The 72,089-nt window shown below is 41.0% G+C and overlaps 5 protein-coding genes and 1 long non-coding RNA gene across 7 annotated transcripts in view; 5 read left to right on the forward strand and 1 right to left on the reverse strand.

The window, feature by feature from the left end:
• Positions 1 to 16,076: 16,076 nt before the first annotated feature.
• LOC4348327 (uncharacterized) lies at positions 16,077 to 22,480 on the forward strand. The gene is made up of 4 exons (XM_015757706.3): positions 16,077 to 16,387; positions 17,015 to 17,244; positions 18,530 to 18,765; positions 21,647 to 22,480. The coding sequence occupies exons 1-4, from the start codon at positions 16,149 to 16,151 to the stop codon at positions 22,208 to 22,210; spliced, it is 1,269 nt and encodes a 422-aa protein (XP_015613192.1). The 5' UTR covers positions 16,077 to 16,148; the 3' UTR covers positions 22,211 to 22,480.
• A 6,032-nt stretch (positions 22,481 to 28,512) lies between these two features.
• On the forward strand, positions 28,513 to 28,959 carry LOC136353521 (uncharacterized). The gene has a single exon (XM_066304524.1). It carries the CDS (start codon positions 28,513 to 28,515, stop codon positions 28,957 to 28,959), a length of 447 nt encoding a protein of 148 aa, XP_066160621.1.
• Positions 28,960 to 42,219: 13,260 nt separating this feature from the next.
• On the forward strand, positions 42,220 to 49,810 carry LOC107279019 (transcription factor WRKY45-2-like). Of its 2 annotated transcripts, none has more exons than XM_015757929.3 (3): positions 42,220 to 42,458; positions 48,335 to 48,445; positions 49,135 to 49,810. In XM_015757929.3, the coding sequence occupies exons 1-3, from the start codon at positions 42,322 to 42,324 to the stop codon at positions 49,715 to 49,717; spliced, it is 831 nt and encodes a 276-aa protein (XP_015613415.3). In that variant the 5' UTR covers positions 42,220 to 42,321; the 3' UTR covers positions 49,718 to 49,810. The 2 variants fall into 2 exon arrangements, with proteins under 2 accessions (XP_015613415.3, XP_066161018.1); XM_066304921.1 differs by having other exon boundaries at positions 42,221 to 42,458; positions 49,105 to 49,810.
• Positions 49,811 to 56,292: 6,482 nt separating this feature from the next.
• Positions 56,293 to 58,748, reverse strand: LOC136353588 (uncharacterized). The gene is made up of 3 exons (XR_010736899.1): positions 57,989 to 58,748; positions 57,768 to 57,839; positions 56,293 to 56,712 (listed from the first exon to the last, which is right to left on the reverse strand). It is a non-coding gene; the product is annotated as an uncharacterized lncRNA (long non-coding RNA).
• Positions 58,749 to 60,598: 1,850 nt separating this feature from the next.
• Positions 60,599 to 67,836, forward strand: LOC136353522 (serine/threonine-protein phosphatase 7 long form homolog). Its single transcript, XM_066304525.1, has 3 exons — positions 60,599 to 60,619; positions 66,577 to 66,990; positions 67,071 to 67,836. The coding sequence occupies exons 1-3, from the start codon at positions 60,599 to 60,601 to the stop codon at positions 67,371 to 67,373; spliced, it is 738 nt and encodes a 245-aa protein (XP_066160622.1). The 3' UTR covers positions 67,374 to 67,836.
• A 396-nt stretch (positions 67,837 to 68,232) lies between these two features.
• Positions 68,233 to 72,089, forward strand: part of LOC4348330 (uncharacterized) — a 5,940-nt gene continuing 2,083 nt past the window's right edge. Inside the window, exon 1 of the mRNA XM_015757892.3 lies at positions 68,233 to 72,089. This exon is cut by the window's right edge and continues 2,083 nt beyond it. Coding sequence (XP_015613378.1) covers positions 70,841 to 72,089 — 1,249 coding nt within the window. The 5' untranslated portion in view covers positions 68,233 to 70,840.

The raw sequence follows: 72,089 nt of genomic DNA on the forward strand, positions 1-72,089 counted from the left end.
AAGAATATATAGAAATTTTATTCTCATAGTTTAAAATATGATGAAAATTAATCTTAAAAAATAGAAAACAAACTAAATTGAAAATTAAGAGAAGTACAACATTAATATTAGTTTAGAACTTCAAAAATTGTTAATAAGAATTGCTTGTCGAAAGAGTTTTTAATTATTTTATCATTACTGTTTGACTGTCATTATTGTACGAAAATTTATTTATGTTCGATTTTTTTTCATTTCATGTAGATGGATCGGCAATGGATGTACGCTGACCGACGGTCCAAAGAGTTTATCGAGGGCGTGCATTATTTATTGAGAGTGGCCGAAGCTAACAAGCGTAACGGTTTTATTTGTTGTCCATGCAATAAGTGTAAGAACCAGAAGGAGTATTCTGCATCCAGGACTATTCATTTCCACTTGTTTGAGTCGGGGTTCATGCCAAGCTATAATTGTTGGACATCCCACGATGAGCAAGGGGTTGAAATGGAAGAAGATGAAGCGGAGGACGAGAACATTCCCGACTGGGCTCAGTACACTGGATTTGAAGGAAATCAAACGGGCGAGGTGGACTTAGATGCTGGCGATAACGACGCTGCGGATGATCTTCGTCAGATGTTGCAGGACGCAAAGGAGGACTGTGAAAGTGAAAAGGAGGCCCATAAATTGGAGCGGATGTTAGAGGACCACAGAACGTCGTTGTACCCAGGTTGCGAGCAGGGGCACAAGAAGTTGGATACCACTCTGGAGTTCTTGCAATGAAAGGCGAAAAATGGTGTTAGTGACAAGGCATTTGGTGATTTATTGAAACTCGCCAAGAACATTCTTCCGGAGGGAAATAAATTGCCCAAGACAACATACGAGGCTAAGAAGATAGTCTGCCCTCTAGGACTGGAAGTTCAGAAGATTCACGCATGTCCGAATGATTGTATCCTATATCGCGGTGAGGAGTACGAGAACCTAGAAGCATGCCCTGTTTGTAAAGCACTACGATACAAGATTAGACGAGAGGATCCAGGTGAAGTTGACGGGTAGCCAACAAAGAAGAAAAATCCTGCTAAGGTGATGTGGTATTTTCCTATAATATCACGGCTAAGGCGTTTGTTCAGGAACAAGGGGAATGCTAGAATGATGCGTTGGCACGCTGAAGAACGTCAACAGGACGGGATGCTGAGACACCCCGTCGATGGTTCGCAGTGGCGAAACATCGACATAAAATTTAAAGACTTTGGAAAGGACGCACGAAACATACGGTTTGGTTTAAGTATGGATGGCATGAATCCTTTTGGAGAGATGAGCAGCGGCCATAGCACTTGGCCCGTTACGATGTGTATCTACAACCTCCCCCTTGGCTATGCATGAAGAGGAAGTACATAATGATGCCGATTATTATTCAAGGCCCCAAGCAACCTGGTAATGACATCGATGTGTACCTAAGACCACTGGTCGAAGATCTTAAACTGTTGTGGAAAAAGGAAGGTGTCCCCGTGTGGGACGAGGACAAACAGGAGGAGTTTAATCTACGAGCGCTGCTGTTCGTAACCATCAACGATTGGCCTGCACTTAGCAACCTTTCCGGGCAGTCCAACAAGGGGTACAAGGCTTGCACTCACTGTATGGATGAAACAGAAAGTACGTATCTTAAGCACTATAGGAAGGTTGTGTACATGGGTCATCGTCGATTCCTTACTGCAAACCACCCGGTCCAGAAGAAAGGCAAGCACTTTGAACATAAGGCGGACCACCGTACGAAGCCTAAACATCGCAGCGGGAAAACAGTGTTTGCTATGGTTAAAGATCTTAAAGTAGTGTTTGGAAAGGGGCCTGGAAGCCAGCCTATAGAGAGCGAAGATGGTCACGCGACGATGTGGAAAAAGAACTCTATATTTTGGGAGTTACCCTATTAGGAATTTTTGGACGTCCGCCACGCAATCGACATGATGCACCTCACTAAGAACCTTTGCGTAAACCTTCTTGGCTTCCTAGATGTATATGGAAAGTCGAAAGATACACTGGAAGCACGTAATGATCTGAAGCATATGGAACAACGCGGCGACCTTCACCCGGAACCAAAGGAGAAAGGAAGCCATTACTTGAGTCCAGCCAGCTACACTCTTAGCAAGGCAGAAAAGGAAAGTATGTTTGAATGCTTTGAGAGCGTAAAGGTACCGTCTGGATACTCCAAGAATATAAAGCGAATAATAAGCACGAAGGAGAAGAAGTTCACAAACCTAAAGTCTCATGACTATCACGTGTTGATGACACAACTGCTACCAGTTATAATAAGGGGTATCCTTCCAGACAATATCCGGGCAACAATAACAAAGCTATGTGCTTTCATGAACGCAATTTCGCAGAAGGTCATCGATCCGGATAGATTAGAAGCCCTTCAGAATGATGTGGTGCAATGTCTTGTCAGTTTTGAATTGATATTTCCACCTTCATTTTTCAATATAATGATGCATCTGCTTTGTCACCTTGTCAAAGAGATCGGTATTCTCGGGCCTGTGTACCTACACAACATGTTTCCTTTCGAGAGGTACATGGGCGTTCTGAAGAAGTATGTTCGTAACCGTGCTCGTCCAGAGGCAAGCATCGCCAAGGGGTATAGAACAGAGCAGGTCATCGAATTCTGCGTAGAATTTATTGAAGACCTTCGCCCAATCGGGGTACCTGAGTCACGCCATGAAGGGAGACTATGGGGAAAGGGGACTCTCGGAAGGAAAGCAATAATGACAGTAGACAACAATTTATTCCGTAAAGCCCATTTCACGGTTCTGCAATAATCTTCATTAGTGGCTCCTTACATCGAGGAGCACTTGGCTCTACTTCGCGCCAGAAACATCGGTAAGTCTGATGCATGGATTACACGGCATCACATTGATACTTTCCCCGCGTGGCTACGACAACATCTCTTGGGTAACGAGACGATTAACCAACAACTGGCCTTCCTAGCGAGGGGACCATCTGGCTCGATCGTGACATTCCAGGGATATGAGATCAATGGGTACACATTCTACACGAGAGCCCAGGACATGAAGAGCACGAACCAAAACAGCGTTGTTCGTATCGATGCCATGGGACACGATGGAACAACTGGCACGTATTACGGTGCCATCAAGGACATATGGGAACTTGACTATGGTCCTCTCAAGGTCCCTCTGTTCCGGTGCCAATGGGTTAGGTTGACTGGTGGAGGCGTAACGATTGATGACAGTGGGATGACAACGGTTGACCTTAACAAGGTTGGATACTTGGACGAACCTTTTGTCCTTGCCAATGATATAACGCAAGTCTTTTACGTGAAGGACATGTCTAGCAAAGGAAAGAAGGGCAAAGGGTCTGAGGAGCCGAAGCGCCACGTGGTTCTCCCAGGCAAAAGAAAAATCGTCGGAGTAGAGGACAAGACTGACGAGGATTACGATCAGTTGGATGGGCAACCCCCTTTCACGGTGACGATTGACCCTAGCATCCTCCTATCAAATGAAGATACCCCTTACTCATGTAGCGATCGCAAGGAAGGAACAATAGTGAGGAGAAAGTACGTGCGGTCAACCGTCACCACCGATGTATTGCCGTAATTGTTGTGTACACGATGTAAACTATTTTGGATGTATTGAATATCCATATAAATCAATTGTTGTATGGCATATGTTAATTATGTATGATTATTAAAATTTTTAACAAGTTTAAATCATGCATATGCTAGTTATATGCTAGAATTTTTAACAATCATGCATATGCTAATTATATATGATTATTAGAATTTTTAACAAGTTTAAATCATTCATGTGGTATTTACATATGTTAATTAGAATTTTTAACAATTTTAAATCTGCATATGCTAACTATATATGATTATTAGAATTTTTATTAATTTTAAATCATGCATGTGGTATTTACATATGTTAATTAGAATTTTTAACAATTTAATATCATGCATATGCTAATTATATATGATTATTAGAATTTTTAACAAGTTTAAATCATTCATGTGCTTATTACGTATTATCCACTTAATTTACTACAGAGAACAATAATTTTTCGAAGTAATTGTCATTAATTTTTCGACTTTAAATAATTTTAATGTATTATTTACTATTTTAGAAACACATATGTAATGAAATTCAATATTCAGTGCTATTATCTGTAGTCCCGATTCTTAACCCTAACCGGGTTTAAAAAGAATTTGGAAATAGCAGGAAAATATCTTTAATCCCGGTTGGTGAGAACAACTGGGACTAAAGATATCTTTACTCCTGGTTCGTAAGAACAACCGGGACTAAAGATCTTATCTCTATTCCCGGTTGTTCTCACCAACCAGGAGTAAAGATATCTTTAGTCTTGGTTGTTCTCACCAACCGGGACTAAAGATTTAGGGGTATATATATTCCCGATGCGCGCCCTCATCTTCTCCACCAACATTTAGAAGTTTTTTTCCCCGATCTCGGCTTCTCCTTCGCCGCCACTGCCTAGGGCATCCCCGCGCCGACGCCGCCGTCGTATCTCGCCGTCGTCTCGCGGGCGTCGTCGTCACCACCTCCGCCGCCGCCGCATCCCTGGGGTGAGAGCCGCCGCCGCCTCCCTCTCTCTCTCGACCTCGATCTCTCTCTCTCTCCAAACCGTCGCCGCCTCGATCGTTGCCGACGCTGCCGCCGACGTCGACGCGGCCGGCCCCGACTCCGCCTCCCGCTGATGCCGACCCCGACCTCGATGCGGCCGCCACCGCCAACGACGTCGCGCTGGCACTGCCGACGACGCCGACGCCACTGCCACGCCGCCGCCCCCGCCTCGGCACGCCGCCGCGCCACGCCGCCGCGACGCAACGCCACCGCTGCGCCACACAGCCGCCGCACCACGCCGCAGCCACGCCGCCGCTCCGCTGCCGCCACTGCTGCCCCGTCAGTGAACGAAACACGAACTTAACGAGAACGCAAACATACGTACGTGAACGAAACGTGAACTTAACAAGAACGAACATACGTGAACAAACGTGAACGAAATGTGAACTTAACGTACGTTAACGTGAACGAACGTACGTGAACGAAATGTGAACTTAACGAGAACGCGAACGTGAACGAAACGCGAACGAACGTGAACGAAACGTGAATGAAACGTGAACGAACGTGAATGAAACGTGAACGAAACATTAACAAACGTGAACGAACATGAATGAACGTGAATGAAACGTTAACGAACATGAACGAAACGTGAACGAACATGAATGAAACGTGAACGATCGCCTTATACGACACTACGTGAAATACAATATATGGTACTTTGCGTTTAGACTAATACATTTTTTTGTATGTTGCAGAAAAGACGTCGTCGTCGTCGTCCCTCAAGCCGGAGTGGTAACTAGCCCTCGAAGGAATTCGCGCAGGCAAGTGATGTAAAGATATGATTGTTAGATTTTCAAATTGAATATATATATATATATATATATATATATATATATATATATATATATATATATATATATATATATATATATATATATATATATATATATATATATATATATATATATATATATATATATATATATATATATATATATATATATATATATATATATATATATATATATATATATATATATATATATATATATATATATATATATATATAGGGTAAGACTATTCTACACCCGGGGTATAGAATAACTATCCTACACCCCCTACCCTTCTCATCCCGTAACACTCCCTCCCTCCTCCCGCCCTCCCGATCCCCCCTCCTCTCGCTTCCCCTCCCCCTCCCCTCGATCTCTCGTGCTCCCCCTCCCACCCTACCGATCCCCCTCCCCCCTCTCTCTCTCTCCCCCTCCCCCTCCCCCTCCCTCCTCCTGATCTTTCTCTTTCTTTTTTTTTCTATTTTTTTTTCTTCCTGAAACATTTTTTATCTTTTCTAGAAAAATAAAAAATAAATTGTTAAATTCAAGACTTGAACCCATGACCTCATAGTTCAAAACACATTCTTCTAACTAATTCATCTAATGATGCTATTTGTTTCAAGAACTTTGTGAGAAAGTAATATGATTATCAATTCTAATATCTTTCACTACCGAAACTCATAACATGTTACTATGCTCTAGTAATAATATTGTTGTAAAAGTATAATAACACGTGACGTTACTGTAGAACACATAAGACATTACTGCACTTTTGGTAGTAACGTCGTAGTAAAATTGTAGTAGACCAGGAATCGAAACAAAAATATATGGGTTAAAGCCTCACATACTAACCATATACTTGTTACTGTACAAAAGTAGAAGTGTTACTACATAATAGGTGCATGTTACCACTCCCAAGTAGCTATGTTACTACATGATAATCGTAGTTTTACTATGTCAATTTTACGAGATGAAGATCGAATAGGTGGGCTATAGGTAAGTCTGTAGGTGGCTTTGAGTGAGGTCTGATTGATGTAGGAGTGTTTTGAACAATTTTATACATTTGGTAAAACTATGTTACAGCATGTATATACCCATGTTACTACAAATTACATATTCTGTTACTGCATATGAAGTGGTAAAGTTCAAAATGCCAATATTTGAAAAGCAATATCTCACAAGATATGTATTATTTTCTAAAATCGTTTTCACAATGATAGTATAGTGTTACTGCATGTGGAGGATAGAACTTCAAAATGCATCTACATACTCCCCTCCTCAAGAAACCGTTCTTCCTCCCTCTTCTTAAGAAAACCGGTCTTCTCCCTCTAATATAGTGTTACTGCATGCATGTATATAACGTTACTACACTTTTGACAGTAATATTGTGGTCAATTGCAGTAAATCAGGAATTGAAACAAAAATATATGGGTACAAAGTCTCAAATGCTAACCGTATACTTGTTACTGCACAAAAGTAAAAGTGTTACTGCACGGCAGATACACGTTACCACCTGACAGTTACACATTACCGCATATTTATGCAGTAACACTATTAAGAACTGCAGTAAAACACTTTGTTACTGTAAAATATATAGATCGTTACTGCACCATTGGTAGTAACATCGTGGTGGAATTGTAGTAAACCAGAAATCAAAAGAAAAATATGGGTTAAAAGTCTCACATGCTAAATATACTTGTTACCGCACAAAGTGGAAGTGTTACTACATGGCAGGTACACGTTACCACATGTTTATGCAGTAACACCATTCAAAAATTACAGTAAGACGCATTGTTACTACAAAACTTATGGTCTTTACTGCACACTTACAGTAACGTCGCGATGAGATTGTAGTAACGCATGACAGAGGGTAGTAACGAGTAGTAATGCTATCTAGTATTACTACTTGTGAAGAGTTAAGATCCAAAAAACCCAAGCTTCGAATAACAATATCTCTCATGTGATGTATGATTTTTTAAAACCGTTTGCACCATGATGTTAGAAAAAAAGTGCTTATCAAAAGTAGATCCGTCATGACTATATTTCAACTAAATTTGAATATTGTTACTGAACGTAAGACACAACGTTACTGCACGATGGCTGTCGCGTTACTGCACCGTTCCGCGAGATGAGAGCTGAGAAGAGGTGGGTGCTGAGGGGAGTTGGTAGGCGGTTTGACCAGGCTTTGACCGACGTGGGGGTGCTTTGACTGACCTTTGACTGAGGTGGGAGGTGGGTTTAACACTTGGGAGGGAGGGGTGGTATAGAATAGCTATTCTATACCCTGGGTGTAGAATAATTTTTCTATATATATATATAATGCATATATATATATGTATTGAAACATATATATGCATGGTTTATATATTTATATAAACCATGCAGCAACAGGGCCATGAAAATAAAAAAAAGGCAGCTCGATCTTTAATCCCGGTTGGTAACACCAACCGGAACTAAAGATTGATCTTTAGTCCCGGTTATTTCACCCGGGACTAAAGATAGCGATCTTTAGTCCCGGATTGGTAGTCCTGGTTTGAAAACCGGGACTACAGGGGGTTACCAACCAGGACTAATAAGGGTTTCTCCACTAGTGCTAGCACTATCCACTATGGATGTGTAGAGCGTTGTGTATCTTCACAAGCAGTAGTGTCCAGTAATTTTTGATGGTCTCGTCGTCTCCTCGGCACGAGGGATTAGCTATTGTTTTGTGGTGTAGAAACACGGGCTCGTAACAATCATGCATCGTGTATGTAACGCGGCCAATGACATAGGTTTTCAGATACTTCACAAAACACACATCAATAGAACGTATTAACGCCAATCTACTCTGCTCCCGTTCTTTTCTCCAACAAGAGTTGTATGAAAATTAAGATTTTTGTGGCACGCTTTTTAAACTACTAAACGATGTGTTTCGTGTGAAAACTTTCTATATGAAAGTTGCTATAAAATATCATATTAATCTATTTTTCAAGTTTGTAATGATTAAAACTCAATCAATCATATGTTAATACCACCTCGTTTTACGTAGAAAACTTAATCTTTATCTTCGGGAGAGAAGAACACCACCAGAGGTAAAAATTACTCTAGAGACATCAATCTTGTGCCACGCGTGCACACAACATTCTTTTTTCTTTGAGACTCGAAGGAGATGCATGTAAAAAGGAAATTTGAAGTCGATGCCAGCTTGAGCTGGTTTTGTAATAGTCAAATTTGGTACCATACTAAATTTACACCGTGTTTAGTTCTAAAGTTTTTCTTCAAACTTCCAACTTTTTCATCACATCAAAACTTTTCTACACACACAAATTTCCAACTTTTCCATCACTTTTTTTTTTGAAATCAAATCAACTTGCATTGACCCGGCTTTTTAAGAAAGCCGAAAGACATACAAAGTCTTGTACAGAAAAAGTAAAAAACAAACACATAGCAGGATAACCAGCAGCAAGGCTGGGGACAAGCTTCAGCACAGCTCACGAGCAAACCAACTAGACCCTAAGAGAAGCAATAAAAACCTAGACATCAGACCGGCCAAACAGCCCACAAAAGTTTAAATATCTATAGGAAGATTACAGGGCTTCAGCCGATTGAGTTTTTTCATCAGCAACTCGCACCACCTCTTCATAGTTACTTGATCATCTTCCTTTAGCAGAATGCACTAGCGTTGTACAAAAGATAAAGATTTGTAAGCAACCTGCAAAGGAGACTTCACCAGAATATTTGAAAAAACCCAATCATTCCTCGTTAACCAAATAGCCCAGCATATGCTTGCAATAAGCATAACCTAAACCTTCAGAACTTTATGCCCCTTCATCAAGCCCAAACAATTTCTAAAATTAATAGGAATCTGGGCTAATCCCAAGGCATCTCTCACCACACACCAAGTAAAGGCAGCTAAAGGACAAAGAACAGGACATGGTTAGTGGTTTCAGTCTTGCCACAAAGTTTACAAAATTCATTCCCTCCCTTCCACTGTCTTTTAATCAATTGGGAAGCACAAGGTAACCTTCCTCGATCTGTCATATAGATGAAATGTTTAATTTTCAGTGGAATTTTACTCTTCCAGATAGCCATCATCCCAAGATACCTAACCCCCCCAAAAGTTAATTCTCTATACATGGACTTGGTAGTAAACCCATTTTTACTGTTATGTGGCCAAATCATTAAATCATTGCCCTCCTCCAGAACAACTCCCTGAACCAGCTGAGTGAGCTCTGCTAGCTCTGCCTCCCCATTAGCATCCAAGTTTCTCCTAAAGTCCAACCTCCATCCCCCATCTTCAAACAAATCCTTAACAGTAGCAGTTTGGTGGTAACTGATAGCGAAAAGATGTGGGAAAAGAATTTTTAGACTACACTGGCAGCACCAAACATCAGTCCAAAAGTAAGTGCTTTCCCCATTATGAACCTCTTTTAGCACTAATCTTTCCAAAACCTTCTTACATTCATGCAAACCCTTCCAGAATTGAGATCCTCCTTGAGGAGAGCTTTGAAAAAACCCACCCAAATCCAGATATTTCTTCCTTAATACCTCCAGACACATATCACTATCCCCTCTTTCTAGCTTCACAACCCATTTGCTATTTAGGCACAAGTTCATAATCCTAGTATCCATAAAACCCAAACCTCCAAAATCCTTAGGTCTTATCAAACCCTCCCATTTCATCATGTAGTACTATTTCTTCTCTCCCAAACCCTGCCAGTAAAAGTTCCCTCTTAGGGAGTCCATCTTCTTATGAAACTCCCTAGGCAGATAGTAGAAACCCATCGCATACATTGGAGCACTCGACATACATGAGTTGATTTTGATCTTTCTCCCACCATAAGTAAGATATCCACTTTTCCAAGTTTGTAATCTCTTTTCCACTTTCTGGATTATCAGTCTAAAATCTTTCATCCCAACTTTTTCACAGTGCATTGGCAACCCCAAATAGGTAAATGACATTGTTCCTACTTTACAATTAAGCATATTGGCTATCCTTATTTCTTCCTCTTTATCCACTCCCAACACATATACTTCACTTTTTTGGTAATTTATTTTCATACCAGACATCTCTTCAAAACAGAACAAAAGGAACTTTAAAACCCTCACATTGTCATCCCCCACCTTAATGAAGAGAATGGTGTCATCTGCATATTGCAAGTGGGACAAACCCCTAGGAACTAGGTCAGGAACTAATCCCTTCAAAATCCCCCTTTCCTTTGCCTTTTCTAGAATGACAGCTAAAGCATCCCCAACTAAATTAAACAACAGAGGAGATAGAGGATCTCCCTGCCTTAAACCCCTAAAAGTTCTGAAAAAAGGGCCCTGATCACCATAGATGTTAATGCTGACTTTGGCACCCTCATTGAACTTCTTCACCCAACTGATAAGTTCAGGACTGAAATTGTTTTTCTTCATGACCTCATATAAGAACCCCCAATTTACTCTGTCATAAGCCTTTTCGAAGTCGATTTTGAAAATAACTCCTTTTTCACCCTTTCTCTTCAGCTCATGCAGAGTTTCATGGAGAATCACACACCCCTCTAAAATGTTTCTTCCAGGAATAAAAGCAGTTTGGGTCTAGCTAATAATTTTATCAGCTACCCTAGCTACTCTCTCATTGATGGTCTTGGTCAAAATCTTTATGATGACATTCTGAACACAAATAGGCCTATATTGTTTTATTGTGTTTGCATCCAAAACCTTAGGCAGGAGAGTGACCACCCCATATTTCAACCTGTCAGTATCAAGAGACCCCTGATGCAGTTCATCAAGCATTTCTTTGACTAAAACTCTAAATTCTGGCCACATGTTCTTGTAGAAACCCACAGGGAACCCATCTGGGCCAGGTGCAGTGTTTGATTTCATCCCTTTTATTACCTCATCAATCTCCTGGAATGTAAAAGGCTTGACCAAATCTAATTTATCCTCCTCAGAGAGTCTCAGATTTGTCCCCCAAACATCATCACTAAGATGCACATTTCTACACCCTTCCCTTCCAAAAAGTTTCTTGTAATAATCATAAATGTGGGTCTGAATTTGGGTAAAATCAGAAATTGTGCTCTCCCCATCCTGTAGAGAAAAAATATGCCTCTTGCGTTTTCTGCCATTCACCACCCCATGAAAAAACAAGGTATTAGCATCCCCTGGAGAATCCACTTTTCTCCACATCTCAATTGCCACTAGATTTCTTCCAGGAAATAAATTTTCTCCACTTCCTTCTCTAATTCATATCTCTCTGACCATTCATGATAAAAAAGCTCCCTATCTTCAGCCTTTGCATCAATCTCCCTGAGTTTATGTTCAATTAGTTTCCTGTGTTTCTTTGTGTCACTAGTCTTATTGGCTCCCCAGCCTCTTAACCATCTTCTAATACAAGGCATCAACAGGTGCCAATAGTCCAAAACTCCCTTTTGCAACCTCACTGGCCAAACCCTCATTAACTGTTCCCTAAAACCTGGATGTTGAAACCATCCCAATTCAAATCTGAAAGATTTAGTTCTCATCATATCTTCCTCTCTTGTGTCCAGTAAGATAGGATAGTGATCAGAACCCACTCTTAACAAAGAACACACCAAAGTCAAAGGATTCTTTTGTTCCCATGAGTTTGATGCAAAAACCCTATCCAGTACCCCAATAATAGGAGAGAGTTGTTTATTAGTCCAAGTAAACTTGCAGCCAGCCCTGTAGAACTCATTTAGGCTATGATCATTGACAAACTTATTGAACATATCCATTCTTCTCACATCCACAACCCCATTGGACTTATCTGAGCTATATCTGTACATGTTGAAATCTCCCCCCATCAATAGAGGGTACACACACTTTGAGATTGCATCTCCTAATTCAGACAAAAAGATATCTCTCCCCTCCTGATGAGCTGGTCCATAAACATTCATCAAACCCCATATCATGCCATCCTTCCTGTTCTTGACAACCATATTAAGAAGATGAGTCCCCGAGTCCAATCCATGATCTCAAATAGGCAATCTTTGACACTAGTAAGAAGGCCCCCAGAATGCCCTATAGCTGCTACATATCTCCAAGTAAACTGATCACCCAACAACCCCCTCAGTTCTCTGTCTGAAAAATCTTTTTTGATGGTTTCTTGAATGCAAACAATATCTATCCTATGCTCAAACACTAGCTCCCTCAACTGCCTTTGTCTACCCACAGCCCCCAAACCCCTTATATTCCAAAACAGAACTTTCATCAGGACTTTTTCCTTCTTCCCCCACCCCCTTTCTTTTTCAGCACAGAGCCTTTCCGGCTACCTTTCCCTGGCTTTAATTTCACTAAACCCTCACCAATTGGTTCCTCATCAACCACAGTCAACCCATCACTTGCAACCCCCTCCTGATGGGTTGTCTCATCAGTTACAGCCCCCTCTATTTCCTCCCTACCAGTCGAGTCATCCACAGCTGCCATACTTATCAAGTTCTGTTCAGCCTCAAATAGGGCAGCCTGAGCTACTTCTCTAGCACAGATAGCCTCCAGATTCACATTAATCTCCTCCTCGCTATCCCCAAGAGTAATACAACTAGCACTAGCAATTTCTTTTAAAATATTCCTATCAACAGAATTAAAAATGGCATAAGGATTGGATGTACCTGGATTCAGATTGACCTTGGACTTTCTGATCTCAGCCTTGAGTTGCACAGGTACATTCTTGTCCCTCACCCTTAAGCCTTGTCTCTTGGCAGGTATCACTCCCTTCTTCTTGTTCTTCCTTTCTACCTTTAGAAAAGCCTCTTCTTCTATAATCTGTCCCATCACATCTTCACATGCCCCCTGCTCATGCTCTTCATCTTCCCCTTCATTTTCTTCCTCCCTCATTTTTTCTATATCAGAATCAGTTGGTATAGCACATTTTCCATCTTCCTCATCTTCATATCCCCTTATGGCATATTTCTTCTGAAGATCAATATCCATCAGATCCTGCAAGTCACACTCCCTTAATTCTTGTTAGTCAGGATCTAGTATCTCAGTGTGTTGGGATTCCTCCTCTGGCTGCCAAACTATCATAGCCAAATTCTCTGGAGTTTTTGGGGAACCCACATCAGACTTACATGCACTCAGAATGGCCCCTTTGTCACCCTTGGTAACAGGACTGCATATGTCAGTAGCCCCTTTACCACCTTTGATAACAGGACTGCATAGGAGAGTAGCCCCTTTACCACCCCTAGTAACAGGGGGAGCTGATTGTATAAGCCTTGAACTGTTACTAGCCCCAGTACCCAGCTTGCTCAGATCAGGTTGTTCTTACTCACCCCTTTATCCCCCTCTTCCTTCTTTTCCTGATCCTTCTTGTCTTCATCTCTGTCATCTTCCTCCTCATCATCATTCCCATCAGGAGGAAGAAGATCAGTTCCTTTTAGTGAATCTTTTTCCACTTCCCATCTTAATTTGTAGCCAACTCCATTAATGTATATCACTATAGAACAATTGATTGCAAAAGGATCAAGAACACTCAATCTTCATTTTCACAAATTCCCCCTTAGCCACAGAAGTCCCATCCACCTCTTCTAATTCCCCCACCAATTCAGCGACAGCTTTGATTGAAGCTTCAGATCTAGCAAAATCAGGCATCCCATACATTCTTACCCAAACCACATACAGTTCATCCACAGTCATCTTTGATTCAGTTACACTGGCCTTGATAGGAAACTTATCAAAATCAAAGCTCTTAACCAGGGTCAGCTTGCTCCTAGCTTCAGGATTAGGGAAATCCACTAGAAAGTCATTATCATTAATTTGTCTCACCTTCCAATCCCATTTGAGGCCCTTAAACAGAGAAGATAATTCAGCCATCACTTTAGGAACCGAGCCCTTGCCTCTAATAACAGACAAAATTCCCCTGCAAGCAGTTTTAGACCCTTCCCCTGCTGGAACATCTATTTTCATGCTGTAAAAACCTTGCTCATTAACTCCATATCCCTTAAACTTAATCTCGACTCTCTTACAAGACCCCATCATGGTAGGACAATGAGATGAAATGTGGCCAGAGCTCTTACAGACATAGCAGAGAGATGGTTTTGTGCACCTCACCAGATGATGGCCGAATTCACCACAGTTGTAGCACTTGATGGTGTCCTCCCGGGGCCCCTCCTGGACTTGTTCTTTCCTCCCCTTGTCGAATCTCCTCACATCCAGCCCTTCCCTTTGTTCACCTTGCCAGACTCTCCCCTTTTCACCTTGCCAGTTGCGACCCCCCTCTCTGCGCTCATCCGGCCGCCATCTTCCTTCGGGTCTTCGCTGATTCTGTCCAAGCAGGCGCCCACGGAGCTCCTCCTCCTCCCGCTCCCATGGTGCCCGATCCCCCCAATCCCTCTGCTCCTCATCCACAGCCCTCCTCTTGTTTGATTGCCACTGATCAGGGCGAGGATTCGGTGGCCTCCTCTCCATGGAATCACCCCGTACAACCTCAGCAAACGATCTGCTATCTACCCTACGCCTCGCGGCCTTCCAGATCCGCCTCGCACTCCCCCCAAATTTGTGAATCTCTGCCTTGCGAGCAGGAAACCCTAGCTGTGGCTCCAGCACACGACCTCTTGGAACCCACAACCACCGAGAGGGCAGCTCAATCTCCTCTACCTGCTTCGAGATAAGGTCGCGGATTGACCAACCTGCGCCATGCAGCGAGTCGCCATCTCCGCACCTCTCCTCCCTCCGTGCAGACATGTCACCATCGCCATGGAAGCCCACACTACCAAGCTGCGAGAGCCCAGTGCTACAGCATTGGGCTGCTTGAGTATCCCCTGCACGGGATCCCTCAAGGAGCGCCCATGGCATCCAAACCCTAGGCCCAGGAAGCCATGGCGGCGAGATCGCCTCACGTGTCGCCACCGCCACCGCCTTACCTTTTTCCCTCGCATGACGTCATCGTCAACTTGTTTCAACTTTTCCATCACATCGTTCCAATTTCAACCAAACTTCCAATTTTAGCGTGAACTAAACACAGTCTTAGCTTTTATGAGAAAGATCATAGCCTTCATGTTATGTCCGCATGACCGGACAATGAAACTTGGTCAGACAATAGATGTCCAACCGGTCTGAACTCTCGAGTCTAATATTGTATTTCTTGTATTTTTCTTGTCCGAGGCCATGGTTTAGCCAGACTAATAAGACATGAAGAAGTCCTGCGGATGCAAAACCCCCGCCTTTAAATATTGGGGTCAAGTCCGATTGAAGGAATAACCAATCAATCGTTAAAATTCAGGCTGTGAAAAATTCAGGTCAAGGTTGCACCAATCAATCGTTAAAATATATAAGGTTTGATGTATATCAGGCTAAGGTTGCACCTTTTGTTTAGAGTTTGCAATTGATATATGATGTGACATACTTATTTTCTACTGTATGTGTATCAAATGTCAAATGCCAAAATGTTAACCGATAGTTGCATCAAAAGATATTTCCAAAATCTCAATGCCACTCATTTTCATATTGGTTGGATCATTAGAATCACCTAGTAATGAAAAACTAATTTTAGGAGAATACTTTTATTCTTTTACTCTTAGCCGTTTAATTGCAAGTAAAAGTCAAGGTAAAAAAATAAATATAATAAAAAATCCCATAAAATATTTTAAAATAGATTCTTCAAAATTTAAATTTGGCTGGAGCTACCCGAAATCATCCTATTTCGTTTTTTTTTTTACTCTTTTACCCTCCGTAGAACCCTACCAAATTGTCCACCTTCCCCAGACACTGCACTACTGCAGCCCCCCGACCCCGATTGATCGCACGTATCGCCGGCGGCATTGGCCAAGAACTAGCAGCCGCGCAGCGGATGCAAAGCCTCTCCCGCTCCACCCTCCTCGGCCTCGTCCGCCGCCTTCGCTTGTCCTCCCCTCCATCCCCCGCGCCCCAACCGCGCCGCCTCCTCTTGACCGCCTCCCCGCCGCCGCCGCCGCCGCCGACGACGACTGTCTGTTGTTCTCGTCCGGCGGCCGCGCCAGGGCGAGATGCTCGGACGATGGCGGTGGCCCTGGCGGCTTCTCCCGATCGATCCATGGGCCGTGAATCCCGGTCTGGTTTCTTGTCCTGTTATGAGTGAGATAGATCTGCATTTTTTTTCTTCTGTTGGTCGGTTTCTTCTTCTCCGTGAATGGATGTGCGAGGGCCATGCGCGTCGTAGTGGGTTTTGGATTGGGTTCGTACGTAGCGTACTTCTAATTTGGAGGATTTTGTTTTAATCATGATCCATAAGGCTGTTCGCATTGTTCTGATTTTTTGGAGGCAAATTAAGAAAATGATTTAATTCCACACATGATCCTAACAAGAAGGAACTGAAATTAAACCAATTCAGGTAACCAAATCATGATGTCGAGTTCAAATTTAGGTAAATGACTGCGTTTTCATTTGTTGTATCTTACTCCCTCCGTCCTTGTCAAACTTTGATCAAGTTTATTGAAAAATTTAGCAACATCTAACATACCAAATAGTTTCATTAAATCTAACATTGAATATATTTTGATAATGTGTTTCTTTGTGTTGGAAATTCTACTATATTTTTCTATAAATTTGGTCAAACTTAAACAAGTTTGACAAGAAAAAAAAAGTCTAAACGACTTATAATATGAAATGGAGGGAACAGTATATATGATTTGGTTGCTTTAGACTGAAGAGTTAGTTACTTCTGCTCTCTGTTAATAGATTTCGTCATGGATGGAGGAGTCTGACCAGCAGCTCTGAGGAAAAAGGAGCGCTGAAAGATGTACCGGCCGCTGCCATGCTGAAGAATAGAAATGATAACGAGAAGAAACGGAGTAGGAGGAGGAAGCCTGGAATAACCATCCTTAAGAATAGCGGACACCGTGATGGTTCTATATTTAAGGGCAACCGTGGCTGGAAAATAGACTTCCGTATTGCAAACCCTGATGAGAGTAAGTAGTTTAAATTTATGTATTTTCTTTTTGCGCTATTCATATTTTGGTATACTTCCTTATTAAGAGTTAAACTATGCACTATGATTTAGTGCCGTTCTGAAGGGAGTAGGCTACAGTATGTAGAAAATCACATGTGCACAAAAATCTCAGTCTGTGTTCAGCTAGGTGCTAGTTGGTCGATGACCCACTGACTAGGGACTAGTCCTACTAGTTGGTGACTAGTTGGCAGTTCAAATATGTTGAACAATAAACCACAGAAGCAGCTACCTTATTTGACAACATATCTTCAAACTATTGAGTACTTAGATTTGATAAACGGTGCGATGTGAAGGCGAGAGAGGGTGTGGCGGCACTTGGCTGCTCCATACAGGACCAAAGGAGGGAATAAAGGGACCGTCTTAACCCTAGGAACCATCCGCCCCTTCTTATCCTGCTTGTTTGGCCCAAAATTTTAGCATGTGCTACTTTTTTATTTCCTAGTTGGCCCATTGAACTGTCTAGTCACTGAATCATACTGACCGACTAATCGGTCGGTCTGACTGATTCACTGAATCAAGGCGGGTTGGTTTCGACTACTAACTAGTCACCGATTAACCAGCCTAGTTGGTTGACTAGGTGAACACTTGTTATGGGCATGGGCCTGGCCCATGCAACAGTTTAGGCATGATAAATTAGGAATAAGTCACATAAATATAGGAGATTACCTAGTTAGGAAAGAGATGAGGTTTATTGGATTGGATTGGTTTATATAATACTAGAGACTAGTTCCTTAAGTGAGTCTGTCCTCCCTATATATAAAGGGACCCCATGTATTCTATTATCAATCAATCAATGAATCTCTAAAGTTAGCCCTAAGCCTCAGAGCTTCTTTTAGCTCAACAGGGAGAAGCCCTTCCTCTGCTATTAGAGGGCGAGCACGCTATCCCCGGGTCTTAGGACCCTTATCCTAGCCAATCCATAACAACACTGATATCAGTTAATGTCGTGTATTCACATGCTGAAAATTTTTATGTCCCTCACGTTTAACACATGTCATCAGCTCATCAGTCATAGGAGAGGCACAGCTGCCATAGCAGCCCAAAGATGGCTTAGTAGTTAGTACTTCAGTGCAGAGTTTTGTGAAACATTTTGCCTTTCATACATGGGATTAAGTCAGTTTTTTCACTAGGCAATGGCTTTATTTATTTATGAACATAAGTACGGGAAAGTGTAAACTACTGTTATTTCAATATTTCTCTTGTTCTGATTGCTTATTTAACTATGACTTAAATCTCTGGTGAAGCCCAGTTCGAGGCCATGATGCTGTCAGATCCTGGAGATTGCAAGCCAGATGAAATAGCATGTGTTATGCACCAACCATGTCCCATGCTGCAAATTTTTTCATTGAAATTGGCTAAAACTTCCATTGATCGTTTTCCAGTTGAGTTGTATGGATACATAGCAGTGCGGGATCTCATGGATCCACTGCGCAATTATGTTGTCCGTCGCAGCAGGGATGATACCATTGCCGTGAAGCCGGTAAGCATCTGCACTTATCTGCAATTATGTTAATGTACTTCATTCATTTTACAATATGTGCCAAAAACTAACAAGGTTATAAATAAAATGAAACATGCATATCATGACATATTACAACATTTAATCTCTTTTACATCCTTATGATTTGAACAGACAGTGGAATACTGGCAACACTTTTCCCTTTCCATTTTTAAGGCTGGATACAATTTTGCAACATTGTATTAAGTATGATATTGGACTCAGTCTGCACTCTTGATTTACTAACTAATTAGACAGAAAATCCATATGTGGTTGAGCAGTGGATATTCATATTACATAAAATTTTATGGTTTTACCTAGTTTTGTTTTGGTCTACTAAGTTATAACTGAAAAAACTCCACTATAGACTATAGTAGTGCAGCGATTATATCATGGAACCAGTTAAGGTGCTAGTTGTTTTAACAAAAGAAAATATCTATCGGAGTAAGGACAATAGAAAAACCTGTCATTTCCTCTCTACTCTAGCGGTCGTTTGGAGAAGATAGGGAGAAGAAATCCCTTGTTTTCCTCGCGTACACCTCCCGAACTGTTAAATGATGTTTTTTTTTGTAAAAAAATTCTATAGAAAAGTTGTTTTAAAAAAATCACATTAATATTTTTTCAAGTTTGAAATAATTAATACTCAATTAATGATGTGCTAAGGGCCCACCTTATTTTGCGTATCTTCTCAATCTTCTCTTTCCCCCTCCTCTCAAACACAGTATATGATAAATGAATTTGAATCATCACAATGTCTTTCCTCTTGTACCAGATATATTGCACATACAGTTGAGTAATAGGGATTTGTAATAAAAAAAATGAATAAATTATCGGGGAGAATATGTAATTACTTTCACACCCTTCGACACATAATAATGATTGATAATGCCGTGTTGTTGGCATTATTATCTGATAATGTATGAGCCATCCAGGCTGATCCTGGCCTGAATGAATAGGTGCAAGGAAAGTTGTTTGGTTGACGTATCACTTGAGACAGGATTAAGTGAGATGTTGTTTGGTTAGATGCATGAGTGGTGAGTTTGGTTACCTCTTTTTGTTGGGGGTGAGTTTACCCCCTTTTCAATCTATAACTGGTTTTTAACATGATAAAATGCAGTATACTAGTGAAATCTATTGCATAGTTAACACGTAATCAGTTTTAAAAAAATTAACTAGTTGCCCTTCGGTGTATAATAAATGAACCGTAGTATCTTTCAGTGCTCAATACAGGATGCATATCTTTAACCGATTTGAGGAAAAAGAGGAAAAAAAGAAAAACAACAAAAATTCTTAGCGCGTGGATGTCGTCGTCCCCAACACTTCAATTGCCGGTAGAGGGGCCCTGCGGCGCTGGTCTCCGCTCCCCTCCACTGCCGGTGCCGGTCACTGTTCCCCTTCCCCTCGGCCATGGCACCAATCTCTGCTCCCCTTCCCCTCCTCTGCCATGCTTTTTGTCGAACCCCTTTCCCACCCTCCACTTGCGGCCATCGGTGCTTAGATCCACAGCAGGCAGCAATCCGATGGCTGTAGAAGGGAGTGAAGATGGCGCCATGGAAGATGGCCAGCCATGGAAGATGGCGCCAGCGATGAGAGGAGGAAGACGGTGGTGGTGACAGCGGTGGTGCCGCTCCAGTTTCCAGATCCGGTGTCATTCATCGAGCTCATCGCCCCTTCAACATAAGTGCAGTGTCCTCCGACGAGCTCCTTCGTCCTCCCCAGCCGGCAAACCTTCTGGATCTGCTCATGCATCCTCGAGGCAAAGAAGGAGAGGGCCTCTAGAGGAGAGGAGAGAGGAAGAGGAGAAGCATGCTGCAAATGGAACCGGAGAGGTGAGCGGATTGCTCGTGGGTCACGCACTCGCACCCGCGCCTGCATCCGCACAGCCAGGCTTAGGAGTGAAGCTCACTCCTCACGTTTCTGTTGGGCCTGGCTCGAGAGTGTATTTTGCATGTGTGGAACCAGGCTGAGATCTCCGTGCAGGCAACCAAATAGCTGGAATTTGCATGTGCGGGTGCGAGCCAAGTCCCATGCAGGGAACCAAACACACCCAGAGTGATCCATCTAAATGCTGCTAGGTGTCTAACAGGATACATTGAACAATGCTCGAATTTCCTGTCAGATTTGGTAGTTCTGTTCTAAAGCAATCATTTAGTACAGGGATCTTGTCCAAGCCTTTCTCATGGCAAGTATAGTCATCCAGCAAATTGAAAGCAAAAGTACTGATCCTTAAAGGAAGTCAGCACCAAAATTGAGAAGCATAATAAAACCAGAATTGGTTGTTATGAAAATCAGAAAATTATGGAAAACAGAACGCAGGCCTTTTATTTTTCCGGCCTGAAGGCTACAAATTATTCTCGTAAGGAAAATTTGAATCTGAGAATTGAATTCACCAGCAACTAGTGCAATATTGAACACATGTTTTATGAGGATTACAATAGGGAGCTCAGCAGAAATACTGCACTTCTTCTTCACACTTTCTAAATATATATGTACTGTAGTAACAGGTGGAAGAACAAGAAAACAATTTTCGTTGCAAAAAAAATCTTATCTGAGTCAAGTAAGGTAAAAAATCCTTATCTAGATATACATCTGTGTAGAAAAATCGAAGTGATTTTTGAGTCATACATTTAATAGACAACCAATAAGAATGAATAGGTAGATAAACCATGGAGACATTTACATGGCCCCAGAGACTTGTGGTACTCAACAGGTCCTCACTCACATAACAAAGTTCTGAGCCCATAGAGTTGGATATTCCTCTTAACTGCATACCTTTATAATTGAAACATCATAAAGGAAGTATTTAGCTTTTGGTATTTCTTACTTTGCTATGAAGAGCTACTAAAAATTTGTAATTATGTAGGGTTCTCTCATCGGAATGACTGGACCCAAGCGTGGCATAAAATTCTGTTCATCTGCCCTAATTGAGTATGATATGAGAATCAAGACAGGAGAACAAGAAGAGGATGATATACAGCTGATTGACGGTGTATTAGGCATCTTTGATGATCTAAGCAAGCCATCGTGTAAACCGTTCAGAAGTCGCATTGATGGAGTTGGTGGGGCAGTTGACATCACCGTTGGACTGCTTCCCAGTGCAGTGGAGGCCATATTTGAAGTTTCCATATCAGAAGTCCAAAGTTGTTTCGATCTCACCGTGTGTTCTTATGCTGGTGGGTTAAGCCAACAATTTAAGATCTTTCAGGGCACCATTGGTGAGTCGTGTGGCTTGAGAAGGTCCGTGGTTGCTGTAATGTTGGATGGTATGTTGCACCTGAGGTTCATAGCTCGGAGAAAAGGCTCTAAACGGGATCATGAAATTGCTTGTTCAATCAGAGCAAAGAAACATGGAAGCTCCACCCACCAGTTAAATACTGAGCTCGCTTCCTTCTTGGTCAAGGTGAATTGGTCGACATTGCCTATGTAAATTCCTTATCTTTTCTGTTATTCCTTAAATTTTTGTTAGAAGAGATAACCTGCTTCATCCCGTTAATTCCTTAAATTTTTGTTAGAAGAGATAACCTGCTTCATCCCGTTAATGCATCTCCATCAATGGTGGATGTTTGAAATGACCATTTTAATTCCCATGAAGGAATTAAACAGACCAGCAAAATTTGCTCAGTAGTCACTAGATTGTAGTTCTGATTCATGGTTAAGAGCCTAAGAATATGCTGGCCTGAGCCCATCTTTTCGCTTATACTTATCAGCTAAAATTTGAATTTTCAACCTTAAATTTAGAGTTGATTTTAGGTTTTGTTTCTATCGTAGTTTAATTTTCAGTCTTTGCTTTTAGATCGTTAAGAACACATATATAAAAGTTTTATTCATATTATTTTTCATTTGCAAATATGCTGTTTGGCTTATTCCAAATGGTGAGGCTTCAGTGTTTAGAGCACAATTAATATATTCTACTAATACTACAGATTTACCTGTAACAATACCCTGGGGGCGGGGGTGGTATAGAAAAGAACCTTTACTGAACTTCATGGAGATTAACGGGGGTGGTATAGAAAAGAACCTTTACTGAACTTCATGGAGATTAACAATAACTTGACCAATCTGAATTGAACAATATTTCTGCTCTAAAAGGTTGAAACTAACATATACTTAAGTCACTTGTTTTACGACCACCTTGCTGACCTATACAATAGGCCTAGTTCTTCGCGACTGATGAAGAGAAGTATCAAAGCCTTGTTTATTGTTTAGTTCGCGAAAAGAAAATTTTTGGATGTCACATCGGACATTTGACTAGATGTCAGAAGGGGTTTTCGGACATGAATGAAAAAATTTCATCACTCGCATGGAAACCGCGAGACGAATCTTTTGAGCCTAATTAATCAGTCATTAGCACATATTAGCACATGTGGGTTACTGTAGCACTTATGGCTAATCATGGACTAATTATGCTTAAAAGATTCGTCTCGCGATTTCCCCCTAACTCTGCAATTAGTTTTTATTCTTATCTATATTTAATGCTCCATACATGTGTTTAAAGATTCGATGTGACGTTTTTGGGAAAAAAAAATTGGGGAACTAAACCGGGCCTAAATAGGCATACACAAAATGATAAAGCCATTCGCGTATGATTAAAATTTAGTTTAGTTATTACAAACTTAAAAATGGATTTATTTGATATTTTAAAATAACTTATATATAAAAAGTTTTCACACGAAATGTACCATTTAGTAGTTTAAAAAGAATGATAACGGGAACTAAGTAAAATCTGTATCTTAATCAAGGTTATTAGGATCAGGACTAAGTAGTCTCGTTTTGCTCAAAGTAGTATCGTATCGTAGTATCGTGATACTATGAGATTTTCTTTTTTTAAGTTTATTTAATATTTATATTAATTATATATAGCAATTCTATATAAAAATATGTAGTAATAATATATGTTATGCAAATATAGATATTTATCAAGAGAAACCACGTTGGTTTTGATATATTTAGCTGATTTCTATATAAACTTGAGCATATTTATTTATATTATTTTTAAACCATCTTATTTTAAATAATATTTTGTAGTATCGTAGGGATCGTAGAATCGGGATACCACCTAAGATTTCGTAGGATCGTGTAGTAATGAATAGTATGATCGAGATACTATGAAAATTAGGATACTTGATGGGATCGGTATCGTTTCGTCTTGGTAGCATCGTAGTATCCTAAGATACTAGATACGAATCGGGATACTGACACACAAGATTCTTAATCATATTAGAACGGGCCCGCTTATTATGCATTTACCTTAAATAGGCAAAGCTCCAACAAAACTATTTAATAACTTGCATGCAAGAGATGCACAATGAATTAGGCAAGACATAAGAAATTGCGTGAAGTCAATGAAATGATGACCGAACCGAGCGATTTGCAAGGCTGTAAAAAGAAATGAACTAGCAGCAACATATCTGTAGCAAGAGTCAAGTGTGGTCCATCAGAACTAGTCAAACTCAGGTGGCCAATTGGCGCGGACTGTGGTAAAAATAATAATTCACAATGCTCACCAATATTGGTTCTCATCATCTAACAATATGGATTTCAAATTCTATCTATGTAATTTGTTTTTGAAAGGGAAGTGTACTTTTACCCAAGAGTGGATGTCTCCTCATGTACCTTTACTTATCAAATACTACGAAAGAACCTAAAAAGATCATTAGCGTCTACTGCTCCAAGAAATCCAATATGTACCAATGTTTTGAGTGGTCAGTAGCAGTTCAAACAAAACAATTGATATAATGAGCATCATATAGCTACAAAATCCCCAATGTGAGCGACTAGATGCACCTTGTTCGCTTAGCTATTATTATCCTCGAGGTGTAGATCGAGGTCCCATAACTTGTTTGAGTGTGTCATTTCGGTTTTAAATTGCTATGACCATTTCGGGGTCCTACATGTCGTGGACGTGGTATATCACACGGACATTAACATGGTACCATCACTCATATACACTCATTGCCAATGGGCCCAAAATACATAGGTATTTTTTCCTCCTTTTCTTTTTTTTACTTCTCCTCTCCTTCCTTGTTCCTCTCTCTCTCCCGCTTTCACGGTGCGCTGCAACAAGGAGGACTAAGGCACTGCCAGTGTAGCCTTCTCGAGTAGTTCGGTTCAAGTCGGAGGATGGCGTGCTTGTCATGGTCGTCGCCGACGCATTGTCGTGGTGGTTGCCACCTACGCGGGCTTGAGTGTGAGCTTCTCTGCGCTGAGTTGCTCCCCCAACACAAGCTTGAGCTTGAGCTGCTCCGTCCCATTCCAGTCCATCACCAACAGCTAGATTTGATGTGATGAGCTTAACTTCAGATCTAGGGAGCCCAAGTCTTGATCCATCATCCGGAGAGGGGAGAAGCTCGAGATTGTCCCCGGTGGTGTACCTAGGATTTTTTATGGGTGGTCCAAATAATATATCTCTTAAATATTCTAAATACTAACAAGATTAACAAGATTAGAAGTATAAATTCTTCAAATGTGAATCTAAGTATAAGTTGACTGACTGTGCATCATAATTTACTAATAAGGGAGTTATTTTTTGTTTTTACATATGTATATATGCATTGGGCTAGGATTTTTTGGTGGTCCCGGGACCCCCCCATATATCCGCTTATGATTGTCCCACCCCAGATCCATGTTGCCAAGCTTGTCATTGTCCCCCGAGCTCAAGTGTTGGTGACCTCGTCCTTGTCTCTTGCTTCGCGTTGCTGAGATCGTCAACAAGATGAATGGCAACGACAGCCAATGCAAGGTTGAACCGCTGCGCCTTCCACATGGCCCATAAGGCTAGGTGCCACACCTCGGCCAGAGGTGGATATCCTGCACTCTCCCTGGTGGCTGCACACTCCTCTCCCCACCAGAGTGTGAGCGTGGCCACGTCTAGGAGGCGTGAGACGGGCTCGAGGAGGAAGGCGAGGACAGGAGCAGCGATATTGCGTGCTTCGGAGAGGACATGATGGTGAAGGTATCGACGCCATGCTAGCAGGAGTGAGTGGGGAACCAAAGGAGTGAAGAAGGGAAAGAAAAAAAAATGGGGAAAAATATCCTATATCGTGCCCATTGGTAGTGAGTGTATATTAGTAATATAGCCACATTAGCGTCCATGTGTGGCATTTCACATAGCACCACATAGGATCCGAGAGAGGTGGTCATTTGGGACTAGAATTACACATTCATATAAGTTCTAGTACTTATATATGTATTTTGTAAGTACAAAAACCTAGATAACACATACGAACAAATTTAGTAATTGTCCATGAGTTGTATCCGAATACCATCTATTTCCCCTAAACTGGTATTCAAAGTGAAAACCGCACCGTCAATATGACCATGCTGCCTATTGATTTTTATCCTAACCTCGCCATGTTTCACATTCCTGACACTTGTCGCCTGGCAATACGAATGTGAATATATACCTGATCACCGACACTATTACACTCGGGTATCATATACTCCCTCCATTTTTTTAATATATGATGTTTTAAGATACGTTTGGCCATTTATCTTATTAAAAATTCTATAATTATTATTTATTTTATTATGATTTGATTTATCTTCAAATGTTCTTTAGTATGTAATTTTTTTAATATTCGTAAAAAAATTGAATAAGACGAATGATTAAACGTTTGTAAAAAAATTCAACGACATCGAATATTAAAGAAGACGTAAAGCATGGCTACCATTGAACATTTGAATATGGCTAGTTTTAGAAAAGATGGCCTGGTCTACAACAGAAAAAAAAAAGAGCCTGGTCTCTTGTGATTATTTTGGGACCGTTAGTTCCTGCAAGAATCATCTACTATCCCGACCTCGCACTTCATAACATGTGAATTTATATATATTGATTTGATCTAATTTGGGTATTGCTGCATGTAGTTAATTAGAACTTGTAAATTAAATGATCCTTGGATCGTTCATCACAGGACAAGTACTGTCGGCAGAGAAATTAAGGCCGGATATATGGCGTTGGATTGATTGGATGAGGAAATTGACTGCATAGGTGTGTGAAAAAAAAGGAGACCTAGATCGATCTAGGTAAGAAAAACTAGGTATTCTATGTTCCATGGGCCAGAGAATTTTTTAAACTTTCATCAAGGATTCAAGGGAACTTCGCTTTCCACACTTGTAGCATCTGCTTCCTGCACTGACTTGACTAAAGCCCACTTGATTTCATTAGTACCCTCTTGGAGAATAGACCCATCTAGTAAACTCAGAAGCTCCAATCAGAGAACAGCATCACTTTGAGGGATAAGATCGCCTACTCTGAGTGGACCTGTGCTCGTTCATCCCAATATACTCGGCCACACTATCACATAAGTATAATGTATTGTATCACTAGCAAATGCAGACGTGGCAGGAGTGTTTGTTTCCAATATATATGAAGCACACATCATGTGAGAACATAGTATCAGCCCCAATTTTTTCGCTTTGTCGTTAATGTGAAATCTTTGTAACAATTAATATTTTTTTATGAATAATCGGCTTTGCAAATGAATTGATTAATGGAATTGGTATTTTGTGATGAACAATTAACTTTGCAAATGAGTTGATTAACATAATTGGTTTGGAAATATATATGAATGTTGGTGTTAGTGCGTGTGACTAATATGTGTCAAATTGTGATATCTGTGCACAGAAATAGTTATTTTGGTTGATTGTGTGTGGTGAGGACTGGAGCCATGCTTAGGTAGGAGAAAAGTCTTATACGGTTAGGATATCATTTGAAAAGTGATTAGAGTTAGCTTTCTTGTAGGTTAATTTTGGTCAGCGGTAAGACCGAGACAAGATTCAGCGAGAAATTAAGATCCAAATGATCAAAAATGCTGGATGATGAAGTTTTACAACAGGCTTTACAAGGTGTACGTGCAAGCTTGGTGTTCACAAAGGAAATTGGTGGAGAAAAATTGAAGAAAACTAAATTGGGGAAAGAAGTGCTACAGTACTTGAGGTGCTGTAGTGGAGATACTGTGGCACGCTGCACGCAGTTCTTGGATGAATGTGGTATCGATGTATGCAGGTGTGCAGGTCCGGGCAGCAGCAGTGGCGCCTATAGGCCAGCTTGGTGTTTGTGCAGAGCGGCTCGGTGACAGGCCGGCCAGGAGAGCCAGTCTGATCACGGAGTCGGATTGCTTGCGTGACTGAAGCCGAGTTTAGTCCAACTTTTTCTTTAAACTTTAAACTTTTTCATCACATTAAAACTTTTCTACACACATAAACTTTCAACTTTTTTATTTAAACTTTCAATTATAATCAAACTTTTAATTTTGGTGTGGAATTAAACACAGCATGAGATTTGTCTAGGATTTCTTTTTGGATGAATTTGGAAATTGATGGTTTGAGTTCTAGTGAAATTAGGAATTCAAAGTAGAAACTATAAATATTATGATATAAATAGAGAGGGTGGTTATGCTCAACCACCTAAAAATCTCTTGCGCCCAACTGCTGCATCAGGAATGTTATCAGTTCCATATGCCCTTGTTTGTATCCCCACCTAACCAAGGCGAACTGAGTGAAATCTCGACCCCTCTTGCTAACCTTCCTGCTCTCTCTTGAAACCTCCCTTGCTACAGTAAATCACCCTCTCTCGACCCCTCTTCCTCCTCGATTCCGGCGGCCTCATCGCCGGCGGCGGGAGGGAGAGGGGTCGTCCCCCCTCCCCTAGTATAGCTAAGTAGCCGGGCTAGTCTCGTTAGGTCGGGTTCTTCCCGTTTTCTCCTCGTTGGTGTGGTATGGAAGTTGGAGATGGTGGTGGATTCGACGCGGATGCAGCTTGTGATGGCGAAGGCGACGCGGAATCGACCTGAGACGACGGCAGCGGCGTGGATCTGTTCCGCGGTGGTGGCGGCGGCTCGGATGCGACATGCGGCAGCTACAGCGGCTCCGATGCAGTTTGTGGTGGCAATGGCGACTCGGATATGGTCAGCTGCGGTGGCGGCCTCACGGATGCGACCCGTGGCCGGGGCAGACGCGCAGATGCGACCCGCGGCGGTGGCGGCCGCGCCGATGCTGCCCGCGGCGACAGCGGCCGCGGCGATGCTGCCCGCGGCGGCGGCCGTGTGGATGTGGCCCGCGGCGGCGACGGCCGCGCCGTTGCTACCCGCGACGGCGACGGCTGCGCCGATGCAGGCCGTGACGGTGTCGGTGGTGTGGATGTGTCTTGCAATGGCGGCGTGGATGCGGCTCGGATGATCTCCTCTTCTTCAACCTTCTCCATCGAGTTACCAAGACAGCAAGTTCTTCGCCACCATCTTCGGATTGAGTCTTTGGTTGGCTGGATTTGGAGAAATTCTTCCTCTCTGTCTCTTGGCAGTAATAACCATGCAGGGTTTATCGTTCGGGTTGAGCCCAGATTGGATTTGCAACCTTGGTTTGCAGGTTTACAGTCCGTGCTCCTCAGATTCAACGATGAACTCCGTGGAAATCTTTTGCGGATTCCGGTGATGCTCACACCAAAATCTACGGCTTCGCACCAAACCTCTCATATGTGTCATTCCCGTGGAGGCAGCCGAAGGGGTTTACCGGTTCGTCAAGCGGAGTACACATCAATAGAGGCCCTTGGATGCAATCGTCGCGGCATTGCCGCAGTACCCTGTTGATTGGCTCCTTCATTGCTGCTTAGTTTCATTAGGAAGTTTGCTTCCTTTTTTCAGTTGACCTCTCTCTTGTTAAAGATGGTCCAACTCTTAGGTTTATCCTGGGCGATGTATTGGGGAATTCAATTCCCCTAAATGTTGTCGTTTAATAAAGTGTGATGTGTTTTTTTTAAAAAAAACCAAGGCGAATTGAGTGAGGATTTTTATTTTTTATGGGGGATCATATGAATTGAGTGCTTTTTAGATAAAGGCTGTGAAGGTCAATAATATGGATTTATACCATTCAAAATTATCGAAGCCAGCACCAATACTTTTTGCAAACAGCTAAATATACTCCCTCCGTTTCACAATATAAGTCATTCTAGCATTTCTCATATTCATATTGATGTTAATGAATCTAGACATCATCAATATAAATATGGGAAATACTAGAATGACTTACATTGTGAAACAGAGGAAGTATATAGCTAGCTTTACCTACTCAGAATACATCTAGATGAAAACCTATAGGCAGCCAACTAGCAAGAAAACTAAATTATTATTCTTATATGTAATTTAGCTAGCAGAACTGACAAGAGGTCTACATTATATACTCCCATTCCCATATTCTAGCCTTGTTGCGGCCCATTTGGTTGGAGGGAGATTTTAGAAGAGATTGGGAGTTTAAAGGGATGAGGCTATTAAGTGTTTTGTTTGATTGGGAGACATGGGAATTTTGGTGGGATGGGGATGGAGAATTGAGGAAGAAACTCCCTCCTTTTCAATACCTAGGTAGTGGCAGGTAATTAGGAGGGAATTCCTCCTTTACTTTTTCTAAACAAATTTTAGCCATCCGTTTTTATTAATGACATAATCTCCAACTAAACTTCCTATCAATTTCCATCACCTCTACCAAACAAGATATTAGAATTAAAAATCAAATTCTCATTTTAATCCTATCATCATTTCTCTTACGTAAACTCACAATCCCCTTACATCGAGTTACTAAACAAGCCATAAGTGTGTTGTTTGCTTCAATAGTAATTTATGGGCACACCGTAACTTGGCTCTTCCTTCAACACAACTTGTATTCTACTTTACGAGGATTGCCTTAATAAAGCCTCTTAGCTGTTTTTGGTTGCCTTCCACTTTTCTTCATGGATAGACCAACGCAAGAAGCTATGTGTCTATATGATTGGTGCCTTTCGTATACTGACGAAGTATGATATAATGATACTACCTTCATTTTTTCAATATATGACGTTGTCGATTTTTTAACAAACGTTTGACCATTCTTCATATTCAAAATTATTTTTAAATATAAAAAATTTAAGTCATGCTTAAAGAACATTTGACGGTAAATAAAGTCACGATAAAATAAATAATAATTATATAATTTTTTTTAAATAAGATGAATGGTTAAATGTATCTCAAAAGTCAACAGCGTCATATATTACAAGATGAATAGTTAAACGTATCTTAAAAGTCGATGGCATCATATATTACAAAACGAAAGTACTTAATTAGATAAGAGGGGAGAACCGCCACCGAGAGGAAGCCCTGATGCCAACGATCTGAATGCGAAAATTGACTATCAATGATGCTTGAGAAAATTTAATATTGACGAGTTTGTGCTATCTAGAGTATAACAAACGCGGTCATCTATTTGCAGTTTAGCTAGACCGAGTCTAGTGGTGCGGCAAGTCCCTGTATAGCAAACTAACCTGTGAACGGAAAATTCATTCAATAGAGATAAAATCGCAAGCCCAGAAATTAACGTTCACTTAAGTGTGCTTTCGATATAAATTTAACAAGAAACTTACCACCGATAACGTTTGTTTTTTTTGTATAAATATTAAGGACGTGGTGAACCTGCTAAACGAACAAATAGATAGGTGGTCTTTCTGGAAGTGTTAAACAAAAGTTTTCCATGTCACTAATTACCAAATTAGTGGTTTATGTATGTGCATATTTCGAGTCATCATAAAATAAAACTCTTAGTGATATTAATTTTTTTTTACGCAACTATCCCTTAACAGTGATAGGGACATCTGAGGGGCATTCTTGTCATATTTCTTGGCATGTCTGTTTTAGGTGGTCTTCATGGGCTGACCTTAGGTCTTAATTGGGTGTTTACGCTGGAGGAGGCCTACTACTTGACTGCCCCAGTGAGTACACTCATGTGTTTGTGGCTCCACCACACTTGTTATCCTTTTGTCGTCCTGTTGCTTTTGCCACTTCAGCGACTCTTCAACATCTCATCATGCTTCCTTACTCATGTGGCTTCATCTACTTCATCCTTTTTCCGCTGTGGTGCTTACCTAAGTGGCTCTGGTTGTTTCATCATGCTTCACCGCACAATCTTGATTGCTTCGGCTGCTTGGCGGAAAGCCTCACAACCTACCTCCAACAGACATAAACATCATATCTAGAAAATCAAATGGATGTTCTAATTAGCCATGTCCAATATCTTTTTTCTACGGGACGCTTTCCAAAACTCTTCTTTGTGTAAGCGTAATCCCTAGAAAGGTGATCCATAGCATATTCCATCACAAAGCCAATATCGAATAAGAAGGTTCACGGACGTTAACATCTTATATCTTTAATGTACTAGAGGACCAGAGGCATTCAAGAACTCTTAACTAGTTACAAATCTAGATTGCTGGATTGGAAAAACTATAGTTACATTTTCTCAGTAATAAAATCTGTCTAGCCTATGCATCAGATGTATTCGGTAAGTCATAGAGAACTCAAACAATTGCCAAATTGCGACGGAAAAAAGTCAGCCAATTGAGCTTAGAAAACAAACACTTGCCCGTAGAGAACTACAAATAACCATTTGCAATTTAATTTAATCTGAACTTCTGAAGTCATGTTATCTCCGATCCAATCCCCATCCATGCATGCACGCAGAACCAAACAACGAGAATAATCAGGTATTATATGTAATTTAGGATAGTACTACATCACCAGACCTTGGAATCAACTTAATTAATTGGCAACCACACGTACTTATTAGCCAACTAATTAATGGCTGGCTAGATGACTTTGCCGACTTCCTCCTAGAAAACCAAAATAGTATCCACACTGACACAGCAACTTGGCCAGCTAGGAATTGACGAGCGATGCCACCCGTATTGGGAAAGTACACGTGATACACCTTAGATCTCGTTCCAGGTCCTTCTTCCACCATCCGACAATATTACTTATTTATAATTTGTTATCCACATATGCTCCATATCAATTGATAAACTTGATATATCAATGGCTAGTTAATTCAAAGACAGGAAAAAATAATTCATTAACTGCCAAGTGGATTCCTGGACAGGTGGACTATGAATATTTTTCAATCAGACATTGCAATTAATTTTGCTAAGCAAACAGTTAAAAAAAAAAACCTACACTGCAGCAGGTGCATGCACCCAACGCACAGTGCTGTCCCACCGTACCGAAGTTGTGTAGTTGACCGTCAGGTTGTCATGTAGTAGTATTTCAAAAATTCCACATATAAATTTGGTGCGTCAAAGAAACAAGGGTCTCTTTGAATCAAAGGATTTACGTAGGAATTTCATAAGATTTAAATTCTATAGAAAATTTACCTATTTGGTCCTTTGATTTAAATGATTGAAGCTTTTCAAATCTCATGAAATTTCTATGGAATGACACATTGCATGTGAATTTTAGAGTAAATTTAGCAAGAGTTCCATCTCTTAGAAAACATTTTTTCAACCCTAAGATTCAAAGGGGTCCTAAGAGGATAAAAACATTGAAACAAATGAAACAGATGAGTGATGACCACAATCACCATATATATCTGCAATCCATTATAGAGCGTCTGTTTATATTAGTACTTGCTCAACTTTGCTTGGATTATTGAGAATACTACATATTTCTAGAGTTTTCGTTGAATCAGTATATGCACGTAAACGTTTACTACTGGAGAAATCATCTTTGCCGGGTTGCCCAAAAATTACATTAGTCCTGGTTTTACTAAAAACCAGGACTCTTTAACCCCGGTTGAAAAGCCCAACGCCATTATATGATCTTTAGTCCCGATTAAAATAGCGTCTGGTCCCCTACTACCAACCAGGACTAAAAATCAACACGTAGTATATAATCCCTCACACGTATCCTCTCCTTCTCATTTTAACTTCCTTCTCCTCCCTTTCCTCTCTCTTTCCTTTCTTATCCTCTCCTTTTTCCTCTCTGATCTCTTGTCCTTTTCTTTAAAGTTTCCTCTCTTTCGTAGGCATGTAGCAGCAGTGGGAGAAAGCAAAGGTGGGGGCGGCGGCGGCTTCGGTGGCCCGCGCGCGGCGGCGGCTGGCACCAGCGAGGGGCGCGGCGGTGCCGACTCTGGCGCAGGTGGCAGAGCGGGAGGGCAGGTGGCCACGCGGGGATTTTTATCTGTGATGTTTTGTTGATTTGTGATGTTTAGATCTGTAATTTTGTGATGTGAATGGTAAATTTGTGATGTTAATCTGAGTATGTTCATTCGATCTGTAAATTTGTGGAAGATTTTGTGATGTTTTTGTGAATGTGGATGTTTGTTGTTGAGTTTGATTTGAAATTAATATGCAAATAGCAAAAAAACAATGAAAAAAAGGAAAAAAAATCTTTAGTCTGCCAACCGGGACTAAAGATGGCTGATTTTTAGTAACGTTTTTAGACCCGGTTATTTTAACTGCGACTAAAGATCGCTATCTTTAGTCCAGGATTTGTAGCCATAGTTTGCTACCCAGGACTAAAGGGGGTTGTAAACCGGGGTTAAAGAGGGTTTGTGCAGCAGTGGTTGCTTCATCTTATATGACTTTGAATTTTAATTTTAATAGCCTTTATATAGATTCTGTTAGCAACTCTTAGATTTTCTCTCCGGATTGATATATATTTCGTCAGGAAAAACTTTTGGTTACACTAGAAAAAATACCCGTGCATTGCAACAGGAAAAAAAATAATATTATAATAATGATTATAGTTATTTATAGTTCCATAGGAGTTATATGAGATACTTCTGGACATAAACAATGAATTAAATCTATATCTAACCCTAGTTCTCTCCCATCGTGAGCGACGGCGGTGGCAAAATAATATGATATGGATGGATTTAATTTTTATTAAATTAACCATGATTAATAACAGTCTTTGAAATTTTGTTGGAATTTTTGAAGCTTAATTGCAAATTTTACAATAAAAACATCATTTTAGCATTTATTTAAATAAAAATCCCAATTTCTCTCTGGGCCATTTTCAGCACATTTACTTTCTCAGTCCGCAACTCAAGTCTAATTTGTCTCCCCCAACTCCTCCTCGCTGCGTTGTGTTGGACCCACCGGCTTGCCCTTGGCCCATCAAACGTGCGTGGCCCAACAGTGATGTGGCCCAGCGATGGAGGCAGCCCGATGCAAAGGCGATTTGATGCACGGCTTGGATCGCCTCTGCGCCGCTGAAGATGCGGACGGGAGAAAACCCTAACCCTAACCCTCACACTTTATCCTTCTCTCTCCCGATCCTCTCTCCCGGCGACGAGCGTGAGCCTCCCCCACCGCGAGCCACGGCGGTGGTGTGCGAGCAGCCGTGGCAGTGCCCTCCCATACTGCGAGCAACGGCGGCGACACGCGAGTGGCGGTGGCGGCTCCCTCCCATACCGCGAGCAACGGTGGCGACGTCGTTCCCCACTGCGAGTGGCGGCGGCGGCGGCGCCCTCCCTTAGCATGGGCAGCGGCAGCCCCCTCCCCCCACCACGAGCGATGGCATCCTCCACTGGCTTCCACGGGTGGATCTGGTGGCGTCGTGTGGCTTCCCGCGGGTGGATCTGATGACATCAGCGACTTCCCGCAAGCGGATCCGGCAGCAACGGCGACTTCCCACGGGCGGATTCGGCTGTGTCGATGGCTTCCCGCGAGATTGAGATAAGATTTGTGCACTTTTTATTAATTTTCCCGTTCTTTTTCTCTTTGTTTGGATTGTCTGATTGGATTTCGATTGGATTTATGGACGGAAAATTATTGTTACGGACGGAAATTTGATGTGACGAATGGAAAGTTACAAATTTTTTAAGTAGTTAAGATATAGGTATAAATAGATTTAGTAATAACTATAACTATTTATTACCTAATAAAACTTACTCTATGACCTATCACATTTGGAAGATTATGGCCGGTCTTTACACGTTACCTTCCTCGCGAAAATATATATATACACACATTACCTGGGTCGTGGCCCATACAGGCCTTGAGGATGTCATCCCGCTTCTATCCGTTATGCCAGTCTATCCGCTACCTGTAATATCTTTTTTTTTCCTTCTCGGTAATGAACGGAACAAGCAAATAGAAACATAATCGGATCGAGAGACAAGCAAAAGCCGACGACGTACGAAATATTTTTGATAAAAACACCTTGAATTTTTATAATATTAGAGATGTGAACTTTTGTTAAATTAGGCCAAGCCAAATTAATGAATTTTCAACAAATTTTAACCAAATTCTAAACCTTCCAATGGAATTTAACCAAATTTTGTTCAAATTCATTGAAAAATAAAATCTTTGTGTTCAAATAAATGGTAAAAGTCAAAATCTTTTGTGATTTGGTAAATTTCAAATTTTATTTTCAAAGCCAGCTTAAAAATAATGTGACTTCTGGTGATTCAAAAATTTAGCATCGTGCTCTATATGGGGACCTTACTCACTAGTTATATTCAAGGGCAATATGGTTAGCATTTAGCATTGTGCTCTACAAGGGCAATATGGATATTTTCAAAGAAAATAGCATGATTAACTTATGTTCAACCAGTGTAATGTGCATATAGGCCACAAAAAATGAGAACCTAATTAGGTGGGGCACATAAGGGTTGAAGCAAAACCCAATATGCAAGGATTGAGTGCAAAAACACATCAATTTTATCTCAGTAATTATATCATGGAGGGCATAGAAGACCATAGTTAAATGTAAAGAAATAATATTACGTGCTTGGTAAGCATTACAGAAATATTTATGATTGTGCATGCATCGAAGTAAGCATTATGTATACACTTTTGAGTGCGCACATATTTGTGCACCCCACATTATTTAAGATTAGATTTTAGATGGAAACCCCCTTGCCAGAAACTCTTTCTTATAGTAGGTGAAACCTCGCGCGTTGCGATGGAAGTTTAGTGCGATAACAATAAGTAAAAAGCTTACATAAGTTGAAGTGGTTTATGATAATTTAAATTTCAATAATATATAGAATGTTGATTCAAATGTAAAAGTAAAGTGGTGTGGTTTTATGTGAGAAGAAAATTTGGGAGATAATTTGGGTCAAGATTAATCATCTAAGGGTTAAAAAGAATTGAGATGATATGGAAGAAATTAAAATGAGGGAGATAATTTGGACCATAGATCATCTACAGACTAAAAACAATTGTGTGATATGGCTTAATGAGAGAAAAGAGAAATAACATCAACTAAATAAGAATGAACTATATAGATATATATATATATATAGGATACTACAAGAAATGATGGAGGGATATATGAAAATATTATGTGAATTATGTGGGAAGATGATTTAACATGTTTGCATTTTAAAGCTATAAAATTTAGTAAATTATAAAATTATAGATAATATGACATGTTTGCCTGATGTTTAAATATAATAATTGTTAGTAAATAATGATGTGACATTTTTTGTATTTTGAGTTTTAGAATTTTTTAGTGGATCATTACTATATAGGATGCGGTCTCTTCTCAACTCACTTTCTCGTAGCAATGCCCTTGGACTAATTAATTAAAATAGTGAAATTATACAAAATCATATATATTTCAACATGGAGGAAATAGAAGAGTGTGATATAGAACCGCAATAATTTTGGTAAATATATGCTACGTGTTGCATAGGAAGCAAACACGACAGCAATTAATGACTCACCTCACCGAGCAAGCATTCATGAGTGTTTCACAACGTAAGACTTTCTAGCATTATTTATATTCATATAAATGCTAATGAATCTAGACATATATATGTGTCTAGATTTATTAACTTCTATAAGAATATGTGCAATGCTATAAAGTCTTGCAATATGAAACGGCGGGAGTAGTATATATCCACCGGAAGGGTAAGCACTAACAACTAATCCTTCCGTCCCACGAAGATGGTATTTTTCAGTTTTTATATAATATTTAAATCTTCGTCTTATTTAAAAATTTTATATGATTAGTATTTTTTTATTGTTTTTAATGATAAAATATATATGATACTTTATGCATGATTAATTTTTTTATATTTTTTTTATAAATTTTTAAATAAGACATATGGTCAAATGTTGGATATAGAAATTCAAAAATAAAGCTTTATGGGACGGAGGGAGTATATATATGGTGCAAGTGACAATATCCTCATCTCATGATGATGTGAACCACCACACAAGGTGACAATCATAAAAGAAAGAGGCAATATATATACCAATGACCACAATTAATGACAAGGGCATGTGAAGTGACAAGGACTATGGCGCTATATATATATATATATATATATATATATATATATATATCACCGTTGTTAGGCCTTGTTTAGTTGGGGAAAATTTTTAGGTTTGGTTGTCACATCGGATATACAAACACACATTTGAAGTATTAAATGTATTCCAATAAGAAAACAAATTACAGTTTCCGCCAGGAAACTGCGAGACGAATTTATTAAGCCTAATTAATCCGTCATTAGCAAATATTTACTGTAGCACCATATTGTTAAATCATGGTGCAATTAGGCTTAAAAGATTCGTCTCGTAATTTACACGCAATATATGTAATTGGTTTTTCCTTTTGTCTACATGTTATATTCCACACATGTGTCTAAACATTCAGTGTGACAGCGTGAAAATGCTAGTTCTGGGAACTAAATAGGGCCTTAGATTCCGATCGAGCAACCCTTTAGCTAGCTAAACTATTGAGGGTTTTAGCCATTTTGCATGCTAATATTTTAGTGACTTTCGCTCTTTTTTCCCAACGGACTCGTCTTCAGTAGCTCAAAAATTAAAATTTGCCTTATATAGCAACAAAGCACGTACTTTATTTCTTATCTTCGGTCTCTTCTCAACTATTATGTGCCTTTGTTTAATACCGGCACTTTATTTCTTATCTTCGGTCTCTTCTCAATTAGTTTATTTTTGGGAGCTAATCCCTAAAACACGTTTTAGTCTCTTCTCAATTAGTTTTGGGAGCTAAACCCTAAAAAAAATGAAATGACTCATTAGCGTGTGATTAATTAAGTCTTAGATAATTTTTGAAAAAAATAAATTAATATGATTTTTTAAATAAGTTTTATATAGTAAAATTTTGAAAAAAAATATTGTTTAGCAATTTGGGAAGCGTGTGTATGAAAAATGAGAGAAAGGAACAAACGTATTGGATAGGTGGGAAGAAACACCTGAGATAAACTGGGTCTAGGTGAACCGTCGTATATAGTGCTATGTAGCAGGGAAACTACTATGTAATAAAGCAACTATTTCCTTCAAAAAAATGTAAAGCAACTAGAACTTCCAAACCAGACGACGTTATTACTCAACCTTTTCCACTATAAACACCTGTTCACATTTCAAACTTAGTCTATATTCATTGTGTTTTTAGGTGATGTGGCATCGAAATCACAATATGGTCCTATAGTGAAACTGTAGTTCATTTTTCAAATTAGTAGATGACCTAAAAAATCATAAAATAGTCTCGTTTGCACGCGTGAAATAAAGTATAGGTAAACCTGCACAAAAATATCTTCTAGTACGAATGGAGCAAGCTAGGCGGATGATGAAGGTGTCGCAGCTACGAGCTTCTATAGCCTACTGGATGATACTCCCTTCATCTCTAATTGTTTGACGCCGTTGACTTTTTTAAACATATTTGACCGTTCGTCTTATTCAAAAAAATTTAAGCAATTATTAATTCTTTCCCTACCATTTAATTTATTGTTAAATATACTTTTATGTATACATATAGTTTTATATATTTCACAAAAGTTTTTGAATAAGACGAACGGTCAAACATATTTTAAAAAGTCAATGGCGTCAATCATTTAGGGAAAGAGGGAATACCATTTAGCTCTTTTTCTTTTCAGGTTGTAATAGTTGTAGCTTTGTGCTATGGGAAGCACTCTGAAATGTGTGGGGTTGGGGCCTGATCCTCCTGTTTTATTGCACCTTTGGAAATTGGAAGTTCCGGTTGGGTCTCCTAGTCCTGTTTTTCCTTCTAGTTTTTTCAGACCTATGTAACTTTTGGCTTTCTCCCCAAAGCTGGGTAATGAAAATTGCCTTCTCTCTAAAAAAAATCTTCAAGTATAAGCCGGTATCATTTATGATCACTTCCGAATGTGCCATCAAATCTGCCCCGCCATCTCCACATTCATCTAAAACACACAGAGAGCAGTTTGAATGCATTGGCCTCATGGTTATAGTGGTCGGGTGTGGCAGCCTTAAGGCCTAATCGATCGGATATGATGGCCTTGAGCTCGTTTGGATGTCATGTGCATTTGACAACGTCTTGCTTCCATCTCTCCTTATAGTGGACAAGTGTGGCAGCCTTAAGGTCTAATCGACTGAATCTGATGGCCTTGAGCTCATTTGGATGTCATGTGCATTTAACGATGTGTCGCTGTCTTTCTTCCATCCTCTCCTCACACATATGTTTAATGCATAGTCGAGAGTAAAAAAACATTCTATATCTTGTTTCTTTCTCTAGGGATCTCAATTACCTATTTTTAGTATTTATTTTAATTATTTCTATACAATATCGCCGCTAAACACATATGACAGAGCATCGTCTAATTTGCAACTAAAGGCTTATATACAAAATAAATGCGCAATACAAAAAGTTGAAAAATATATCACAAACATCATAACATGGATAAATATGTTTTGTTTTCTTGTATTTAACTATTGTCCATTGGATATATGTATATTAATTTTCCTTTCAACTAGGTGCACACTCTAATGAATACAAAATATATAATGACACCTGTTGCTAGTACTATATCTCCAAGGCCATGTGTCAACCACTGCCTTATAAAATTATAGTTAGACTATATTGAAACCCTCAACCGAAAGCAATGGGCAACGAAAACAACATAACTTTTTATATATATTGCAGGCCTTCCATTGTGAAAACATAAATAAATATTGTCTCACAATTCCACCTCTAAAGTCTGTGGAAAGGAGTTATTCACTCTAAAAGCTTTACTTCAAACTTTTGCTCAAGGGACCGGACTTCAGACTTTTGCACAAGGGACCGGGCTCAAGGTTAATTACCATAAATCTTGTTTGATTCTAATAAATGTCAGTGAGGATAAGGCTCAAATGTTGGCAAGTGTTTTTGGCTTTGGTTCTTTAATTGCCTTTTAATTATCTAGGTTCTTGTTTAATAGGAATGTTTCAGTCCAGTGTTCTTTGTCAATTCAATTTGAGAATAACTTTCATCTATCCCCCCCCTCTCTCTCTCTCTCCCTCCCCGCAAGCATATGATGAACTTCAGTCGTTATCAGATATGATAAGTGAGGTTGATCAGTCACTAGAAAGTGATAAATGGATTTTTATTTGGGGAGGATTGAAATACACTTCACAGTGTTCTATGCTATCAATCAGAGTCGGTATATTTTGGGATACCTCTTTGAACATGGACAATATGATGATGGAGGCCAGAAACAACTATCAAGGTCGATGCTTTATGGAAAAAATTCTTGTAGGGGCTTGGAACATATGTAAGCAAAGAAATGGTTTTATTTTTCTTAATAACAAGTCACCCTCTTTACTTTCTTGGAGGCAGCTTCTTTAGGGGAGACTTCTCTCTTTTGTTGCTTAGGATGTAGTCAAGACTTGGATTCGGTTAATGTAATTTTGTATATTTAGACTAGTTTGTTTTTCTTTTCTTTCTCAAGAAAGTTTAATTTAACAGCGGAGGCCTCCCCTCCAGTGTTTTTTTTAAAAAAAATTATACTACACTTTCTCCCTTTCCACCAGGGCTTTGATGAACTTCTATGAAGTAGGACCTCCATCTCCACCATATATAATCTCCATGGTATCACTAACCCTTATCCATAGTTTTGCTTGCCTCTTCCCAATCCTTGTGTGCCTAGATTAATTAAGATATATGTTAATTAATTAATAATGTCTTATTTAAGACTACCTCAATATATAGTAGCATCTAGCTAGATCAGATCAACAACAAACATAGGAAATTCGAGATAATGTCTAAATCCACTCGGAGCATTGCTTAGTTCGATCAATCGACATGACTGCTCAACTACGTTTTCTGTCCTCTCATAGACTTTATTTTTTTTCTTTTTCCCAGGCTCTTCGATCTCATTCTCATAAACTTTGCCATCATGGCTTTAGCCATGTGTACCATGGAGTGGTCTGACCCAACAATAAATTGCCATTCTCGCTCTCTCTCCTTGAAATCCCACACTCCAAGAGGAAGAACAACCAAATGTTAACGGTTTTTTATTGTATTTTTTTTAAATAAAGAAGATCAAGAAGAGGAGAGCAGACTTGTTGGCCATGTTGTAGATCCTGTAGCAATAATAATTCACGACATGATGACATGCATATATAGTCCTAAATACGCACCCCAATCAAGTTGTTTGTTTTAACAAGATAATGCAATATATGGATAGAGACTTCTTATTTTCAGATGTGCATATGTCATAAATTTAACACACAATCATGGGAGCAGATACCATCTTCCTGTACTATTCTATTTTTTTTTACCATGTAAGCATACACCTCATATGCTAGCTAATGCAATATGTGAACAAGAATCAGGTTAGAGGACTGATAATATTATATCCTCCGTTTGCAACATTAATATATGGCTGGTGACACCTCCATCACTCTTCCTCATGTGCATCGATCAAAGCAACTCCTGTTCTTCACCTACATATAGACCTGCCGTTGCTCTCCATCGTCTTAGGTGCAGGGATTTACCTGAAAATAGTCTCTGCAGTCTGCACGCGAGGACAATGGCCTCGCGTCACCAGCTGCAGACGATGCAGTTCACGGACCCGGCATCTCGCAGCCCACGTCCGGTCGGCGGCGGCGTCCATGGCCAGCCGCCGCCGACGCCCATGTCGTCGCCGTTCTCCTCGCGGAAGCCAAGGTAATAATTTGAGGATTTTCTCTGATGATCAGCTGTCTTCTGCATGCATATCGAGCAGCAATGCCGTTCGTTTCCTTCCCTATTTCTTTTCGTCGTCCTAATTATACGAGAAAACATATACATATGCATATTGGTTTTGTGCATATCTTAGCTATGCAGCTGTGTTAAGACTGATCTTTGATCAATGCGATTGTATCATCTTAATACTATACGTATAATTAATTAGCCGAGTTTAATAAAAACTCCCATATATGTTCTAAAACACTTATCCATGAATACACATATTTACTTACACTAACTCACTAGATATAGAGACCATGATAGAAAATCTATGGACGTTAAAATTTCCTAGTGAAACATATAGCCGGTGAGTACATAATCTTGAATCTTGATGCATGGATGAAGTCATGCACACCCATAACCTCAATGCGCTGCAGATCTAACACTACATAAATTACCACTGCAAAGTGTGTTCTCGATGCGAGGACCTTATTAACAGAATCTTCAAGCTGAAGAGTCCCGCAACGCTGAAGCTCCAAAATATTCAACAATGAGGAGGCACTATAATATTATTCAACTAAGGCCTTGTTTAGTTCCAAACTTTTTTTTCAAACTTCCAACTTTTCCATCATATCAAAACTTTTCTACACATATAAATTTTCAACTTTTTCATCACATCATTCCAATTTCAACCAAACTTCCAATTTTGGCGTGAACTAAACACACCTAACATCTCTCAGGGAAATAAATCAGGTTCTCCCTCTCCCGCTGGAGTTATTAGGGGCACAATATTTAATCTGTGACGTAGGGCATATTAGTTGCTGGACAGCAGCGATTATAATTCAATAGTTTGTCCAAGTTGAATATGCTGAAAGAGTGAAGTCTGTGTGCCTTGACCTTACAATTTTACAAACTACTATAGTCCTTTTTTTTAATGAGTACAGAAAACAAATTATGTCCGATACATTGCATCTACAGCGTGCTCCGGATAATTTTAGCACTAAATAATTAGGCCCCCACATATGATATATATATATATCATTCTAATTCAAACTCAACTCACCCCAAGTGGTATATATGGAGAGGCAAGTGGCAATTATCTATACAGACAGTGTAATTTTCAGTTATATATGAGTACTTTGGCTCTTGGTGTGCATGAGGAGCTGGTATCCCACAGTATATATATGGAGACATATAACCTCTCAGGACAGTACGTGTTGCACGTTGCATAAATGATGTGATTATACTGTTGGCTTAGATCTTCCAAATCATATTATATGGCACAGTATTCAAAGTAATTAAATATTTAATTCTCCACTACTAATAGCAGCAATCTACATAAAATTAGAGTATTTTGAAATATATATACACACAGATCTAAGTATATGTGCTGGCTAATAAGAGCAAGTATAATACTGAGATATAACTCTACTGTAAGCTTACGTGGAGAAGAGATATAATATAAAATATCATGCAAGAGCTAGCTTATCACAAGCTCCAAAACAAATATATTAAATGTATAAGTGAGAAATGGAGAGAGGAGAAGAAAATTGTAGCCAACCTATATATGTTGGCTTTAAGATAGGCTAATAATAGAAAGTGAACTCTACTATTATCCTTGCTCTAACTACATGTAGAACGTAATTAAGAGGGAGGACCACAAGCTGTTGTGAAGGGGCCGGATAACTAGTATATGTGATGGTTTTGCCTTCTGTACATCTACTCTCTCTATCCCATAAAGAATTAAATTCTGGGGATGAATCTGTTCCCAAGATTTGATTCTTTACGTGACAGAGGGGGTATGTTGTTAAAATCGTGATACTACATCGAAATAGGAAGTTCTAAGTAGGAGCAAATAAAAATTGTAAATCGTCGATTTTTCTACCTATGTGTACTGAACCATAAAATTAGGCACTTAGACGTACTGTCAAGCTGTAAAATCGTATGACATAATCGAGATTTTGATAAGTTTGCCTACATAGAGAAACTGCTTAATTAGGATACGTTGCTAAGCTGCTAATGGAACAGATGATGATATCAAAAGCTGGACTGCTAATGGAACAGATGTGATGATCGCTGTGCAGCTGGACTACTGGAGAAATATGACGGTCTATATACACCACCATTAATTAGTGTGCGACAATAGAGTGGTCAACAAATTTATAAAGTAGATCTACGTACTACTCCCTCCGTCCAAAAAAGGCAAACCTAGATTTCCTTGTCCAACTTTGACTGTCCGTCTTATATGAAATTTTTTTATAATTCATATTTTCATTGTTATTAGATGATAAAACATGATTAATATTTTATACGTGACTTGTTTTTTTAATTTTTTTCATAATTTTTTCAAATAAGACGGACGGTCAAACGTTGGGCATGGAAATCAAGGTTTGTTTTTTTTTTTGGGGACGGAGGGAGTAGGCAGGAGAAATGGTAGTAGAAACATTAACCAGAGCTATTGATTCACGTGGGTTTTTTTGAGATAAAGAAAACTAGGTGAAATCCCGCACATTGCTGCGGGAATTTAGTATGATAACAATAAAAAAAATAACGTGTAAGATAGCTATGATAGCTAGATAACACCATATTAAGTAAATTAATGTGGTTTATGATAATTTAAATTTAAATAGTATGTAGAATGGTGATTCAAACGTAAAAAGTAAGGTGGTATGACTTTATAGAAGAAGAAAAATAGGGAGATAGTTTGGGTGTGTGGACTGTAGATTAATCATCTAAAGGATAAAAACAATTGATGGGATATGACTTAATTAGAGGAAAAAAGGAGAAAGATAATCTGGACCATAGATTAATCATTTAATCACTAACTAAGTGAGGATGAACTATATAAGTATATAGGGTATCATAAAACATAATAAGATGTATATTGAAACATTATGTGAATTATATTGGATGATAATTTAACATGTTTGTATTTGAAAAGCTCTTAAATTATAAAAACTATAAAGACATAGCATGTTTGCATGATGTTTAAATGTGATGATTGTTAGTGGATGATGATGTGGCATCTTGTTAATTAGTGGATTAGTGGATGATGATGTGACATCTTTGCATGTTAAGCTTAAGGAGTTAGTGGGGGATTACTATAATAAGATAGGAAATGATGAAATATGTAGATCATTTCTACTATATATATATATATATATATATATATATATATATATATATATACTAGCTTTATATTCCATTATCTAAATATATATATATATACTAGCTAGTGAGACCATCGTAAAAGATGTTAAGATAGAAAAATATAACAAAAGAGGAAGGTGGAGGACGCTGGGCCTAAAACCTTATCAACATATTTAATTATATACATGAAATCCTTGCTTAAAACTATTTGCGATGAATTTATTCAACACACATTGAATAAACATCTACTATCGTGTTATACGCATTGTTTCGTCTTTAAGATTAAGTCCTTGCTCTTACCTCACTGGCCTTCTAGCAACTTGGTTAGTATATATCTGGCTTGTCTTCTATATGTGTTCTAGTTTTCCTATAAAACCCTTTTGTTTCAGCCCGTTTTTATATGGCAAATTGTTTGATATGACATATTTGAGGATATATTTAGAGTGGTGTGCATTATTATTATTATTATTATTTTGACACGAAAGGTGTGCATTATATTATTATTGTGCATGCCCTCACATAACTATATATAAACGAGAGTAGGCCCATTATATTCCACAACCTTTTCAAATTTACCATCCTCTGAGCCTAATTTACAATTTATGAATTTCTTTTGAAGTAGTTAATTACTTTAGAGTAAAATTATATAACGTGGGTCCATTATTTGTCAAATAAAATGTACCCTTATCTATATATGAATAATCACTTCATAGGAGGTGTACATGCATACATATCACCAAGATTTCTTTTTTTTTTCCATGATTTCATTGACATTACTTATTCCTTGTTTGGATGGTGAACAAATATTGAACAAGTATCATATAAACGTGTACAGTTCTACAATATAAACGACAGTACGTACTTGTACCGTATACATATCTTAGTACAAATTCCAAAAGTTGTGCTAGCATATGAAAATCTATTATCTTCTATTATATACTAAAAGTCCATTAAACTTTCTATAAACACTCCTAAGCCGCCATGTGGTATCCTATAAACGCTCCTAAACTGCCACATAGCACTTTAACAAATAACCGTTGATTTCTATTAAATTTGGTGGACCCATTATTTACAACCATTGGATTTTTTTTTTAAAAAAATATCATCTCCTGAACTCGGCCCACCCAGCATTAGGTAGTTAAGTACATACGTACGTACGCCTTCTCCCTTTTTCTCTTTTCCATTAATTCTTTCTCCATCTTCATGCTTTATTTGTTAAAATATTAACTATCTAAGATATCTAAATCATATAATAGTTTTTTTATCCATCGATGTCTTTATGACCAAATTCACGGTTAAAGACCAAATTACACTATTACTAAAATATGAAAATAAATATGTTACTTTTGGGCTATATTTTTTAACTTTTGCATGCATTTCAAACTATTAGAAGAAATATAAAAAACAATAATAATAAATATTTATCATCCTACATAACTTCACGATAATTAATTTAGATCTACATTTCTAAGAGTAAAATGAACATAACTAGGCTGTGTTCATTCCATGGGTTACGACCTAATCTCTAGAGCACCAGAAGAAGCGACTCATTAGCGCATAATTAATTTAATATTAGCTATTTTTTAAAAAAAATGATTAATATGATTTTTATAAAGCAACTTTCGTATAGAATTTTTTAAAAAAAAACATACCGTTTAGCAATTTGAAAAGTGTGCCCTAGAAAAAAAAAAAGAGGAATAAGTTGGGAAGTTAAAGCAAAGAACAAAAGAAGTAATATTCCCGGCCTAACTCATCTCAAAAGAGGGGTAATTATTTTTCTAATTAGGTATTACATCTTAAAAATTAGAAGGAAGAATTGAAGGAAAAATTTTAAGTCGCTATGTGTTACATCTTAATAATTAGCAAAATAATAATTTGAAATTTTATGAACAAAATAAATCATTGGTTTTCACTTAAATCATTTATTAAAAAAAAAGGAGAGAACCCCCTCCCCAAAAACATCCTCTCCTCACATGCGCACAAACACAACACTACCCGTCTCCTCACTCCTCGGTTCGCACTTTCCCCTCTGCCCCTCATCGATATTTTTATAGCTATCAAACTAAAAGGAGAAATAATTTTTAAGCCACACATTTTATTTCTAATATAAATTGCTCTATTCATAACGCCTATGTTTGAAACTTAAAATAAGGGTAGTATAAAATAAAACAATAAATAGAAAATATTAATAGGAACATTGTTTCCTACTTTTCATTAAAATTGGAACAACCATTACATGTTCCATTGCCATAACATTTTTTTAAAAAAAAGATACTATAGATCACGCATATATCAGGGATGGAGGTCTACAAAATAACTTTTGAAATTTATATGTAAATATGTAAAAAATTGCGTCAATATGAACCAACTAGGAGGACTAGCTTGGTACACATAAAACATATTCATTAACAATAATAGTTATTTAGGATTTGCTAAAAAAAAGAAAGCTCCTAAACATTCTATTAAACAAGACAAAACACCACATGTCACCAAACAAATTAAATCAAACTCCTTTATAGATAATGAAGAGATGGTACAAAATTGTTTATAGGAATGTATTAAATATTATATATTTTAAAAGCTAACAAATAGATTGAAAAATTTATCTAAAGCAACACTCATTTTAAGTTTTCTTCAAACATAATCTATAATATATGCCCGCGCAACGTGCGGGCTACCTTTCTAGTTTTAGATAATGTTTTCATATTTCCGTAATACTATTACAGGATGCAGGAAGGGCATCCAACATGTGTCAACCTTACGCCTATACCACATACAGATGGCCATCTCTGGAGGAAGTATGGAGAGAAGAAAATCAAGAACTCATCGTTCCCAAGGTACGTTTTGGAAATTTTCAACATCCCCTATATTACAATCCTAACTCACGTATAATCATAATGCCCATTGTGTTATCCGAGTTAAAACTAAACCCTAAACAATTGAGAGGCCGCCCGTATGAGAAAAGTGGCATTGAAGTAATATATACAAAAAGAATTGAGTAGGATATTATAATCTCCGGAATGAAATTTCTTACTTTTATGTATCACCATTCACCAAATATATATAAGTATTTGTTTTCACTAAATATACATAAGTTTCATTCTGTACCAATCTTTGTCATCACCCAGGTATGAACCACATCTTTATTAATTAGTATATCTTTTGATCTCTACACTAAGAATGCACACAGCCATAATTGTGTAGTCCGGGATTTCAATTTGGGTTAATTTTGGTGTGGATGGACCGCGAGTATCATGAGGCATGACACTATCACACCTATATCACAATGTTTTTAAAGAAAAAATAATATTTTCTAATCTTTGGTGCACGTACTAATTGCACATTTCATCAATCTAGATTATGTACCTGTATTTAGTATGTTTGGTACTCGTACCTACTAGTCTACTACCAAAAACTCGAATAGCCCCCAGGGCAGAAAATTAATTTACCTGACGTGTGTATTAATTAATCTGTCACGAATAAACCAATCTTTCAGACGTTGGTGTAAAACTGTCGCGATCTACAGGCTATACTACCGATGCTCTTACCGGGACGACAGGAATTGCATGGCGACCAAGGTGGTGCAGCAGGAGAACGACGCCGACCCGCCACTCTACAGGGTCACCTACATTCACCCGCACACCTGCAACCCATCGCCGCCGGCCCCGACGCCGGCCCATGTCTTCACCGAGCCACCGCCGGCCAAAGCGGAAGTACACCACGCGGTGTTGTTCAGGTTCAGCTCCACTGCCGGCGGCCACACGGCCAATAATGCAGTGCATCGTCAGCAGTGGCAGCCTGCGGCGGCTACGATGGCGGCGGGGGCCCAGGCGCAGCTGTCAATGACGATGAGCGACGACGAGCGGGAGCAGCCGCCGGCGGCCATCCGTTCTGCGCCGCCGGCACGGCGGCTGTCGATGTTCCGCGCCGTCGTTGATGGACTCAGGCAGATGCGGTCGTCGGCGCCGCCAACACCGTCGTCGTCGATGGTGGTGGACGACGGATGGGACACGTTCTCGTCGTTTGATTTGGATACGTGCGAATTCAGTGTCGATGACGAGTTGCTCTGTGGTGACCATATGTATTTCCCGGACAGTATGCAGCAATAGTAGTTCTGACGAGCCTGATGGATGTTCAGACTAGTCGATCCGTAGTACCACTAGATTTGTCGTGGAATTATTTTGGTGCCATAGTATTTTTTTCTTTTCTTTTCGTGAGCATTTCACCAAACTTATAGTCATGAAAAATGCATATCGGAGCGCGTCATGAAAAAAAAAGAGGGAGAGCACACTGGAGTCCAAATGTGTTGACATGCATTGTGAATACATGCACTCCTTATCACTCTTTGTTCAAAGCACCTACCGGGCTCTTACAAGATTTTAGTACCAATCCTACCTAGTAACATGCGCGTGCTATTGCTATGGCCATATTTGGTGATGATACAAATTAAACAGTTAAAATACAATTTATGTTTTAACAATTAAACATACAATGAGATGGATATATGATTCACATAAAAACAATGATTAAGAACATTCCAAAGGGACCATCCGGCAACAGGTAAAGGGTAAAACACACCAGATAAGAGAAATGCATTAGTTTACCCAAACAGCAATCAATCCTTCCCGAAATGAATAATTCATTTTACACTTTATCAACTCACCATGGAAAGCAGATTCTGTCTTTGATGCCCACGAAATCATGCATGGGCAATATCTCAGTTGGTGACAGATATACAGTGCTGAAAATAGTTGAGAAAATTGGGAAACACTTTTAATCACCTATGTGGACATCCACCCATTTATTGCACGTCAACTAAATGGGTATGAAAAAAATTCAAAAAATTTGACAAGATAGATGTATCACCCCACAAACATGTAAGTTCAAATTTGACTTTTACAAGATGTAACAAAAATAGCAAATCAAACTCTAAATAGTATACGTATATTTACAGTTAAATCTGATTTTTGTTACGACTTATAAAAATTGAATTTTAACTTGCATGTTTGTGGAGTAATATATTATATATCAATCTATCTTGTAATTTTTTTTGAAATTTTTTCAAGATCATTTAGTTGACATCACTATACGGGTGGACATCCACTCGAGTGATTAATTAGAATCTATCTCCGAGAAAATTCTATATTTCATCACATTAGTGCCTTTTGGTGTGGATCAGCAACCTATGGTTTATTTCAGTTACAGACAATGCAAATCACAAATGAAATCTTTGGTTCATATGCAACTTGGGTAGATGGATCTTTGATTGAAGCAGATCGATAAAGCAATCCATGCAAGCTGAAACTCTTTCCCAATAAATACGGTTACAAATAAATAGCCGCACGGAAAAAAGATATATTCCACGTCACATACAACAGAATAATTAGTTGAGCCTTCTTAACTACTAAAGCTTTAGATACAGGTGCTGATATTTAGGACAATAATTGTTCAGCTATTAGAAACAAAATCTAATAGTATAATGCAAGAGTTCCTGTTGTAAACCAGAGATTGACCATTTATCGTTGTTTGCAAACTGACCAAAATTCAATGTACGGAGGTTTCCCTGAAATTACAGAATTGATGTGTTTTACACTTGTTCTTCAAGAACATGTAAATGTACGTACTGCATGTCCTTGATACAAAGAAGAAAGATAGGGGCTAGACCATATTGTATTATTTCTTCTGAATAGTAAAAGGGTAATGTAGTTAAAGGGCTTCATCATGCTCACAAGTAAAAGAGACAGCTGAAACGCACTGATTACTTGAAGACGATGAGGATATCTATCCATTGAATTACACATTATGTGCAACAAAATAACATCTTGTAAAAACTTGGCACAAGCCATGCAGGTAGAAGTGTCACATTGAAAGCCATGCAGCTAGTGAACATTAAGCAAACATTATAACATCAACAGCAATACAAGATTATTTACCGAAAGTCTCCCAAATAATCACCCAAGGTTCAATTCACTCCAATTGATCCAGCTTCACGTGCTTCCTCAAAATATATTTAGATCCTTTCAGGAGACCAATCTGAAAGCTCTACTAATGTTCTTCCAGTCACAGTAAGAAACAAAAGAAGATTTTAACAAACATATCAGTGGACGAAAACAAAACAAAACAAAACAAAGAGGACGAAAACCTGGCATTGGCAGACCTGCTCATGTTCAAAATCTATCTATCTATCTATTATTATATACTAAAAGTTCATTAATCTTCCTATAAACGCTCTCATGCCGCCATGTGGTGCTCTAAAAACGCTCCTACGATGCCACGTGGCGCCCTAATAAAATAGAAAAAATCATAGAAATTTTGAAAAAAAGAAAAACATCTCACCATTGGTTTTCACTTAAATCAGTGGCCTCATTATTTTTAACCATTAGATCAATTTTTGGGAATAGATAACTTAAACCAACCTGTCGGCCTATTAGATCAATCTCAATGAATTCGTTTTCTCTTCTCTTCCCCTGCCGTACGTGCACACCGTGCATATGTGCTCACGTATTTCTTTTTCTTTTTTTGCTCTTCCCTTTTCTCGTAGCTATTTTCTAACAGCTCAATATAAAATAATTTAAAATTAGCTAAATCATCATGATTCTCAATTTATATACAGTTTTCAGTTATCTATACTGTTTTTATTTGTAATTAAATAAATACTTTAAAATCCGTATTACATTTATTTTGCTAGGTAAAAAATAAAATATTGAACATAGAAAAATTTTGACAACAGTTATGTCATCTTAAATCATTCTACATATATAAATTTGTACATTAAATATCTTCTAGGCGCAAGCCATCACCCATCACATCTTAAAAATTAAGAAATGTTGTTTAAATTCTATAAAAAAAATATCTAACCATCATCATTTTGCACTCAAATCGGTAGACCCATTATTTTCAGTCATTAGATCTATCATTCTACATTCATAAGCCACTACATATCACATCTTAAAAATTAATAAAAATCATATAAATTCTAAAAGAATGAAGCATCCGACCTCATTAAAACTATTATTTCACCCACTAGATCAATCTTTAAAAAACTAAAAAAAAACAGAGTATCATCCCACTACCCCTCCTCCTCACATGGATTTACAAGGCACCATCTTTATATTATAAAATTATAAAAATATAGTAAATGAATAAAGATATCGTTGGAGTGTATAAGCATACTAACGAAAACATGAGGTAGGGCAATCCTCAATAATTAATTAACTCAGGTGCCAAGCATTAGATTTTTAACTTATGTGGTATGAAAACTATTCTACATGAACCAATGAGACTACTAGAATGTTCCATTAGGATATTTCCAAGGCTACACGTTGTCGGCGATGGAAACAACAATTAATAAAAAATTCATATGAAAAGAATTGTTATCTAGTAGAGAGAGCGTGTCTAATATCATACCATGAAAAGACGACCTTGCATGAGAAATAACATGTAAAGGTGGGCTAATGATGATCATCTAGATGATTTAAACTTTAACTCAAATGCTTATCTCAACATTGCTTTGCACTATGTTATTATAACATAACTTTATCTAATATGGTCAATACTATCGACAACAGTAATATCCTTAGCTCTCCTAAGATTTCTTTCGAGGCCCTAACAAATTAGAGAACAAGTCTGATCACAATGGGCCATAGTGAGAATGCACGGAATTGTGCAAGCCAAGGAATCCCGATAATGAAATTGCCTAAACATCAACTCTATTTTGTACTAACAAAGAATGACATAAGACTAACAAATTAGAGAAAAGTCCGAGCATGGCAGGGGTTGTGCAAGCTAGGAAATCAGGGCAATGAAATTGCCAAAACATCAACTCGATCTATTCTGTACTAACAAAGAATTGCATAGGAACCAACTCTACTGTTGAAAAATAATTTTGTCGTAAATTCAAGAATCCTCAATTTTAATCGATTATAAATTTAGAATTTATGTGTTTTAAGGATCGTCATGAACAAAATCATAACCAATTTTCAAAACAATCCCAAATAGATTTTTGAGAGAAGGATCATAAGTTTAAAATATGATTAAAAAGCCAAGTAAAAATCACCCAAATTTAAATATTCACGGATCTATTATATACTAAAATTCCATTAAACTTGCTACAAACGCTCTCAAGCCATCACGTGGGACTACAAATGCTTCTGAACCACCATGTAGCACTAATAGATTATAGAAATTATAAGGAAAAATAAGAACATCTGGCTCTTGATTGTTACTTAAATCGGTCGACCCGTTATTTCCAACAATTAGATCTAATCTTTATAAAATTAAAAACAAATTGAGAAGGATAGGTGTGTTGATAGTCGTTAGCAATTAGTTTCGCCCGTCAATATTACCTAAATAGAGGAGAACTAGGTATGCTTGCAATACATATTTATGTTTAAATAATAAATATTCCACTAGCACTAGGATTATTAACCTCTTGCAGAGAATGAATATAAAATGGAGGAGAATCGACATCAAAACAGGCGATCAATCAATCGGGCGATGTCAAGAATTAGACTTATCAATGAATGGGCAAAGAACTCAAAAATGACACAACCAATTGGGCCAAAATTCATAAGTCTGCGGAGAGGAGCAAAAGAGGATGCCACCTGCCGAATTTGGGCCAGGCTGGTCCCAGCCCATGGTTCGGCTGAACCCGCCGTGCCGCCGTTGGATGCAGGGCTTCTTCTGGACGGCTTGGATCACTCCCCAATGACGGTTGGAGGGCAATTCTGGCCATTCCAATCGTCATAACCGTCATTGGAGAGCTATAAAAAGCCTTCACCTCCTCACTTTTCCCACACAGCTCAAGCAAGAAGCTTCATACATCTCTCAAGTTTAGTATAGTCTCTAGAGTATAGTGGAATAGAATTAGAATAGAATCTTCAGTCCTCGGAGTCTTCGGAAGAATTCGGGTATGGCTCTAGTAGCTTTTCTATCTCTTTTAAGACTTGTACTTTCTTTAGAATATTCTTCTTTATACTACTTTGGTATTGTATTACTTTCCGAGTATATGAATACCAACTTTATTATATATCCAAGTTATATTTATTATGATGCTAGCTTATCTGGGAGATGCAATGGTGTGGGTATAATGATTGTATTTACTATGACTCTATGTCATGACGATGATATTAGAGTAGTATTTGGTAATTTAAGCGTGGTATTTAGATTACTGGATATCATTATTTGGGGTTATATGCTGTGGAAGCAAGATGGGCCACTGATGGTGACAGCTCAGTACGGGTATTCCTCCGCGCGTGTATATAGTCGTAAGTTAATTTCCTGGTGAGGGTACTCCTCCGTATTTAGCCCCAGTTGGATGGTCATGACGGATTATCGTAAGGAACTCCGCAATCAGGGGTGGTTTCTCGAAGCACCAAAAGGGCATCGGAAAGAGGGTATATATTAGCTAAGTAATCATATGACTAGGATGTATGTATAATATGTATGTATACTACAAGTATAGGAATAGGATCTTTCTATTTTCTATCCACTTAGCTTAGATAATTATGAATGAGTATAAATACTTCTGCTTAGTGTCACTCTACCCTTGAATTATATTAATCCATGCCTAGACTTTGGTTATTACAAGTAATATTTAAATTATTAGTATGGATCTCTCTATTATTGCCACGCCCAGGAATTCACTAGTAATTTCTGAACTAACTTGTTTGATAAAATCCTCGTCCAGGAATCAGCCAAGATACACAAACTGACAATTTAATATACAGATTCATCAAAATAATAACATTACATACTTACAAAAGAAAAGTAAACAACATTGGAATTACGGTCTAGCGAAGCTCCGGCTCCACTCCCACAGGCAGCTCAACTGGGGTATAAGCCAAACGTCTTCTTCTTCGCAACTTTTCTTCAACTGAGGTTTGATTGATTATTACAAGGTGAGTACATGGAATACTCCGCAAGCCACATAGCAAATATACAAGTGCACAAGGATACCAAAGGATGGTATAATATAGGCTCATTTGCAAAAGCAGCATTTAATAAACATTTAAGAATTGTAAAACAGTAAAGTAATTAATCATCACTATTAATCAACACTGAACATGACACACATGCTGCACAGGCCCAACCAAACCTGAACAACCATACCCGATTGTACAGCTCTATCTCCAAATTAGGAATGTACCATTCCAAACCAGGAGCTAAGCAAATTATTACCAATTATAGCATCAATAATTATTGTGAGAGGTGTGAGACTAATCACGAAAGACATTGTTAGACCCGCCCATGACCGCGGGCACGGCTATTCGAATAATTTTACTCTGGCCAGAGATGTCTGTACCCACAAGACACGGCCCCACGACATGTCACCATGCGCCGCGATACCACCACAGTACCTCGGAAAGGAGCTGTGACAGTACCCCTCGCATAACACAATCCACCACAGCGCACCATTCCTGGATCATAATCACCTCCTTATAAAATAAGGCATGGACTCCTCGGTGACCCCCGTGGGGTTATCTCCGCCACTTCTCAGTCTGGTGCCCCGCAATAAACCATGCTATACAAAAGGTAAAGCTGTTGCTCATGCTGGCTTGTGGTTGGCACGGTTAATGTTTCACAACCAAAACTCGTGAACCGGTCCTTAATTGTCATGAGCACGACCATCAAAACCATGTTCTCACAACCCACCATTATCAAGTTTTAATTGGCAATTAATTAATTAACCAATCACGATTGACCATCGTGAGCTACCATTAGATATCCACCATTAGGTAATAGTGAAACATTAGTTATCCCAATCATATGCTAATGTTTCTAAGCATGGCTAAGCAATTATATCTAATACATCTAGTTGAACCAATACATAAATCCAACTAGTCAAATTTTAACCCAAGGTAATCAAGAAATAGGGTGATCAATGCAAATTGGCCATAACAAAGGAATAGGTTCACACCACCCGGTGACATTCGAAAATAAATGCATAGTTGAAATAAATAGAGAATTTAAATATAAGATCAACATGCTCAAAGGAATTGTGTTTGGGATCTGTGTGACTTGCTTTGCAATAATCGGTCTTCAATTAATCTTCTGGAACACTTCCGACGCACTTGCGAATCTTCGAAATGACGGAAACGACAAGCTAACACGCAAAACGAGGAAAAAGACTAATAAACACCAAATAAAAAGTACATATAAAGTAAACAAACATGTAGATCATGAATTTAGATGAATTTAGAGACTTGAACCACTTAATTCCGACTTCATATGAATTATTATGAATTTTATAAGATTAATTCCAATTAAAGCCTATTAAAGAAAAGAATATTCGAAATTAATTAAACAATTTACAAATAATTTATAACTGAGATATAAGACTAAATCATCCTCTGGAAATTATTGGAACGAATTTAGTAGACGACTTATAGTAAAAAGAACTAATATGCCATTGAAAAGGGATAACAGGATTTATATTGATTTTGGACGGCTGAGATTAATTTTGACCGAGTCGACCAAGATCAGATGGCTTGGATTGATCTGGCAAGCGAGCCACGCAAGATACCGACTCAAGGAGTAAATTCTACGTGACACGGGATCACCCAAACGATCAACCGAAACCGGCGAACGGAACGACGGCTCTGAACGGCTCTAAACTAAAGGACGACTCCACACGGACGAACGAACGAAGCACGGGGAACACCTCGTTCGAACAAACAAGCGAACGACTCAACAACAGCTGCGGCTAAACTAGTGAGCTAGACACGATTAACGGTAAAGCCCTGGTACGGCAAACGATAGGCCGGTAGGAACCTAGGGTTGCACCTATAGCTAGATAACTCGACTACCGAGCAACGGGCTAAAGCGGCGGCTAGGTTTAAGCGTCACACGGCTACAACACGGCACAGCAGCGACGACACGGCACAACAGCAAGTGGCTTGGTAGCTGCAGTAGCGGGACACAGCGACTTGGCACGCACGAGCAGCGGCCAAACGGCAGCTAGCGGCAAGCGGCAACGCACAGCACAGCAGCACGGCTGTGGCAGGGAGCGGCACGGCGGCGGCTAGAGGGCTAGCGCAGCGGCGACGCTAGGGCAGCAGCTAAGCGTGGCACGGCGGCGTGGTAGCGACAACGCGGCTACTCGACGACACAAACAAGAGATTAAAACCTAAACCGAGGGAACACAGATAGAAATCTCACCAAACCAAAGCGATCGGAGAGGGAGAGATGACGACGGCGACCCGGCGGCAACACACGGAGACGACGACAATGCTAGATAGACAACGGATTGGTTAGATTGGATTAAGTTCCTAGGGAAAAACCTCACCGGTGAACGGCATGGGAGCGGTTACCGGCGAACCACGGCACAATAACGCAAATGGAGGGCACCGGGAGGTAGAGAAGGTGACGGCGATTCTTACCAACACTTATGCGACGACGGACAGCGAAGGAGATGACCGGCGATGAGCTCCGAAGGGCGGCGAGGTTCTGGTCAACGAAGGCGACGACTTTCCGGCGATCTTCGGTGGATGACAGATGACGGACGGGCTTCTCCTCGCAGCTGCGAATCCAACAAAGGTGGCGGTGAAGCTTGGCGATGACGGGAGGAGCAGCAGGGCCTCGCCGGAGATCAAAACGCGACGGTGAACTTCGGGTTGACGGCGACGATGGAGCTCCGGTGGATTTTGGCGCAAAATAACCAGCGGCCGGGGTAGAACTCGACTTTGCGGAGCCGAGGGAGGTGGCGGCGCAGAGCGGCGACGACCGAGGCGGCAGCGCATGGCGGCTGGAGCGGCTACCGGCGACGGAGAGAGTAGGCGCTCGCGGGGAGAAGGTTTCCGCCGACGGCGGAGAGAGGGAGAGGTGGCGGCCGAAAGAGGAGAGGTAGGGGGCTCTATATATAGCCATGGGAGTCCGGGATCGAGCCCACATCGACGGGAAAAGCTCCGGAAAAGTTTAGGATCTTCGCCGGTGTAAGGAAAGATTGATTCGCGAAATTGGAATGGATTTCCATAGAAAATTTTGGGGATTTCTTGGGGAAATTGTAGAGCAGATTGAGAGGATTCCATTCCCGCAACTAATATGGAAAGAGGACAACGGGGAGATCGGATTTGGAAGGAGGAGGCGGCGGCAGCCGTGCACCCGGCTGGCTCGGATCTGTCTAGAGGTTGAAGATGCACTGTAGCGGAAGGGATGCAAAGCAGACTTTCGGCTGGGCTTCTATTCCTTGGCCCGATTAAAGGAGGGACACAAGCTAGACTTTGGAAAGAAAAGGCCGACCAGAGAGAGGAAGGAAGGATGGCATGAAATTGAACTTTTCCTGTTTCGGCCCGAAAAGGAAAAGGAAATTTAATTACTTTTCCCAATTAAATTAATCACTGAAATGATCTTTCAATTTTTAAAAATAATTCCAATGCTCAAATAATTCCAATAAAATTGTTGAACATAGTTGGACACTCTAAGTATTTAATAAAATTGAAACCAGCTCATTTAATGATTAATTTAAAATGTGAATAATTACTGGAATGTTCTTTGTATTATTAAAATTAGGAATTGAGCTCTGAAAAATCTGAGAAAATTTCAGAGAGTATAATTAATCATGGAGAATTTAATACAAATTAAATCCAACCATGCTTTATATTTAGAAATTTTGATTTTCCACATTTAACTTCACTTGTAAATTAATGAACTTTTAATAAAAAATCTAAGAATAATTTATTAAATAATTTATAAATTCTGAAACGAAATTCAGGCTGTGACAATTATAATCTTCTCACGGGATTAAATAAATACGATACCCTTGGAATACTCTCTGGTGAAATGCTACAATGGTATATCCGTGTGCTTGCGGATGGACTTTGTAATCATAATATAGCAGGAGTATTTTTGCGTCATTGATGATAATTATATTTCTAGTAATATTGTTAAGAAATACCAACAAGGTGCTTTAACGGTGATTCTCACTGAGACGAGCGAATGCGAGAGCCCTTTAATTGTTTATATATGGTAAGCCTAAGTGGGCATGTAAATGGTAAAGTGAGAAGCCTGGTGATGGTGAAGCTGTTATGTTTATATATGTTGGAGCCTTGACTTCAAGGTATTGGAAAAAAAATGAGGTGAGCCAATGTGAGGGCCTTGATTGTTGTGTATGTGAGTAGCTTGGTGGTGCAATGTTTGCATACAAGTAGGAGCAACAACCGTGATTTATAAGTGAATATCATATGCATTCTTATTATTTGATATTTGATAGATCCAAGTTCAATCTTCGTGACCTATACATTTGACAGCATATATATTACTTTCATGTTTTCTACAATAATGAGATAATTAGTAATCAAAATTTATGGACTACTTTAATAGATCGTCCTAGAAAAATAATAAAGATGCCTGCACGAATGCACAGGCTTTCTTTCTAGTTTTTTTATAAAACGTCACAGGACAAATAATTGTGGTGATTTGTACATTGTTTTGATATGCTGTTCTGTACTAACAAATTAGTTTAGAAAGATTGGAATGTCAATAGCTGCATTTTCTAAGTTCGATCCAACATAGCTATCAGTTTTGGCAATATATAAGTTGGATCTGAATATATGACTGAATTTTAAAAAAAAACACATGGTTTAAAGCGATTTTTTTTTCACATCCTGTTTCATCTGTGAAGGGACCAGGTGTACTAACTTCTTGATTTGTTTGCAGTCTCCCGTTGTTGCTAAGGGTGCAAATACTCTTGCATGGATAAAGGTACAATTGAACAATTATGAACTGCGGTGGCGCCCCCTCTCAGGCGCAGGGGAGGTGGCGTTCGCCGGCAGCGGGAGTGGTGACGGCGAGGTATCATGGCTAGGCGGCGGCAGATCCGGCCCCGCCGCCATTGGATCTGGAGAGCTTCGGCGGCGGCGACGTTGGGCGGCGCTGTCGGCGGTGGCAGCTGTGGCGCGGGGCGGCCAGCGAGGCGGTGGTGGCTGCTGCGGCGCAAGGCGGCTCGCAAGGCGACGGAGTCCGGCTCTCGGTAGCGGCAGCGGCCGGCTCCGATGGTCGACGGGGCGTCGGCTGTCCCTCTGGCGCCTCCAGCTGCCCCTCATCGCCGGTGATAGCAGAGGTCACCCCCCACCCCCACCCACCTCCCTCCTCCACCTCAACCACCATCTTCTCTCCTTTTTTTCTCTAGTTTTTTGGGAATTACTTCCAATTGGTCGACCAACAAATCCCACAAATATCGGCCTCCTCCATACACATGGAATCACAAATATTCATTACATGCATGCAGGCGAGGTGCCCCAACTTCTTTTTCTTTACTCCTCTCTCTCCATTTTTGTAGGTGTGAATATTTTTTTAGCAAATTTTGAATGATTTTTTCTTTTAAATCACTTATCCAATCAATAATTCGATCGCATTGTTGTATTCTTCATAATCTAATCTTTTAAAATAAGATCTCACATGATTATATTGATTCTAATTTTTTTTCTTATGTTGTGATCGATCTTTTTAAAATGTTGATACATCATATTATTTGTATGTTTCAACAAGTATTTCCTAATGTTTCACTAGTTTATTTGTAAATGTTGCACAGTGTGTTTTTTATGTTTTAGCAAACATTTTATGATATTTTACATGCTATGTTTCATGTGAGATATAAAAATATTTCACAATATCATGTATTTGCAAAATATTGTACATTTCATATTATTTCTTTGATGTTTCACTCGTTGGGACTAAATATTTCGTATAGTTGTTATTGGTGTAGCACTTAGTACTTATACATGAGATAGGAGAGATGAGGGGTTGCATGTAGCACGGTGCAGACATCAGGCGGAAAAGCTAGCTGGCGCGTGTGCCGCTAGCGTGTGTTTTGCGCGTGTTCACGTAACTAACTCACTGACGGTTAGTTAAGGATAATGACAGTAATTAGGGAACAATTTTCTTTTTTTGGGAGATTTTTTTACTAACAAATTGAAATCTTTCAAGTTAGATTTTAAAACTTTCAACTTAAGATTTAAACTTTGAAGACAAATTTTGAAAACTTTCTCACTTTGAAAATTTTCTACTCGAAATTTAAATTTGCAAGAAAATTTAAAAACTTTCAACTCCAATTTGAAAACTTTCAAGTCCAGATTTGAAAATTTTTAAATTAAGATTTAAAAATTAAAAACTTTTAACTCAGATTTGAAAACTTACAACTCGAGATTTAAAAACTTTCGAGTCCAGATTTGAAAATTTTTAAGCTAAGATTCGAAAATGTACAAATCAAAATTTAAAAATTTTCAACTCAAAACATTTAAAAATATGTGTGCTAAAGATTAAAAAAATAATCGAAAAAAGCGCCAAAAGGAAAGATAAAGAAAAGAAAAAAAAATCAGGCGGGGGAGGCGGCGCCAGCTGGCGCGCGCCAATTAGCCACACCGACATCAGGTGGAAACATGCATGTCTGCGGGGAGTTAGCTATGGCCTATGGGCGCTTGATTTCTTTTTTTCCTTCCGTGCGTCCGATCCGCTTGCATCAGAAATCAGAATAGGAAAGGAACAAGAATTTTTTTCGGTTTTAGATTTTTTTTAAAAAATATTTACAGAAATAATCTATCGGCCAAAAAAATTACAAAAAATAGACCCTGCCGCCCACCTATGGGGCGGCAAGCTGACGTGGCAAACAGGGGAGGAACGGGCGGTGACGGAGGGAGGGTTTTTTGCTGGAAAACCCTTGCCGCCCTCTGGTGGGGCGGCAAGGGGCCCGAATGCAAAAAAGCCAGTCGGGGCCGGCTATTTTGCAGGCGGGCCCCTTGCCGCCCTCTGGCCGGGCGGCAGGCCTCGCTGCCTATAAAAGGCCTCCTGCCCAGCCCCCAGCCCTCATTCTTCTCTCCTCAATTCCAGTGAAAAAAAAAAAGAAGAGAGGAGAGGAGAAGAGAAGAAGGGGCGAAGCCCTGCCGGATTCAGACGCCAATTTCAGGTAATATTCATAGATCCTATATATAACTATTGAGTTAAATAGTGTGTATTCTTTAAAAATTTGTTTGAATAAATGCATTATATTTTTAGGGTTTTAGTTGTACTAATCTAGAAGTGCGTATTGTAGATATCGGTAACTACGTAGATCTGCTAGTTTGGAATCAATACATTACCGTTGCATTGGCTTACACAAGAAGATATTACGTTGTAGATGTTTATTGCATGAAAGAGTAATATGATCTAGTTATTTCATTGACAGATATGTCGAACAAACAAATATTCCAAGTTTACCATGGACCAGGAAATGTCCGTTACGGGCCAACTGAGGTAGATCTGTCAGATTTTATTGTATCAGAAAGGGGAATTGATAGACCGGCTGAGAGGAGTGTACCTTCTATAAAAGGATGGTTAATGAAGGGCTTGAGAGTTGATCCACAGACAAGTGACATAACAATCAATGTTATAGTAAGTCGGGCAACTGAGGGTTTTATTGGGAACTAATGCCAGTTCAAAACTCTCGAGTGTGGAGATGGTATTTGGAAAATGCATTGCAACGCGGGTGGCCTCTAGCTTTGGTTCCGTTTGTTCACCCGAAGGATCCAGGTGTGCAGATGAACATGGATGATGGCGAGGGATCAAGTGCTGAAGTAAACGAGACTTCTGTGGAGGAGGTCAACGCACGAGAGGACGGGGGCGTAGTAGCTCCAGTTGGCATTCAACCAGGTGGAGTGGCCGACGAGGGGGAGACTGTCGGTGCCATTGTGGATGAAATGGAGAGGGAGGATTCTGACAACGAGCGTGTAGAGGAAGGTGATTCGTCAGATGATGAGACGGATATTAATCCAGCAGAATGGGCTAGTGAGGATTTTTCTGGGCTGATCATCTCTGAAGAGGATAGTGTGAGATGGGAGTACAAAGAAAATGAGGTTATTCAGGGAGCGATTTATAGTAGAGCAGAAGATATGAAGGAGTAGGTAAAACATTTTGCAGTGTCACTTCATAGAGAGTTTTGGGTTGCCAAGTCGAACCGGTCGCAATATGAAGTTCGGTGTGTTAAGGAAAAAGATGGTTGTCCCTGGAGAGTGCACGTGTATAAGGGGAAATGGAAGGATTATTGGACAGTGTCAGTTGTTACCAAGCATACATGTTTTCTACCTGGTGTTCAGAAATACCACAGGAACATTACTTGTGCATTTGTTGCATCTGAGATGTATGCGCATGTCATCGATAATCTCACATATGAACCAAGGTCAATAATCCGACACATCGAAGAGACATACAAGTATACTATTAGCTATGCCAAGGCCTGGAGGGCCAAACAGAAAATAATAGAGATGAGATTTGGAACTTACGAAGCCTCGTATGACAATTTGCCACGCCTGCTTGGTGTTATCGAGGAAAGAAACCCTGGGAGCTCTTACGAAGTGAAGAAATTCCCCTCAATTGAACATCCTAGCAAGAGTGTGCTGCAAAGGGCGTTCTTAGCTCTACATGCATGCAAGATGGCATTCGTGAACTGTCGTCCTGTTCTCTGCATTGATGGGACATTCTTGACAGGAAAGTATCGGGGCCAGATACTAACAGCAATAGGGGTAGATGGGAACAATCAGGTATTGCCCTTGGCATTTGCTTTTGTTGAGAGTGAGAATACCGACAGCTGGTACTGGTTCCTGAAATTGGTTAAAACAAAAGTTGTTGGTATGAGGCCAAATGTGTGCCTGATACATGATAGGCACGCTGGCATTCTGCGAGCGATAGAAGAGTTGCAGTTTGGGAGTATGGAACGAGGATACCCCGGTGTTTGGGAAGATGTACAGAGTAGGTGGTGCATGCGTCATATGGGAGCTAATTTCTTCAAGCAATTCAAGAACAAAGAGCTCATGAACATGTTCAAGAGGCTGTGCAATCAGAACCAGGAGAAAAAATTCAATGAGCTTTGGAAGAGATTAGATGAGTTGACAGCCAAATGCAGTGATCAGCGTGCAGCGGCTCCATCGACCGCCGTTGCTGACCCTTCTCAAGCTCTTGGACCTCTCCCAATGGATAGTCCAACATTGGTTAGAAAAACTGGATTGGAGATTCGGAAATTTTCTCAGTGGATTCTGCATGAACCAAAAGAGAAATGGGCCAAGGCGTATGACACAGGTAGTGCTAGATATGGAATAATGACAACAAATTTGGCAGAAGTTTACAACTGGGTGATACGCGGTGTCCGTGGACTGCCACTAGTTGGCATAGTGGAGTTCATTTTACATGGGACATGCAGGTATTTTAGGGATCGGTTCCAGGCAGTTCTTCCCTCTATGCCGAACAACAGCATTTTGTTTGGAGCTTTCATGCAGAAAAAGCTAGAGGAGTTGCGTAAAAAGGCCATGAAACATCGAGCTGTAGTGCAAGGTACCCAACAGCACAGGTTTGAGATACTATATCAAGATAAGGCAGGCAGGGGTATCTACCGCAAGAGAGTGAAGCAGGAGTGTGTTCTCAAAGTCGACGGCACATGTCATTGCTCTTGTGCAAAGCCGAAGCTGCTCCACAGGCCATGCACCCATGTCATTGCTGCTGCAGCGGAGTGTGGCATACCAGATGCAGTATATGTGTCACAGTACTTCAGTAAGCAAGCAATATATCATACATGGAGCGGCGAGATTTATAGGTTCGGCATAGCTGGGGAGTTCACAGAGACTAACGATGAAGTACTTAATATTCTTGACCCATCGAAGCTCCGAGGCAAGGCTGGAAGGAGGAGGACTCGTCGCATCCACAACGATATGGACGAGTCGGAGGCTGGCAGGGTGAAGCGTTGCAGCAAATGTGATGAACATGGGCACACCTACAAGCATTGTCCTAAAGACAAGGAGAAACCAAGTGCGGCGGAGGCAGGACTATCAGGATCAGCAGCAGATGGAGCTCGCCCTACAGGTGAAGGCACTACCTCCACTCGACCACGTCCTAGGCGTCGTCGTGCCACGTCTGGCTACGTGGTGTAGTTCTTATGTTCTATGTCGGCATGTGGATTTGCTTGTAATTCGTTTCGAACTTATCGATGTGTTTATGTTTCGTCGTGTAATGTCAGACTTCGGCATGTCATGTCTTTAGGTCTCGTGATGTAACGTCAGACTAAGGCGCCTAACGTCTTTAGGTATGCTGATGTATGTCGGACTTCGACACGTAATGTTATGTTATATTATTGAACTCTACATATATGTTAAATTGCACGTCATCGTTATGTACCATTAGTAACGTTTGCTATATTTAAATAGCCTGTACTCTTGTTGTACATAATTAATCTCATGATTTTATTACTATTTCATAATTTTGCAAGTTATCTTTTGTTTTACATTACTATTTTTTGAATTGTTCTAACACGAAACACTATATTTTTCAGAGATGGCACGTCAGGATACACCTCAGTTGTTGGACCCGGCGATAGATCACCGACACCGGTCTCACCTTACTGCGGTGCAGGGGGCTCAGCTTGGGACGTTCCGGGCACGGACGTGCGGTGAGCTACTCACGGTTCACGACTCCTTTGTCGAGAGGTACGAACAGTGTTCTACTACAAGTTAGTTGCACTGTAATATTTTTTATAATGACATATTAATTTGTTATTGCAGGCTACGTGAGGCCGGCCTCCTACTGATGTGTCGGCTGGTGGAGGCTGCGGCCGGCGACGCGGACCCGGCCAGACGATGGACTGTGGACAGGTCCCTCCTAGCAGCTTTGGTCGATCGATGGAGGCCAGAGACACACACTTTTCACTTGCCGTGCGGTGAGGTAGCCCCTACCCTACAGGACGTATCGTACTTGTTGGGGCTACCGCTCGCGGGAGACGCTGTTGGGCCAGTGACCACGGCTGTGGACTGGCAGGACGATCTGACGGCACGTTTCGCACTAGTACAGCGCGCACCGCACCTCCCGCTCTAGCCGTTGGCACACCACCGCAACACCGGACCTACGAAGAGGTGGCTGCTTCAGTTCACCGTGAGTGTTTTTGTACCGAAATGACAATCGTATTACATATTTAGTCCGCAGTTAAGGTGCCTAACATTTTATCGACGGCTTGCAGGTTGAGCAGCTACAGGCGGAGGCCGACGAGTACTCCTACAGCCGATGTTTGGAGGCGTACTTGCTCTGGCTTTTTGGCTGGGTGATATTCTGTGGCGGTCAAGGGCACGCGGTCGACAAGGGACTCGTGCACTACGCCAGGAGCATCGCCGACGCCGCGGTAGGCGAGGTGCCTCAGTGGAGCTGGGGTTCCGCGTTGTTGGTGGCTCTGTACCGTGCACTTTGTGAGTCTTGCACGAAGACGGATCCCAGCGCGACCTTTGGTGGGTGCCCTCTCTTTCTTTCTATCTGGGCAGCTGAGAGGATTGCGATCGGCCGCCCTGAGGTGAACCAGCACGCGTACGAGGAGTCACTGTACGAGGAGCGACCAGAGGTCGACTACCCTACGATGGGTACTCTGTGGTGCCGTCGTCAGGTACGTTGCATCGATCTTATCGTATTGTTAAGTTAATTGCTAAGTTCATTGTACATCACATCGATCGTCTCGTATTGCAGCGCCGATGGGCTCACGTCCAGGTTAGGCGGTCGTATCCTGAGTTTGTTATGGAGTTCGACCGCCTTCTGCCGACTGACGTCGTGTGGGAGCCCTACAGTGCAGCGGCTACCCAGGCTCGTGCGCCGTTGGGTCTGTCCACACTCTGCACCAGGGACCAGGCGTACTGGATGACTACGGTTCCGATGGTCTTCGACATCTGCGTTGAGCCTCACGCCCCTTTCCGCGTGATGCGGCAGTTCGGCTTCCGTCAGCCCTTTCCAGTACCGTTTCCGAGCACCGTCCCAGCTGCTGTTCACCGGTAAGATCTTGCACTACGCTTTCCGTTGTTGCATTAAAATCTGCCTGTTCACAATAATTTGTAACATCTGTCGTTTCACACTAATATTACACATTAATTCGCAGGTACTCGCGCAAGGGTCAGTACTCAGCTGGCGACTGGCCCGCCAAGTTGGCGACTTTTATTGAGGACTGGTTGCTCGCAACCGAGGAGGTCGTGGACCACGAGGGAGAGCCACACACTGAGGAGTCGTACCAGGCCTACCTACGCTGGTACCAGCCACGCACCTGTACTAGGGTCACCTTCGCTCCCTTGGAGCAGCAGCCCCACGTTGCGAGCACTAGAGACCTCTATGCCAGGCACCGCGACCAGGACTTCGCTTGTGCTGTGAGTACCCTGCATCGCACCATTCCTTTATGTTTTCATATCTTTCTCTTCGTCAAATTTTACGAATATTTACGAACAAATTAACCATGTAGGTCGACGACATCAACCGGGTCGTCGTTGACGGTTCAACGACGATCCAACGTTTAGGCGCGGGGATTCCGGTACCCGTAGAGGATCACCTGACGACGTACACGCGGATGGTGGAGTCGATGCGCTCGATTCTCCGAGTGCTCACCTGTCGTGCAGACAACGTTGCTCGGGCAGACGCAGCTGTACAGCGGCCACCCGTACCGACTGGTCCCCGTCCAGCTGCGCACGTTCCTAGGCCGACTCCCCCTCCGCACGGAGGTAAGTATTTTTATTACTATTTCTGTACATACCTCGCACATATATAAGTGAGCCGTTTCACTTGCCGATTGCTTCAGGGTTTCGTGCACCGTTCAGCACCCCGCCTTCCTTGGCTAGGCCTTCTGTTGTGCCCCCCACAGGTACTTAAAAAAACAACATTACTTTGACAATCAATTTACATACATTTTATGTCTTAGCTTACAAGGGTCCCGTTGTCGATGTGTAGGTTTCGCCCAGTTCGCTATGACGCAGGCCGCCCACTTCTCCCAGGCTGCAGGGTCAGCGTCTCAGGCAGCTGTGTCGACCTCGCACTCAGCGCAGTTCTGGCAGTACACCGGGACTTCGTCACAGGCAGCCGGCACGTCGAGTCAGGGTCCACCACTAGACCATGCTGGGACCTCGTCGGACCGCTTGCTGCCTTCCACCTTGCTCTTCGACATCACTGACTTCGACTTCGCTTCAGGCTCGACAGAGGACGTCATTGGCCCCTCACAGCTGGGAGGCGCATCGCCGGTGCAGACGCAGGACCAGGCGCAGGCCACTCCTCCGCGGGACACTCGTGCTACCCGTGCTGTGCCACCGGATCGTTTCACCTACTCCCAGGACCACGTGCGAGCACAGGCCCGGAGGACCAAGCGTGGTCGCGGCGCGGGGCAGGGCCAGTAGAGCAGTCTTCTCTTTGTTTACTTGCTTCACTTTCCAGTACTGTATGCTTGTGTAATGACTACGTTATTGTTATATGTGCACGATACCTTTCGGCGCATACACGATACCTTTCGGCGCATGCACGACTACTTTCTGCCGCACCGATGTAGCCTCCTTTATTCGCGTGTGATACGAGTATTTGCCCGCCATTTGGCGCATACGACCAATGTAACTTTCGGCGCCGATCATGCATGTATCTTTCGGCGCCAATCAGGCGTACCCACCATACCCCACCACGTTCACATGTCAGGGGTATCACTCGATTTTTTGCGCCTATATAAGTCGCCTTAACGAGTGAGGCCTCACAATCTTTCAGAACTCAGTCATATTCAGTACTCTCTTCCCCACTTGCTTCATTACAAATCCGACCGGCTTTCGTCAATGGCTAGACGCCGGGGTGTTGAGGATCCAAACTGGCGTAGCGATCCTTGTGTATACCTACTACCACCTTGGTGCCAGCGTCCTCTCTGCCTATGTGGTGATCGATGCCAACTAATGGCTTCGAGGAATCCTGATATTCGAGGAAGGCGCTTTTTTAGGTGCCCTACCTATAACCGTGAGGTATTTTATTATCTGCATATGCTTATTCATTCCGTATGGGCAATCGCTTTATTCTTCGTAACACTACTCTATTCGGCAGACCCGCACTACGTCTTGCGCATACATCGAGTGGGTCGATACAGAAAATCCCGTTCTCGACCTAACCACTTGTTTACAAGAAGGTCGCTGGTATTTCGCATCCGAAAGTACTGAGCAATACTTACAGAGAAAAGCGGCTTATGAACGACAATGTCGTGAACAACAGAGCGACTGGCGGGTGTTAACTACGGCACTCCCTCCATGGGAAGCCCGTCCAAGATGCAGGTGTGGTGATCGTTGCCAGGTTCTTCGTTCCATAAATCCTACAACATTGGGTCGAAGGTTCTTTGTTTGTCCAAATATTCTTGACGACGATTTCATGGTAAGAATATTTTGATTACATGAATCCTTATTTTCTCACAACATTTACTAACTTTGCTTGCTTTACATCAATTCTTTCCTCCCAGGAACCACCAAGGAGATGTCAATACAGAGAATGGATAGACACCAGAAGGGTTCTAACTTCACCTAGCCGTGTTGTGCAGCTTGAACTACCAGAGCAATACAGAGTTACTAAAGCGCGGTTTGAGAGAGGAGAGGGATCCTCACGTAGGGGTTAGCTATTATCGGACAACTTGTCATATTGAAATTTCTACTGTCATGCTTCCTTGTCCCATTACTACATCGTCGTTGTGTTCAACTATTGCACTACCTCCCTCCTAGTTCGAATCTAATATCATCTATGTAACCGCAATGCAAATAGTCGTATCATGTTTAAATTGTACTACTATTTCTTCATGTTACATAATTCTTCTTGTTTAAGTCCATATAATGTTTCTACGACCCAGACTGCGATAGGCCTATATAAATTATCCGAGTACTAATACGTCGAATAAGGTACAAAATAATACCTCACTTAACATATGAAATTGCGCAACAACCAACTTCAATACATTTTTATAACAATATTAACAAGTTTTACCAATAAATACTTCTTTATTTATTATTAACATAACATAGAAAAATCTTTTGGCCGTACTTTTTTCATCTGGGTCCCTTGCCGCCCTCTATTGGGGCGGCAAGGGACCCAGATGAAAAAGTACGGCCGCAAGCTCTTTATGGGCGGCCAAAATTACAATTAGCCCCTTGCCGCCCTCTGTATAGGCGGCAAGGGCCTAATCGCAATTTTGGTCGACGGCGGCAGACGGCGCGGTCGACCCGCCGTCTGCCACGTCAGCTTGCCGCCCACCATTAGAGCGGCAGGGGCTATTTCTGCAATATTTTTGGTCGATAGATTATTTCTGTAAATATTAAAAAAAAATCTAAAAACGAAAAAAATCCAAAGGAACAAAGGACCGGGCCCGATTCGTATTTCCATTGTGTACCGGCCTGGCCTTCCTCGGCGGCCTATAATAATAGGACACCACAACTCATCGGCACTTCTCCACCTGTATCCAGTTCCAGTTATTGGCGATGCTGCCGACCCCCCGCCGCGTCAAGAACAAAGCACCGGCGCCCGTGCAGCTCACGGCCGAGCATCTCATCCGTGAGGCCCGCGAACTGCACGGCGATGGATCGGTGACCGTCTGCCTGCCGGCGGAGTCCAAGAAGAGGAGGATCGTCGATGCCGACGAGCTCGCCGAGCACCGGCTCGAGCGACGCGCACGGTTCGAGGCCATCGTCCGCCGAGCCGGCAGCGGTCGCGGAGGATGCGGCGACGCGTCGTCGGAGTGGATGAGGTACGCGCGGTGGGAGGAGTCCCCCGGCGGCGGCGGCGGCGACCCCGCCCGCGCGCGATCCGTGTACGAGCGCGCGCTGGCCGGCGGCGCGCCGGCGTACCGCGACCATGGTGTGTGGATAAAGTATGCGCAGTTCGAGGCTCGTGGCGGCCGCGTCGGGCACGCGCGCAACGTACTTGACCGCGCCGTGGCGATCCTCCCGCGCGCTGACCGCATCTGGTCGGAGTACCTCCGCATGGAGGATCTCCTCGGCGCCACAGACAACGCCCGCGTAGTGTTCGATAGGTGGACGTCTTGGCGCCCCGGCGCCGATGCCTGGGCCGCGTACGCCGCGTTCGAGCTCCGCCACGGCGAGCTGGACCGTGCCAGAGCCGTGCACGAGCGGCATGTTGCTGCTCTCCCGTGCGCCGACGCGTTCATCCTTTTCGCCGAGTTCGAGACGAAACTGAAGAACCTGGACCGCGCGCCCCGCGTGTACGAGCACGCCGGGAGCCTGCTCGCCGCCGCCGGCGACAACGACGACACCGCCGTGCTGCTCGCCGCGTTCGCCGACTTCGAGGAGCGGTGCGGGGAGCCGGACCGAGCGCGTGCAATATACCAGCACGCGCTCCGTGGCGAGCCGCCCGAGCCCCGCGCCGAGGAGCTGCGCGAGAAGCTCCTCTCTCTCGAGAAGCGGTTCGGCGACCGCCATGGCGTCGAGGACAGCATCGTCACCAAGCGGAGGTCCCAGTACGAGCGCGCGGTGACCACGAACCCGCTGTGCTACGACGCGTGGTTCGACCTCATCAGGCTGGAGGAGAGCGCCAACACCGGCGACGCGAACCGGATCAGGGACCTCTACAGGCGCGCCGTCGCCAACGTTCCACCGGCGGCGGCGGCGGCGGAGAAGCGGCATTGGCGGCGGTACATCTACCTCTGGATCAACTACGCCCTCTTCGAGGAGCTCGACGCGGAGGACGTGGCGCGCGCCCGCGGCGTGTACC

This window comes from Oryza sativa, chromosome 10 (genome assembly GCF_034140825.1).
Source record: "Oryza sativa Japonica Group chromosome 10, ASM3414082v1".
Taxonomy (NCBI): domain Eukaryota; kingdom Viridiplantae; phylum Streptophyta; class Magnoliopsida; order Poales; family Poaceae; genus Oryza; species Oryza sativa.

Bases quoted from the DNA above. Each gene is read 5' to 3' on its own strand.
- LOC4348327 (XM_015757706.3), top strand. From the start codon at position 16,149: ATGCAAAGCCTCTCCCGCTCCACCCTCCTCGGCCTCGTCCGCCGCCTT. The intron at 16,388-17,014 runs GTCTGGTTTCTT...CTCTGTTAATAG, and splicing joins TCCATGGGCCGTGAATCCCG to ATTTCGTCATGGATGGAGGA. The intron at 18,766-21,646 runs GTAAGCATCTGC...GTAATTATGTAG, and splicing joins ATACCATTGCCGTGAAGCCG to GGTTCTCTCATCGGAATGAC.
- LOC136353521 (XM_066304524.1), top strand. From the start codon at position 28,513: ATGGTGGTGGATTCGACGCGGATGCAGCTTGTGATGGCGAAGGCGACG.
- LOC107279019 (XM_066304921.1), top strand. From the start codon at position 42,322: ATGGCCTCGCGTCACCAGCTGCAGACGATGCAGTTCACGGACCCGGCA. The intron at 42,459-48,334 runs GTAATAATTTGA...ATACTATTACAG, and splicing joins TTCTCCTCGCGGAAGCCAAG to GATGCAGGAAGGGCATCCAA. The intron at 48,446-49,104 runs GTACGTTTTGGA...CCAATCTTTCAG, and splicing joins AAGAACTCATCGTTCCCAAG to ACGTTGGTGTAAAACTGTCG.
- LOC136353522 (XM_066304525.1), top strand. From the start codon at position 60,599: ATGGTCGACGGGGCGTCGGCT. The intron at 60,620-66,576 runs GTCCCTCTGGCG...GACGGCTTGCAG, and splicing joins TGGTCGACGGGGCGTCGGCT to GTTGAGCAGCTACAGGCGGA. The intron at 66,991-67,070 runs GTACGTTGCATC...CTCGTATTGCAG, and splicing joins CTCTGTGGTGCCGTCGTCAG to CGCCGATGGGCTCACGTCCA.